Here is a 72,089-nt window from a genome sequence, read left to right as displayed (position 1 = left end):
CTCCGGTAGATGTGGATACACTTTGATAATGTCATTTTTTCAAATACGTGGGTGAAAATATCTTTGACTGTGTTAGGCTTAAGAGTAAGACAACTTACAGGTAGTTATCTCATCAACTCAGCTCTCAATTAACATGAAAGAGGATCATGGGGGACCAATGGTCGCCAATTAGGCATTGTTTTCTATGTAGAGGGATCAACAAGCTACAAGTAGTACAGTGGGCCTTTAATTCAACACAACAAGCAGTTTCTGTAAGCCTTTTAAATGTTTAATTTCTCCATTTTTCCTTCGACAAAAAGCTAAATATTACTCCTCCGTTTAATTGTCTTTCTTTAGGTTAAATTGCATGATGTTATCTCCCGTAGATGTGAACACACTTTGATTACGTTGTTTTGAGGATACGGTGAATTTTTTTTTGACTGTGCTAGGCTAAATATTATGACACTTTCACTCTTAATTCAACACAATAAGCAGTTTCTATAAGTTTGTTACTGTTTATTTTTTCCTTTTTCCTTCAACAAAAGCTATATCTTACTTCACCGTTTACTGTTCATTCTTTTCGTCTGCTCTCGATATTTTTTGTATGTCTCATTTTTTTTTTTTTTTAATTTCCAACATTCCTCTTCTCTCGGGCATTCTGTCTTACAATTGTTTATTTACAAACTATTTCTTCATCATCCTGCCTTTATACTTTAGATCTTCTTTCTTTTCTTCTTACTTGTAACAGAGCCCATTTCATAATTCTCGCTCGGTTCTCATTCAGTGTTTGTACCCCCCCCCTTCTCTCTGTCTCTCATTTACGACCGGTATATAACAATTCGACTCTTAAACTTTTTCATGCTGCCTATCATTATTCAATTTGTCGTCCTTCTTCTCTCTCTATCTCACTCTCTATCTCTCTCTCTCTCTCTCTCTCTTTCCCTCGCTCTCTCCCTCTGTTTGTTTTATCTCCCTGTTTTCATTGGACCCATCCCTTTTTATACATGTTCCCTTTCCCGTTTCTATGTCTCTACTCTCTCTTCTCTCTCTCTCTCTCTCTCTCCTCCCTATCTCTCTCTTTCTCTCTATTTCCCTCGCACACCCTCTCTCCTTGATACTCTTCTCTCTTTCCACCGTGTCCCAAGAAATGCAACCCATTTACTCCAGTCTAGTTTGCAATAACCCAGCATTAATCGAATTGCATCCTAACCTTGTGACTATACCTTAATCGGTCCGGAACGTAACAACCTCGTCCGCTTACTTAGTAGACACACAACAGATTACTTGCAAATAAGCATCATTGGGGCACTCCCTTCCTAGATTGAAATAAAAGCTTTTCAATTCCATGTACTAGAAACTTCCGTCAATGTACGTCGTTGCTCTAACTGACTCCGTAATCTCGTATCCTTGTTTTCTTAACCACGTTTGAGAAGAAAAAAAAACGTTAATTTTGTTTTCCAATTTATATCTGGTTTGTTAAAGTAACCCTTGACCCCACATATCCGATTTCAGTCAGTCTTTATCAAGGATAGTATTTATTGGAAAAGGAAACTTTAACTGAAAAAACTTCTGTTCACTTGTACACCGAATGTTACAACGATGTTCTTGTGAATTTAGTGACTTGCTTTTAGCAGTTAGACCGAGACTTATCTAAAACGGACAAATTCATTGCGAGTCTTGCTTTCTTTTAAAAATGAAATTAAAGCAAGTTAATCAAAGGTAACTTCTAGTTATAACAAGTCTTTATTAAATGCAGACGATGAGTTGTTGGACATCTAAATTACTTCATAATTTAACGGTATCATTCTATAAATCATATTCACTGAAAATGCACAAGTAGAAATTGGATGCATTCATCTCTTCGAAACTTGGATTAAAGGCAGGATTTCCTTTGCTTTACTTTGCTCATATTTTAAATTGTTATTTAAAGTAGTCCTCGATTTTGTTACCGAAACTTACCATTTCTATTAACAATTCTTATGAACGAAAAAAAGTACGAAAACATTACTGATTCATAAAAAATACTGATGACATTTTCTATGACACGTTGCTGTGTAGTCTATAATTGTGTTAACGCATAAATGGTATTTCTCAATGTTTTTTACAGGGCGAATGCAGCAATCTTTACCGTACCTCGTTTTATATACGGTGATCACAAACACGCAAAATGCACTCCAAATCATCATCATTTGTCACAAGATCTAGTTCTGTCATTCGTCTGAATATATGAATGAAAGAAAAATCATGTCATTTCATACACGTCACCAAAGCGATTTTTCTAAAAGACTTTTTTTGAAGGACTCGACAGGCTCTCTAAAAAATATGACTTAACAACATTACCATTCATGCTTATTTAGGCTACGTTTATAATGAATGGCTTGACACGCTTAACCCGGTATTACGAAAAGGGGCACCCCCCCCCAAAAAAAAAAAAAAAAAATTGGAAATGAATTGTTTAGGAAAATCACTTAATGATCAGATACAATATTTCATATTGATAGAAATAAATGTTTTATCCGAGCATGTCTATATCGAATTAACAACAAAAAAGTTCATACACGTCGCGAAATTGCATCCTTTGTAGACACATGAATGTACATGCATTATATCAATTTGTTTATGAGCCTGCCATTTTACAATGAAAAAGAGGTAGCGTCTAAACGGGAGGGGGTTATGTGGGGTGGGGGGGGGGGGTGGCGCCTGGCTTCATTAATTATAAAGTTCAAAGTCCAAGAAGTGGGACCAGGATAGAATTAAATCAATATCCGATTACTTTTTTCATTAAAGCACTCGTTATAATGGAATGAACATCATGAAAGATATTCATTTAAAAAATATATTTGAGGCATAACACCATCTTTAATATTTAAAAAGAAAACACGGTTTTAATGATATTTGACATCATTAGAGGCACGAAACACGCACAGGAAATTGACCACTACAGCACTGCTTGTACCAAAGCAAAACATAATGTTGATGACATGGATATTACTGTAAATATTTCTCACAAATCGCTTGTGAAATGCACCGCTATTGGATTTCGAAGAAACACACGGTCATCGGTGCATTTGACATCGGTGAAATTATTACACACACCAAATAGTATGTCATAAAACCGCTCTCGTTATTTGAGAGGAACACACATAATGACATAGACATCATTAAAATATTACAAACAAACTGAAACCATGATTAATAAGTGCGTCGATACGTCGTGAAAACTAGCCGGATATTGGTTTAGCCGTTGTCTTCCATCCTCCGCGTCTTACCGTCTCTCACAAAGTGTGTTCATACGAATATTTAATCCCGAAATGAATTTTTTGAATTAGCCTTGCTGTCCGTACTATCGTATCCAGATGAGTCAAAATGTAATAAATTTAGAAGTCTCTCTCAAAGGGTTGCAGTTGAGCGGATACTACTCCAGATGGATTGCAGTCTCTCTCTCAAAGTGTGTTCTTACGAAAACTTTAATCCTAGATTAATTTCAATAGGTCTTGCTGTCCATACAATTTTAGTGCAGGGGACTGAAAAAAGCACCAGTTTAAGAAGTCAAATTAGGGATAACTTTCTATGGAGCTGAATCAACGCCACATTATAGAGAAATCCGCCCCAAAGAATTGATTGAATTATTCTTTTGAGAGTGGATTCAACTATGTAGGGTGGATTTTCACTCCGACAGATATGATTCAAAGTTATTGAGCCGAACCACAGAATGTGCTTTGATTGACCCGAAAGGGGTAAGAGATGTAAAAATGTGAAGCGCATCCTCCTCTTTTCCTGTCATTTAGCATGTTAAGTGCGTACTTTGTATTGGTATAACTAAGACTTTACAACTGCCCGAGTGAACCCGATTACCGAGAAAGCGTATATGAAAAGAGACATGGGCTATATGAGTATGGTTAACATGTCTCCATTATGAACGGGGTGTCCTAATGTGGTTTTAGAACGTAAGATATTGCGTGTGGCGTAGCTACGCAGGGGGGGGGGGGAACGGGGCAAGTGCCCCTTCACATCAAATAAGTGAATTGGCAGTGAGAAAAGGGAGCGTGCAAAGAAAAGACAGGGGAAACAAAGGGGAAAAAATGATTGAACCCCATTCTACTCCTCCAACATGAATTTGTTAGCGCATCCTAGCAACCGAGTATTAAAGACCGATGCCCCCTAGAAGTATGGACCCTTGCCACGCCACCATCTGCATTGTAGCAAGGGATGAAATATCAGTGACATTAATTTTTATGGTTTTCGGGCGTGTGCCCTTCACCTCCGCCCACCTTCCCCACTCTGTGGCTACGCCACTGCAATATATAAAAACCATCGTAACACTGTTAGTTTTGTAAGGATTAACGGGGATTTGTCAGGCGACATTTACATGTCAATTTTAATCTCTCCTTAGAGGATAAAGACACGTTAAGAATGTTTTGGACAACACTTTCGGCTATCGTGTCACGACTGTGAACCGAAAATGGTGATCCCGAGACCAAAAATATTCTGATATCTCATTTGAAAGATTAATTTGAAAGCCTTTATGACTAGAGATTTTTCTTACTGTCTCTCTGTCTCTTTCTCTCTCTCTCTATATATATATATATATATATCTCTTTCTCCTCGATGGTAAATCTTTTAAGACCGCATTAATTAAGATTATATAAGCTTGAACATAAGTTTCTTTCGAAGGGGACGTCTATAACCTATCCACATCACTTCTTGTTTCATATTCTATGATAGTCACTCTCCCCCTCCTCCTCCTCCCACTCTGTCTCTATGGTTTATCTCTCAAAATCATATCAATTTAAAATAATGCAGGGTTTGGTATCAATTTCTTGGGCAAGACGAAGTCCATGACCTTTCTGCAGTAGATGATCTTTTTCGATATGTGATGTTATTCACAAAATCGTGGAAGCGAATAATCGCAAGTCAAGGGATTCCCTTAAAAGAACCCATTATTAATTTACATAATGAAAAACACCAAAGAGACCTTCCCAAATGAATAATACATAATAATAACTGAGTTATCCTCATTGCTAAATCCTTTCGATTTATTAGATGAATCTTAAATAATTTCGGTTCCATCTCCATCTCAGGTTACTTGATACCGCTCATGAAAATCATGAAAAACGTGAAGGGGAATAATTCCATAAATTGTATAATTGTAACTGAAACGCCTCGACAAGCATAAGTTATAAACACTTCGAAATCATTATCTGTTGTCATTGTATGATATAAAACGATTAGCGATAACGAAAAGGTATAAGATAACAGTCGACGCCCTTATTATTGATACAAAGATAAACAGTTAGAAAGATAGAAAGATAGAAAGATAGAAAGATAGAAAGATAGAAAGATAGAAAGATAGAAAGATAGAAAGATAGGAAGATAGAAAGATAGAAAGATGTATGATGTATCTTATTTGCAAATACCAGAAATCAATGAGTTTGATAGTGTAAAGGTTTGCCTTATTGACAGTATAGGCTATCTAAGGCATTATCGAAATTTGAAGGAATGCAATTATAAACGAATTAAAATGGAATTACCAGGGCTTATTGTTCTAATCATTACATTCAGTTTATTCAACGGGATAACATTGTTGTACTAATTATTAGTAATTCATAAAGCAGGAGTCCGTTAATTACCGTGTATATTAAGTTAGCATTCATCCTATCGCTTTAGAATTCATGATAGATTAGACGGAGTACCAACTCATTAAGGGTGTCATGTGAGTAAATAAAACACTGGGTTAAAACACATTGGTTTGATTCATAATGAGCTGAACTGAATGTAATGGAGTCATTTGTGATCTCTCTCTCTCTCTCTCTCTCTCTCTCTATCTCCCCCCCTCTCTCTCTCTCTCTCTCTATCTCTCTCCCTCTCTCTATCTCTCTCCCTCTCTCTTTCTCTGCACGTTCTCTTTCTCTATCCCTGTCTCACTATTTACATGGAATTATTTTATAATGCCACAACCTAATACAAATATAACAAGTGGTATCTTATAGCTTCAGTGTTTGGAAATACGTTGTCTTTTTCATTCCAAAGTATAGTTAAGAAGATACGTAATAATGATTTGAATAAAAGATGTTTCATAAAGGTTTCATGTGTTGAACTAGTTCGTCTCCGACGATTCCGCCCCTGCATATCAATCCCGGATATTTTACTCGAAGCCGAAAGACCAAATTGTGTTTTCATAAATTGATGGATTCCCTTGCGGTCGGTCTTTCATGTAAACCTCATCACGTTTTATCCCCAGAAATTGTAGTAAATAAATAAATGAATGATAAGGCTATTATCGCATAATGGAGACGTTTTTATCAAATCAATTTTCAACGGTGACTGGGGAGAAAAGAGCGCGCAAGAAAATAACCGGCTCTGATTTGCTCGCAGAAATAACGGGAAACTAGACTCAAATTAGCTTATTTTTTGTGGGTTATTTAATAAAATGAGCAGTGAATATGTTGTGATCAGACAATTTGTGTCCATTTCTTGTTTCACAATACTAGTCTACATCATTTTACTCTCGACAGAATAATATAGTCATATTCATTCTATATTGTAAAATCTCGTAATACTAAATGTTGCGACCAAACAATTTGTATACTTTACCTGTGTCGTAATACTAATCTAGACAGAATATAGTCATATTCATTCTATATTGCAATATCCCATCATAATATACATTTTGTATTCATTCCTTTTTATTTTATTGGGGGGGGGGTGGATTGATTTATCCCTAACTTTCGTTGTAAATGCATCTCAGAGAAAATGTGTTATGTTTAAAAGAATATTAAGTAATCCAACAGACTAAAGCATGTCTGGTAGTGAAATAGAAGACTCGTCCAACCAATATGTGACAGGTCAATTGTAAGATCAAATTTCCACTTTTAAACGCCATGTATATTTGTTTTATATTAAATGGCTAGAGAACACCACTATCATGTAAAAGCTCCTGGCTCTCGGCGTTTCAATCAGTATTCTTCGATCGTCTTAAGGAGATAGTTGAATGCAAAATATTATAAGACAACTAAAATAAATGTTTTGAAAATATAAATTACAAAAACAGTCCTTAGTAATTAGGAATTTATCTGCGTATTGGGAGTCAAGATAGAAGAGAAAGAAACCAGTAAGGATTATTTTGTGCGAGGATATCCATATACCAGGGCACTTTTGTGTAAGCCTGCTGCATCCATTTTATATCATTCAACAGAAAGGGCTGCGGTTCATTATGCGGACAATTCATCACTTCAATGTGATTTCTCCCCACGTCGGGTATGAATCAATTAAAGATTGGCTATTATAAAAATACATCAAATGAATAAAACATGAAGATAGTTACATTAATATTGTTGTGATCATGATTGTTAAAGACGCACAGGCGTTGTAAGTGATCATTTTCAGTAAATGTAACGTTTTGTGAATCCTCTCATTCTTAGTTGTATCGATTCTCTTTGATCTTTTGCCTAGGTTTTCAATTCATCATTCTGTTAAGAACATGCAAGCCATATGCACTCCAGGAAGTCCGCTTCCGCTGTACCATTGGCGGGGTGGATGATGGCTCTTGTTACTATAGTAACGAAATGATTGTCAAAGATGCATTATGATTAATAAAATCATATTATGATATCGGTCATTATGGTAATATTAAGTTTTGGATAAAGCGCCTGACTTGTTACAGGTAATTAAACTTAGCCTTTGCTCAGTGCCCGATTGAGATTGCATTCATTTATTGTTATTCATTGGACATCATGATAATCTCTCATGGATTATCTGTCTCTCCGCCCCCCGCCCCTGCTAACTCTATCTCTTTCTATCTATCTCCTTTTTGTCTGTCTTTGGTCTGTGTCTATCTATCTGTCTGTGTCTCTTCCTCTCTCTCTCTCTCTCTATCTCTATTTCTCTCTCATCCTCTCTGTTAGTAAATTAATCTACAATGTATACCCCCTTCACTCTCCTTCACCCCACCCGTTATTTCTCTCTCTCTCTCTCTCTTTCTCTCTCTTTCTCTCTCATCCTCTCTGTTAGTAAATTAATCTACAATGTATACCCCCTTCCCTCTCCTTCACCCCATCCGTTATTTCTCTCTCTCTCTCTCTCTCTTTCTCTCTCTTTCTCTCTCATCCTCTCTGTTAGTAAATTAATCTACAATGTATACCCCCTTCCCTCTCCTTCACCCCATCCGTTATTTCTCTCTCTTTCTCTCTCTCTTTCTCTCTCTTTCTCTCTCATCCTCTCTGTTAGTAAATTAATCTACAATGACCCCCTTCCCTCTCCTTCACCCCATCCGTTATTTCTCTCTCTTTCTCTCTCTCTCTTTCTCTCCCACTTTATTTCTCTCTTATTTTCTTCCCCTCCTCCTCCCCCTCCTCCCCCTCTTCTTCTCTCAATATCTCTAATGTTGGTCATTTATCGGGCTAACATTGTTGTTAGTCCAATACCACAAAAGTTGAAGTGCTCTCGAGTGCAAATATAACGTTCACATTGCTCCACACTAATGCTATAGGCCAACATACATTTTAGTGTAAAAGTCATTGTTTACGGGGAAAGGAATTCATTTTTTTCCAGAACCTGATGTGCTAATTCATGCCAATACACCGTTAACTTCAGCACTTAATGATATTGTATCTTCTTAATTTGATTATATTTATCGTTCAAAAGAAGACTAAATCTCTATTATAAACATGTCTATATTCTGTACTTTAATGGCAGTGTGTACATTACTCGCAGTTGTTTGTTGTCCCGTGTCGGAAATGAAATGACAAATTGTGTCATATACTTTCAGCTGGATAATGATGATGAGAAGACGGCGAGGAAAATGAGAGGGACAAAGGAATGAAGAAGTAAGAGAAAGGCAAAGAGAGACTCGAGATGGATGAAATTATATGTTAAAATTATAATAACAGAAAGACGTTGCAAAATAGTTAGAAATGTGTGCCTGAGACATGGGGGGAGTAAGCAGTTTAAGGGCGGGAGAAATAGAGACAAGAAAGAGAGAGAGAGAGAGAGAGAGAGAGAGAGAGAGAGAGAGAGAATAATATGTAGGGGGGAGAAAACGAGAAGGAGAGAGAATGATAGAAGACGATAGAGGGAGATGGGGAAGAAGAACAACAACAAGAGGAGGAAGGAGGAAAAGGAGAGGGATTGGAGGAAGAGTAGGGGGAAGAAGAAAAAAGAAAAAGAAGAAGAGGAGTATAAAGGAGCAGGAGAAAGGGGAGGAAGAAGCGAACGGAAAGAAAAGAGAGAGGGGGGAGATAAAATTTCACCGACAACTGTCGGACTTTGGAACCATGCTCCATTACAAGTCATGTCATCTCACTCAAAAAAATGTAATATCGGACAGAAAATTAGGGCCACTTGACCAACGACTCATTGCATCCCCATCAAACTATGAAACAATAAGTCAATATTTACCCATCGCCGACAGCGAATTGTACATGCTGCTTGAGCAATAGTATTATGTTTGTTGTGTCATTATCGGGGAGATTTTTCATATTAAAGTAGATCGATAGTTCTGTTTCTTTGACTTAAACCATTTTGGATATTAAAGGCAATATCAAGAAACCTGAAGTACTTTGGAGAAGCATCTAGATGTTATATCTTTAAACAGGAACAGCTAAACAAAGGAGCTCAATAATTAAAGTGATTTTGTTATTTTTATTATTATTAATATCATTATTATTAATTCTATTATTATTACTATCGTTGGTGTTGTGCTTGTCATTATTATTATTCCAATCATTATTATCATTATTATCATTATTATCATTACTACTACTTCTGCTATCATTATCATCATCATTATCATCATCATTATGATCATCATCATCACTTTCATTAATGTTTTCAATATCATTGCCAATGTTCTATTGCTGTCATTGCTTTTGAAGTTTTTAGAGAGTTGGTCTATTATTGCGAATTCCCGCAATGTTACTAGGTCAAACAGAACATTTTCAGTACAAAATTGAAAGTAAAATGGGAAAAGTAGAATATAGGGATGAAGAGAGTGAAGGACAAGAGAGTGAGATAGAGAGATGGGGAGAAAGAGAGAGAGAGAGAGGGAGTGAGAGGGTAAGAGAAACCGAGAGAGAGACAGAGAGACAGAGAGAGAGAGAGAGAGAGAGAGAGGGAGAGAGAGAGAGAGAGATAATAAGGAAATAAAGAATAACCACCACCGTGACATTGACAAAGTGGTATTTCTTCCTATACATACCTAATGAGGCGTGCAAAATTATGGAGACTTCGTAATGATGGCCCAATCAAAATGCATAATGTATGATATTAAAAGAAAGCGAAAAGATGAGATAATACAAACATTGATCATTCCATGGCATTTCGATAGTACAGCTGCGCTCCTGAAGGCAAACATGATCTTATTCCAATGGTATTACGGGAAATGGATGACGGGTAATACGATATTATGTCATTTTGTTTCAAGTCTGGCAAGCCCCATTGTATCTAACCGACCCCCCCCCCCCCCGCCAAACACACACTTTCTCTATGTCCGTCCTTCTGTCTGTCTCTCTATGTCTCTCTCTTTCTCTCTCTCTCTCTCTCTCTCTCTCTCTCTCTCTCTCTTTATCTATCTCTGTCGCTCTGTCTGATATACTTTCTCGCTCTTTCTATCCTTCTCCTTTTCTCATAATTATTCTCCTTTATTCTATTCTCGCCTCGTCTCTCGACCACTATTTTTTTTTCTCTCTATCCTTCTATCTCTCCCTCGCTCACTCCCTGTTACCTCCTCTCTCTCTCTCTCTCTCTCTCTCTCTCTCTCTCTCTCTCTCTCTCTCTCTCTCTCTCTCTCTCTCTCTCTCTCTCTCTCCTCCCCTCTCTCGGTCTCTCTATCTCTCTCTGCTTAATTCAAAATTCGCCTATATGCAATTACCAGGCACTTAAACACAGTGTAGGTGAAAGCAAAACGTCCTTAGAAAGTATTCTTTCATTTGTGAAAATCATCTCGCAATATGAGATTTCAAATCTTATAGTTAAACTGCATAATTATCACGATAATCTAGAAATCCAGTCATGCAGGGGGTGTCAGTTGTAAAATGACCGACTGTATCTGTGAACGTATAGAGTTGGGTTTCATTGAACGTCATATGACGAACTATCTCTTAACGCAACTCTTTGTTATTTAATCTGAATCTTGAAGTGCTCTGAGAGCGATGAGCAAGATATTAATGTACAGGACATGCAGAATGCGAACTCATTGGTTATGATTTGAGGTTAATGTTGCTATTTCGAGGTTAATATTACTACTGCACGTGTACAACATGAACATGATCGGCATCATACATGTCCATCACGAGTGTATGAAGCTACATTGTAGAGGGGCTCTAGTAGGGGGTCTAATCCAGAAAGACCAGAGGCCCCGCCCATACCCACCACCACTACCACCACTACCTCTTAAAGAGAACCTTATTATAAGGTCAGGCCCCTGCAACGCCCCCTCATTAATGTTTTAAACTGAGCGAAAACAAAATGTGCTGAATACAATATATTCTGATGCACCTGTGATCAATGGCGTAGTCCCGACTCTTTAGGGGTAATGGGGTACCATCTGGGTACCATCAATGTAAAGTCATCATTGGAGAGGCACCGGTATTTATTCAATGCAAGAAATATGAATTATCAAACACAGGCATTATAAGCATAAGTTTGAGGGGCCATAACATTTTCTTTTCCTCATCTCCCGTTCTTTCGCCATTCGATTTCTTTTTTTTTTGGGGGGGGGGGGGGGGCGGGAGGGGAACGTATCCCTCTCTCTTCGACCCTTAATACATACGCCAGTCTGCGACTCGTCTGTATTATTTTCTTTGCCGTCATCAATCCAAGTTTCATTCTACAAACAAAATGGAGCTCATGTGAAATTCAAGCAGACAGTCGATGTCACACTTTTGATCGAGCAGTCTCCCATTTTTCATTCAGTGGCCGATATAACATCTCATGTGATAGATGATGTCAAATTGAAAAAAAAAGAGGTTGGACAGGGTTTCTGAAAGTATAGAGTGATTTCGTGGCATTTGGGTCAGTATGTTATTTTCAATCACGTATGATTGGACAACAATAGGCAGGAAATGGTCGCGAGATGTGGAAATAGGATCATATGGACCGACAGGCCATGCCCCAATTTCCATACAATATGAACACCAGATGAGCTCATGGAGGATACAAATTTTTTTTTGAGGGGGAGGGGGGGGGGGGGTCGGAAAGGGATAGAGGATGAGAGATGGAGTGATTAAGAGGGTGGATGGATCGGAATACGAGATACATAAAGAGAGGGAGGAAGGGGAAGATATGTTAATGAGACAGAAAAGGGAGAAGGGAGAAATAGTGAAAGACGGATGAATAGGGGAAGATATCCAGGTCGTGTGAATGACAGTGATAGAGAGGGAGAGAGAGAGAGGGAGAGAGAGAAAATGAAAGAGAGAGAGAGGGGAGAAGGGAGGGAGAGAACAAGAAGGAGAGAAAAAAAGATCTTACAGAGGGAGATGGATGGATGGAAAAAGAGCGCGAGGTTAATAGAAATCGAACATACAAAAAATATAGACTGACAGAAGAACAGACAGAAAAACAAGAGAGTGAGAGAGGTCTAGGATGACAGAGAGATGCAGGGAAAAAAAGACGGACAAACAGATAGATTCTTCATGGAAGTTGGGCTGAACAACCCGTTCATGCCGTTTACGCCAACCCAATGTCAAGATCATATCCAGGCCATCAACAAATGATTAACCCTCATTCGGGGTTAATTGATCAAAGACATACCCGGCGGCCATAATGACAACTGTACTCTAGGTCACAACTGGAATTGTACTCGCACGTGGTTACCAATGCGTTCTACAGATAAACACAAGAGAAAAGCTTTGTATACTACTAATGATGATTGCGTGGTTCTGCGAATTTAATTCGAAATTCCCATACATTATTTGTGTTGGGTTTTCGATCTGATTGCTTCGAAAGAGCTGACAGTGGTTTTGAATTAAATTCCAATTTCGCAAAACGGGATGGAGGAATATTTCAATAGTGAGGGTAGGTTAGTAGGTATGGGTCGAGAGAGAGAGAGAGAGAGAGAGAGAGAGAGAGAGAGAGAGAGTGAGAGAGAGAATGGAAAAAGGGGGGGGTGTGATGCAGATACGGAGAAGGAGGAAAAGAGACGGATAAAGTGAGAATGATATAAGAAAATAAGAAATAAGAGAATATAGAAATGTACATATATGCATACTTAAATACTAAAAGAGAGTAAAACAAAGAAAACACGAACATGAGGAAGAAAACCAAACTGAGAGCGTGATACAGTTTGGAAAGAAAGATAAATGACAAGATGTTGGAAGACGTGCTGCTTAAAAAAAATGATAACAAATATGGATAGGCGAAGAGCCTTTAGATCATCCCGAAGATATTCACCTAAACCGTGATTCTTCATAATACAATAACATCATCAAATTATATTTGGATGACATTATCTTATTAAACTAACATTTTATGTGTACATTAGTGCTGCATTGTCCCCGCCCTCTCTATATAAGAAATCTATCGTATTAAGCGTGCCGCCGCTCTGCGCACGAAGTGTTAAATGAAATCATCTCTCTTCATAAACATTATTTCGGCTTGACAACACATTTCCTAGACGTATAAAACAGTTCACTGTCCCGCCATGTACCATGATGTACCCAAGGGAGAACATGTTTTGTTTTATTTCCAAAAGCAGTCTGTCGGCGTCTGACTTTACTTAAAGTATGACGTCACGCTGATAGTAAACTTAATTTTCTTTTTGGGAGAAATTGAATCAAAGCCCATTATCCCCTCATGATAAAACTTTATAGGTTTCAAAGAGACATGCGCATAATGATGTTCACAATATTGTTGGCGCGATCATGACTCGAATATATTGGTATATACGGAAACTCGATGTGGCCTTTCATAAATATTATCCATAGTGCAAGGTAGTTTAATCCATATGATGAAATCAAGTTCATAATATAATAATGATAAGGTCGTTTTTAACCATGGTAGCCACGTCACTATCTATATTGCTCTTCCAGCGGGCTCTGTTGTTATTATTACCAGCAGCATGGTCAGGTATTCTTTTAATACACTTTGATCGAAAAGGACAGTGTGGGCAAAACGCCTTGTCCAAGGATGTTAGCACCGAGCAAGTATTGAACCCAGAACCTTGTGTATGTGAATCAAGAACCTTCCCCGATGTACCACAGCACTACGAATTCATGTGTATTTATTATTTATAAAAAGAAAATGCATTTTCGCTTAAAGATGCAATTCTAATAATTTCCTGCAATAATAATAGCTGCATCAAAATGTCACTGTATTGTGTGACAATAATAATAATGATAATAATAAACCGTTCTTGTATAGCGCATATCACATTATGATCCAATCTTTCTATGCGTTTCCAAGGGACTTTAGATATTATTACTCCAGCATTAGTTCCGCCAACCGTAACACACAGACCATTCAATGAATAAATCCCACCAGGTTCCCACTAAATACATCTGGGTCGAGAGTAGCAAATGCAGATCAATGTGTTGCAAGAGGACATTTAGTGCCGCGCGGGTGTTCGAACCCCGTACCTTGTGCTTCTCAGTCCGAAGACTTTTCCACTAGACCACAGCAACTCTAATGTTATCTTATGTTTGCCGTTTTTTTTAGGGGAATATACACCAAGGTGACATACGTAAATTTAATTTGGGAAAGACATCGAAGCAACTTGTTCGGCGTCCGCTCTTATTGAATATTAATTTCAAATAAAGTATTTATATCGTAATGATGGCGACGTCTGGAGAAACTTAAAAATTGCAATAAATAATTGATATATTCCGTTTTAACATGTTCAAGAAAATTGGAAAACTCGTGGAAATGTGGAATTTCTCTATGTTTTGTTGCAGCATTATAAGTTTCTATAGGTCCCATCAGAATTTGATGCACAAATGATTTCCATTTTTAGTGTCTCCCTTATTTCTAATTCAAATCATAGCTTCACCAACATTTGGCGTTTCATACAAGTAGCCCTCACCCCTTTTGTAGCCATGGCAAAAATATGGTGTAGTAATTGAAAGACCATTAAATGGTCCTGATGATGGTGTATGCCTATTATCAATGCTTACATATTGTGTATAAATAATTTTATATCTCAATATTCTAGACATTGTCCATGAAAATCAGGTTAATTGCAATATGTTTATCATATAATGAGGTCACAGTAAGCAGGATGCTTGCAAACGCAGAGGACGAAAAGATGACCTCCCTCTTCCACATCAGTTGTTATTCAGGGAATTCTTTTTCTCGAACATGTTAATGATAAAAACAAAAACAATGTTGTATAAGTTCCATGTTAAATTTATAAAACATTCGAACAAGGCGGTTCAACACTAGCTTATACAAAGATATTTCAATTATGACATGCATTTCATAGATTTGTCCGTCTGTCCCCCATTTTTCTCCCTGTCTCTCTTTCTCCGTGTTTCTGAACATCGCTCTACCTACTTATTTATAAAATGTCGAATTATTGTCCTCGTAGGTACTAAATGACAATATTCATCAAGCTTTACATCTCTTTTGAGATCGACGTTTGCATTAATGGATGACAATCATTTTCATTTAATCGAATTTAAGGAATAATTGTGCCTTTAATGTTAATAATAACGATGATGATGACGATGATGATGAAGATGATGATGCTGCTGATAATGATAATGATGATGGTGGTCATGATGATGATGATGATGATTAGATGACGACAATGATGATGGTGATGATGATGATGATGGTAGTGATGATGAGGATGCTTAGCTATACCATCATGTTCGTGTAAAACGCACTGAAATAGAATTTACATAATTATTTCATCCCCTTTCTCACACACACCCACAAACCCACACATGAAATAGGTTAGCTGCACGCCCAAACAATCCATTAACTCCTGTCTCATGGCGTATCTATCTAAGCAATCTGATTACAAAAACCCGAACAAAATACCAATCTACTTCGCTATATACGGAGCCAAAAATTGAAAGCGAATTACGCCCCAATCAATTCCCAATAACGTTGCCTTTATAGTATAGCACTAGCGCTTTCCTTCTTCATGTTCGTTGCTATTGTATCCAATGATTTATGGCTTGATTTCCTTATTATGTCAGACTTCCCCCCGTGATATAAGGGATAACTCATACCCATAATTCGGTCTGGAGAGTTAGTAACTGCCAGATGGTCGTAACTCTGCTAGTTAGAGTTTCAGGATTCGCATTGAAGGCATCGTTTAACAACATGATGGTCCTACGTGTTATTAGTGTCTGTGATATGGTGTAATGTTGAAAACCTATAAAACAATTGCGCTTCAAAATGATCATGAAGTGCCTCAAAAAAGTAAATATCTTTGAGTGACCGGTTTTACCCTACTCATTTTGTCTAATAGACTGTAGTGTTACAAAAACCGTTAGGAAAGCGAAAAATGGATTTGCGATTTTCAATCATAAATATCTTGATCATCAGACAGGCGATCGGCTTGTACCTAAAGGTTTATAATTATGATTGCAGCATGAGCTAAATACAGGATTTTGTTTCAGAATCTGAGGCAATGTTACCGAGTCACTTTAATATATACTTCAATGTATGTATTTCACATTGAATTATGAAAAGCGTAATATCATTTTTATTACCCCATCGTCATTTTAATATACAAAATAATGATCCAGATGACCAAAGATATATTGATATGTGTAATTTAATACTGAAATAACCATATAATCATTTACAGCCGATGTTGTTTTTGTTGGTTTTTGTTGTATATTTTTTAGCCTACATTTACTTGAATGGAAGAAAAACTAATTATTTAAGAATACAACTTTTAATCACAAGGAACAATTACAATCGTTTAAAACGAAATAAAAAGCATGCTGTACTTATAAAGCGGTATTTTAAAATTGCTATTACAGCGTAAAACTATCCTGCTGAACTCTTCATAATGGTTGATTTCGTTGTAAATGAGTTATAACACTTTGTAGTTCTAAGCCATGTTACCGCTTTTCTCATGGTACCGACCTAATTATACAGAAGACAGCCAATCGTAAATTTCATTCTGAAATCATAACTTATTTAGCAATTGGCCTATTTTCAAAGGAATCTCATTAATTCAGAACGTCTGTATTGTTCCTAAAATACGTTTTTAGAAAATAATTAGTAAGATATCATATTCATTGATAATTATCATCATTGCTTCGTTTGCTTTTTAGGGTACTCACAAACAGTCAAATTAATTTTGATTGACCCATATTAACAGTGCGTTCCTATTCTTTATCGGCATTCGTTTTTACAGCTCTAATTCCCCCTTTTAATCATGGAAATGCTCTTTCTCCAACAATTTTTTAGCCTCCCCCTCTCCCTCTCCTCCTTTGTTCCCTCTCTATTTCTCTCTCTCTCTCTCTTTCTCTCTCTTTCTCTCTCTCCCTCTCTATTTCTCTACCCCCTCCCCCTCTTTTCTAAACCAATACCCATGATCCCATTCCTATTATACCCGTTACACTGTTACTCACATTTTCGATCTGCATCGACATTACTTGATTATCAATCAGCAGCAACAACACCACGAATCCTTATCACCCCCTCCTCCTCCTCCTCCTTCTACTACCATTCCCCCTCATCACCATTCTCAACATCATCATCATTATAAACACTTTTATAATCATCACCTTCTTCCTCCTCCTTTTTCTTCTCCACCTCCTCCTCCACCCTCCTCCTTCTTCTCCTACGCATTATCATCATCATCATCATCATCATCATCATCATCATCGTCATCATCATCACCACCACCACTACCACCATCACCATTCTCCTCCTTTTCCTTCTCCTCCTTCTCACCAACTCATCACTATCATCATCATAACGACCACCACCATCATCATCATCATCATCATCACCTTCTTCTTTCCCATCCCCACCCCTCTCGTCCCGTATGAATAACCGCCCCCTATTATCCTCCATTTATACCCCCACTTTGCCTCCTCTTTCCTGCATAGTCTGTTTCTGATCTTTTCATGTCGTTCTTTTTATTCTCCTCCTCCTCCTTCATCCCTCATGCTTCCCCTCCTACGCATCATCACCGTCATCATTATCATCATCATCATCATCACCAGCACCACCACTACCACCATCACCACCCTCCTCCTTCTCATCACCACCACCACCACCACCACCATCATCATCAGCATCCCCTTCTTTTCCATCCTCATCCCTCTCGTCCCGTACGAACAGCCGCCCCACCCCTATTATCCTCCATTTATACCCCACTTTGCCCGCTCTTCCCTGCATAATCTGCTCCTGATCTTTTCATGTCGTTCGTTCACTCTTCGATAATCAATACCCGGCATCAATCGTGTCCGAGCCTTCTAGCTCCAAATCCCCCTTACATTTTCCTCCCACGTCTTCCTAACCTCTGCTACGAGACCACACATACCAGACTCCTAATTAACTCCACCATCCCCCTCATCACCCCTCTAATTAACCCTCTTGATCCCGGCGCATCTTCCAAACAATGGAGAGCGAACCTTAACCTCATTAGGCGCAAATTCAAGCACTTAATTTTTTTCGCGGAGGGGAACGCTAGCCCGTTTTTTCTAGCGTCTGGTCGATTTCATTTTCCAATCTTTATTCTTTAATCGCGCTCGAATTTCATTTTCTAACCTGTTCCTTCGATTCTTGGAAACATGATGAGGTAAGGTGGACCCAAATGGAAAGGTGCTTAGCTTTAGAAGAGGGGGTATGAATGGACTTGAATGCGACAGGATGTCATGAATGTGTTGGAAATTGATTCTTTACCGATAACCTGTCTCTGATTAAGAGTCAGAGAGGTGGAAGGGTAAAATAGATGGTGTGTGTATGTGAGATAGATAGATAGATAGAGAGAGAGATATATATAAAGAGAGAGAGAGAGAGAGAGAGAGAGAGAGAGAGAGGGGGAGAGGGGTATTAAAGCGTGAAAGAGATTTTTAAAGGAGAGGGAAGAAGAAGAGCGAGGAAGAGCATGTAGCATAATACCAGAAAGAACAAGTGAGTGGGAATGAGATGGAGAGACAAAAATGAGAAAAGGAGAGAAGGCAGGGAAAACACAAAGAAAGGACAACATCCGACCTATAGTACGTTTTTTCTTTTTTCTTATAAGGCAGTAGAATATTTTTTTAATGAAATTAGTGAAAACATTACAAAAGTCATGATATATTCTTCGTGGTGAAGCTGTCTCCTCAATAAAAAGAACCCTGTATAACCATGATTAAGTTTGTATAATATAAGAGTTCTACATCTTAGCTAGATAGCTTGTTATCTAATCATTCATATTAACAACAAATTTAAATGAAGTCATATGTGTTAACATTTGTTTGTGCATTTTTTTGGATTGGGTGGTAATATAGTGGGCTGATGGTATATTGTGCGCAAATGTATGTGTGGGTGCGGTTGCGGATGTGCGCGCGTGTGTGTGTGCACTTTGTCCCGGCCACTGATCATTCATGTTAACCGTACATTTTAAATGAAGTCATAAATATCAATATTTGTTGTGTATTCTTTTGTATTGGTTGGAAATATAGTGGGTTGATCGTATATTGTGCGTGAATGATTGTATGCGTGTGTGTGCGGGTGTGCGCGCGCGCGTGTGTGTGTGTGTGTGTGAACTTTCCCCCATATCATCCTTAAAGATAAAGTTGAGTTCGGCTCATGCGATTGCATTGTGAAAGAAAAGGTGTGGAATGGATCAGAAAAAGTTGATCATGTAGCATGTAAGTATTGGTGTGTACTGCAAGGTTCTGGAGTCATCAAAATCATAATAAATGTGGCCCAGTCTTGGTAAATTAACAAGCACTGTACACAGAAAGATGTATATGGAACTGCACAAATGGTGTCGGGCCTACTAACTTTGATTTCCTTATCTTTCTATGCTCATTACTCAGCCAGTATACATTTTCTACCAACATTTATTTTTAATCTTGAACATTCAGTGTAACTTTCGTTTGATTCTGTGAGAATTCCCTTTTTTTTTAAAAACAGAACTCAAGTTTATCTTTAAAGTCATGGGTAAAAGTGTACGCACAGTGACTTTATGTTCAGGCAAGTGGTCTCGAGCTAAAAAGAAATGGCGCGCACTGTGGTTTATGGTGATAGATTTCCCGAGAGTTAATGGATGAGAAACGCAATCAATAACCTATGTCAATTATCTCCTACAGCCTTAAGACCATTCTGCTGAAGTGACTAAATGTATCACCACAAAATTGCCCGCGAACCGTAAAATGGCGCTTTCATCCTTATCTTTCGGCAGGCCCATCGCGCCAGGTATAACCCGGTTAGATTATGGTGTATCTCCGGAATATATTGAATTCGTGAGTTGGGTTTTCCTCAGAGTCATATGGCTGCTAAAATAGGATATTACTGTTTTTATAGACGTAAACATTTCACTGGAGCCAGACGTCTGTGTATTTTTCTATGCTTCTCCTAAGACAACTTTATGAAATTAAAGTCAAATTCCCGGAAAATGGAACGCTGATGTGACTTTGGATACCGTATAGATAGAAGTATTTAAGTAAAGAAATATTGAAGAGTCTACAATATGATAGCATAGACTTTCGAAAAATACACTTAAGGATAATTTCAATACCCGATTGCTTGATTGTATATCCATTAGAATCGTGTTTGGATTCAACCTTTGCATATTTCAAAAGATATCGGACAGTGCTATAGAAATTGCTTCATGTTCATTTTAAGCTTTGAAAGTGCTTCCTATCGTGTACTGAATATTTTCATCCACCATCGAGGTATACTCCACTAAACATCTTAAAGCTAAATACCTATCCAAAATAAAATTGGGGAATCGTATGTATTTTACTACGTGGTCCTAATACATTATTGTACCAATGAGTTATTGTATCGTATACTATATTTAAAACAAATATGAATCATTGTGAGACAAGTTTTAATTATTTAACTTTACAACAATTTATAAGAAACGAGAAACTTAAACAGGCACTGTAATTAAACATAAGAGAATGGACATTGGTTGAAGCAGGGACTCGGTACATAAGATACATATCTGCTTAAAGGAAATACCAAGTTTTCTATACCTAAATATTCAATGGTAAACATGGCTGGAGTCATTCCTGGTAAGTAAACCGTACACTAGTGGCCAATATTCAGACTCTATTCCAAGATTGCGCTTAAAGATCAAGTTGATTTTGGGGACCCTTCTTTTAAACAGTTGCGATTAAGCGCAACTTGTTACGTTTGATATAAATCGCTACTATGTACATACACTGTAAGAGATAGTAGACTGTAAACTTGTGATTGGTTGTGAAATAAACTGTCAGGAGGCAATAGTGAAGGGTTAACTATGTAGTATGAAGAAATAATTTATACTGTGCAATTGTATACTGATGTAGAGGAAAATAATTTTGATTTCATCATGCTGGGTGATGCATCCTAACACAGAAATGGGTATATGGGACTACACACACATGTGGCATGAATCTTCGGTCCAAACGTTAAGCCATGTCTCGTCATAATTATTTCGAATGCTACATGTATGAGTGCATGTGCAGAGCAATCCTTTCAGGGGGTATCCAAATGGATGACTGAAAAATCTAACTCAGACATGCAAATAGAGAGAATACTCACGAATTCTTCATATTTCTTTTCAAAAACGGAACTTTCTCTTTAAACCCCCTCGCAAACACTCTGCCTGCACCTGCGGCATAGACCGACAGATCGTGGCCAATTGATTCACGGTTTGCAAGTTGACTTTCCTACTCCCCGATTTCATTTTGTAATCCACTCCCGTGTACCAAACATCTCGCGGGGCTTTAAACCGCGGGTGCGTGTTATTTGTACTTTAAGGTATACTAGTTTCTTCTCTGTTTTATATGGTGTCTTACCTGTAAATTATACAGAATGTTCTCGCTTCTTTCCACCTTGACATGTGCTTTTTATTGAGTGCTTTCATTTCCTGTATCTAACGGCTATTTTCTAACTTCTACAGTTTAACCAGAACAAACTATGGCTATTTTTGTAACATTTTCCTCGGGTATTGACCTGTTTGGTCCTTTTCTGTTAGCCAACGCCACCCAAAACCTTTTCCCTATAATTCGTCATGTTACATTTTAATGTTACGATTTGTGCATGCATTATTGGCAGCCTGTAAAATATATGATAACTAAAGCATTTAATTTGGTTTTCAATCAGTTATAGTATTCAGGTTTACTTCATAATGCTGTCCAACTTATTTTTTCCCCTCTAATATAAGAAAATTCCCTCTCTCTCTCTCTCTCTCTCTCTCTCAATCTTTCTCTTTTTTTAACTTTCATGTCTCCTCATCTCTCGTTCTATATGACTGTTTCTTTCTCTCTCTCTCACTGTCTCTCTCTCCCTCACTCCCCCTCTATCTCTCTATAATATCCCTATTTATCCCAGCTTTCTCTTCTCTCTTTCTCAGTCTTTATTTTCATCTTCTCTCTATAATACTGGTGCCATTATACTTTAATCAGGCGTCTCGTCAGTAAGTCTTTAAATAATGTCAAACTCATGAAAATGGTTAACTCGTCTTACTTCTGCTTTTAAAGACAATCCTACGTCTCTCTCCCTGTCCTATTTAACAACCGAAATGTCGGTCTATCTTTTAAACTGATAATTGCTTGTTCTACTTGTTAAGTCTAGTCTGAAATATAGTCTACTTTACCCTAACCTTTGATGACTCTATTTCATTATGATTGTGGCCCAGAAAACTCTTTCCCCCCTTTTTTGTAAACACGCAAATCGAGGATAAATGAAAGAGTTGATTGTCCCGTCGTTTGAAGATGTTGTTCTCTTCTTTCCCCCAAAGTTTATCAATGAGGACACAACAGGAACGAACAAAATGTCATATAGTATGTGAGTACAGGACAAGATTCTAAAATTAAAAGAAAGTTAGCTATAATGATATGATACTTTTACATGAGACTAAAATAACTGTTGCAGGTATTAACTATCATGTGAAAAGATTCAAGTGTCCGAAGAGGGGTAAAATTAGTTTCTTTCTGTTCATTTCAAAATTATCATTAGAAAATTTACAATGAACATGATGATAAAAGAGAATAATACATAATAAACTTTCACATGGAGTTAATTTTTTTTAAATTTCATTTAATCTCTTATCTCACTGAAATTTCAGAAATGTTTATTTTACATCTTTTTTTCTTCTTTTTAATGTGTCATTTTGATACTTAATCGCTTGTCACCAAATTTTGAAACAAAATGGGGCCTCATGATTAGTAATCTTACTCCTTTTTCTTGTTCATTATTTTTATATTTTAAACATATTTTTATTCCAATGTGATTATAGACATGATAGAAATTATACACATTTTTCATGTGGCGGGATATTCTCGGACATCAATCTTATCGATTTCTCCTAAGAACAGATGCTGAGTAATTAAGAAAAAATCAATCAAAAATTCCGACCAATCGGAAACGGAAGTAAGGACGAGACAGTATGATATGCGAGTCATTCCATGAAAATTAACACAGCTTTTAGCCTGGATGTGCCCTGTTTATATGTGAAACATCTGGAGCATTTCGAATCAGCGAAATATGATACTAATAGACAGACGATACATTACTTAAACGAGAAAATTGTCTCGAGGGTGCTAAAGACCGGGAAAGGAGAGGAACTGTCGAACATGAAAACGGGTGTCTGGGACTGTGATGAGGTCAGAGGCCCTTATGAAGGCATTCCACTTTGAAAAGATAGGGCAATATTTTCCCCAACACTTTGCCCAACGTTGTGCCAATAGTCAACCGAACCATTTATTTGGCAATATTATGCCCAGTGGTAGTGGTAAACGTTAGTACCCAAATTTACACGTACGTAATTGTTTCGTATTTTGCAGCTGGTCGAGATTGTCCTAACAAGTGGGCTACCGTCGTCGGTCAGTTGAAGGGTCATATTGTCGCTCAAATTTTGGTCAAATAGTGCCCGACAAAAGAATTACCAACGTCAATTTATCCACTTTTTCACAGTGTACTCTCTATTAAGTTCCGCTCAGAGATGACGCGGCAAAACCGCGGCGTTTTTTTTTTATGCCGACTTAAAATGTAATCCGCTTCACATTTCTTAATCTTTAGCTTAAAACACAAAGAACTCCGTGAATACGCGCAACGGTTCTTTGTTGCGCGCAGTTGCCTTTCATTTACAGTTAAAAGAAACCGCGGCGGCTTTTTTTTTTTTTTTTTTTTTTGCAGTGGTTCACCGCGCCATGTCTGAACCGGCCTTGATGGGCCGATGGGTAATTAAAATGGAAAACAATCTGAAATGGCATTCGTGTTTGGACAGTGGGCAGGGAGCCGTGTCTGGCTGGTAAGGCAGCTGATACGGCCCCAGGGAGATCGCCGGCTTGTTAAGGGGTGTCTCCTCAAAATGATAGCCCATCAATGTCCTATTGCGAAGATTTCAAACAATCGCAACTCGAGATACGTACAGCCATGCACACTGACTGACATATTACGTGTATAATTTGCAATATCTACCACTTTGATTTAGCGCACATATTGAAACCATTGGAGCCACCCGTTTCGCAAGGATTTACTGTTATAATCTAATTAACTATTCTTCAGCAGATAATCAACATAAATCAATGTCCGCTTTTGATTAGCATGTTCATATTGGCTAAGATATAAATTGTAGCACACACGCCCAGAATTCCTTTCAAAAATAACGATATAATTGTAATAAAAGAAATTAAATAAATCATGGAAAATGTGTTTCGTCTAATCATTCCTTTACATTTTACTTCATCTTCTTGTTCTCTTTTCTTCACTTGACATTTCTGCTTCCTTCTCGACTTTTTGATATTTATTCTACTTGATAATTTTTCCGTTCCTAAATATTTTTCTCATTTTCTTCCCTCTTTCTTTCCTCTCCTTTTTTTTATTCCCCTGTATTGTCATTTTCTTCACCTTTTTCCCTCTTTATCTTCTTCTCCTTCATCTCCTTCTATTTTTCTCTTAATTCCACTCGTACTCTCTCTCTCTATCTCTTTCTGATCCTCCTTTTTCCTTTTCCTTCTCCATCTTCTCCACGGATTACTTCTCCTTAATCTCCTCACATTTATTTCCCTTCTACTACATTTCTCTCTTAACCTCCTTCATCATCATATCCCGCCTCATACTTTCCTTCTTAACTCAGCTTTCACTTTCTCCTTCATATACTCACTCTTAAAAAGACTTTTCTCCTCCTACTCACCCTCTCTCCATCTATCTACCTCTTTTTCTTCTTTATACATTTCAATGACGCGTTGACGTTTTTTTTTAGCGTATTCAATAATACGTTGATGACAAGACCACGACCTTTTATTCATATACTATTTCTGATGATAGTGTGATAACGAGAGGTAAACCATATTCGTTCACCTTGAGGGCGCGCAGGTGTTAGATGTGGTACATTCTCATTACACGTGAGTTATAATGAGCGTTAGCCAAGGTGAGAAATACGTCTACATTTATCACGGAGTGCGTTAATACCGCGTTACTGCCTCAGTCACACCGCTAAACCGACCCCATCCGACTTCAAGCCGATTCATTCTTATTCGGTCTCTTGTCGGTCCGGTGAAGGTGTTCTGGTGTGACTGCGGTATAATCAAGACAAGTTTTCAAGGATATGTCAAGGACGTGCCAATGATTATGCGGTGCTTTTTTAAGGTTATAGCCACATTGGAACGTGACTTCCTTACAACATCCCTCCCCTCCCCCTCCCCGTGTAAAATATCATGTAAACTTGATTTACATACATTTATTTTCATTTCATCATCTGGTTCTTCTTGTTACTTTCTATACATATCGCTGTCCTTCAGGGTTTTTTTTCGTGTGGCATTAACAAGCCACTAAATTATCAGGAAATATTTCGGCTCCCTTCTGAACTAGAAAAGGAAAATGATCTCTCTTGTTCACAGCTGTTCCTGTCGCTTTTTGTTGTTGCTGCTGATGATGTTGATGTTCTCAAACGCGGTCTGCTATAAAAGCGATAACTTCATGGAAAATTCATGTGTAAGATGAATCATATGACCACAATCATCCGACTGAGAACATTTTCCATTACATAGCTTTCCTCTCGTTAGTCAAGCTACGCTACAAATAAAAGTAGGAAATTGTATTTGCACCGTTCTCCATACCTCGCTCTTCGCTGCTCGATGAATGTATGATAAGTAACAGTGTAACGATCAAAATGAAATCGGATACGACCATCAAAGCTGAAATCGTGACGAAATCGGGAATGGAGCATCAGACGATAAGAGTAATCGATAAAAGCAGTCGATATCAATATCGTTATGATCATGTTGATAGCGGATTATTTTTGTCCGGCCATGATGGGTATCGTTTTCTCATGAAAAACGGAAATGATGACGAGAGCTGAGTATAAATGGCTCCCATCCGAAGAATAAATAGATATGAAACATTGAATTTTATCAAGAAGGTAATGATGTTTGTAGTTTGTCTGACTTAGCAGCAGGTTAAAAGTACACAGGACCGGTGGGCAATTTAAGAAGAAAGTCCTGCAAAGCTCCAAACTAGCTCTAGCAGTGTCTCAAAAAGAAGCCTGTGAATAGAAACAAACAGACCAACAACAAAAATGTTTCAGGTTTCCCGAAAAGGAATATAACTTTTAATAGTTTTGTAAGTTAAGAGAAAAGGCTTTGCATCTTAAATCTTAATTCTACCCTCCCCCAAACAGATTTAATTATACATCAATTTAAGCAAGGCACATGAAGAAAATGAATGCAATAATGCCCCAAGCTTTTTAAATCCCTCCCCCCCCCCAAAAAAAAAAAAAAAAAAATCTTAAGTCTTCAGGAAATGTGTTTGTGAGCCAGAGCTTTTTATCAGAATGCCTGATGAACATTACAGAACATTGTGTGACTTATGATCCCCTTGCGATTTCTGCTGAAAATGCCATCATTCTCGCTGCTTGACTGAACTCAAAACAAACAGAAAACCGCTTCATGTTCAAGACCACTTTGTCATATCTGTCATGTCTCTAACAAATGTAGCACTTCAGCCAAGCCCTTGTAGAACAGACAAGCCAATTCCTCGCAAACATTCAGAATACTTAGAAATACAACGATGCGTGCAAACATTATTAGACGCGGCGAAAAGAAGAGTCTGCATCTGCATCTGAATGTATTATGTGGAGAAAGCATTTCAAAGAAACTTAAACTTAAAGCACTAAAATATTTGGGGCATTGTGTTGCCTGTTTTCATTCTGCTATTATTCTTTCATTAAGGTCATTACATTTTTTTATTCCCTTTATCTACCTTGATCTCGTTGCAGAAATTACAAAGGGTACAATTTGACAAATGAGATAATGTTGAGACATATTTGTGTGTAGGCATATAATGGAAATTGATGTAAACGCAAAAAAAATATACATATATTTACATTTCGCTGAAATAATCGTTAGGACAGTCTATCCATACATAGGATAAAACAATAAAGAATAGTAGAATTCCCGATCCTTTCTTTGTCTTAGTACCCAGCCTGCCCTTACTAACTTTAACTTAAGAAATGTTATATTTTACCAGACAGGCGGTGATGTTCTGCTGTCGGCGTCTACATACGTTGATCATGCGGAGCAATGTATATGCATCTGTACATCATATCATTCGCCTTGAGCGGAGAATGTTTCAATTTTTGGCTAACGAGTTGAGGAATTTGATTACAGCCCAGTTACTCGTGTTCCAGTGATGAAACATATTTCATTTTCCCTCCCCCTTTTCCAGAATTATCGAAATTGCCACTTTACGCATGCACTTTCAGCTTAGGAAAAATGAGATTAAAATGTAATAAGTTTTGAAAGAGAAAAAATGAGGGCAACGATGCTATCACAGCGTGACAAGAATAACTTGCTGTCAGGAGAATATTCCTGTTAGTTTAGGCTTTGGCTTAAATAGTAGTGGGAGAAAAACAGAAGAAGAAGAAGAAAAATGAGGAGAAATAGGAGGTGAAGAAGAAAAAGTCAGGAGTAATAGTGGTAGTCGATAGAAGGAGTACTAAACGTAGTAAAAGGCGGAGGAGAAAGAGAATGAGGAAATGGAAGTGTTATGAGAAGGAGGAGGAGGAAATGGAGGAGAACCTGAAAGAGAACATCAAGCATTTAATTAAAGATGTCAAAAAGCAGAAAGATTTCCACTTTGCAACCTTGTGACATCCTTTATAACTGTCATTTACATTGAAGGACTTTTTCTCACAATTCCTTCTTTTTTTAAAAAACTCATCCCTTGTCATCCTTTAATTCCGTCGACAATATGCCCCCATCATCTGACGAAACGATGGATCTGCCGAACGATTATTCTGATCTAATCGTGATGCGACAGAATATACGGCGCCATCGGGCGGTTATGGACGTTCTTAAATATCGTCTTTTCAGGGTTAGAAGGGCATTAATTCTATGGCAAATGATACGAGCTAGTGACCTTCTGGCTTCCGCGAGGCGTGATACATCCTTCCACGTTTCCTTGTCCCATATAATTATGCTATACTCATTACATATTGGCGACTTTTTAGTGTATGTGAAGCCATTTTTCGTAACGTGATTTTCGAGTTTGCACATGTTTGCACGCCCTACCTGTAAACTGAATTATCCCCATATTTTTGATGAAAAAGTTGAGTGTACTCTTGTAATAGCTGCCCTCTCCAACATCCCTTGTTCAAATTTTCTTTCCTTTTTCAGACTCTTTCTGATTGAAATTCCGTTCCTTCAATTTATAAGCAATATTCTGTCGTCTGCCTTCATTGACGGGCTTTTGTGCTTGTTTTGTTTTATTTCTTTATAATGGAACCGTGCTTTTTTACATGCTAGAGCATGAAGATTCGTCATAAGGTTTTTACGATTCGATACGATAAGCCATTTGATTTGATTTCATTTGAAGTTTCTTTATTTCTATTGACATCGTAAATAATATTCAAAATTGTAAACATATGAGACATCCATTGTGCACAGAACAATCAAAGTTAGAATTGATTTTGAACAATCTTGAAACAATAATGTATGCAAAGACATAATCCTTGTACAGACCTGCTGTTAGACAGAGGAGAGGACTTTACACACGGTGCTTGCCGAACCAAAAGTATCACCGCCTTATAATTGTTAGAGAGCGCACAGTCTGTATTCTGTTACCCCCTCACCGCCAGCACGAAAGCCTGTCGTGCATGTGGCGTCCGCTGGTGTGCCGCAGGGAACCGTACTATCACCCATGAAACTAGTTCGTGCTACGCCTCGGGACGTTTAGGGACCTGAGATCCGCTCAAGAAGGCAATTATGACACGTATATACCCGCCTATCTGCCCCTAACCGTCACTTGTTTCGCAGAAGAAAACAAAATCGTTCTTCCTCTTGATCAACGTTGTTTGTTTTCGTTCATATCGGTTTTATCTTGTCTACGCCATGCGCAAATCCTTGTTGGTTTAGCTTCATCTTCGGATGTCATCCAGCTTCCTGTGCCCACGCCATGTTAGCTTTTTAATATCCTTGGTTCCATGCGCATCGATTTTACACCTTTAGCATCAGTCCTACCAAAAATAAATGTAAATATGGAGAAAAAAACCATTACAACTAAAAAACATAATATGTTAACGTTATTTGAACATTTTTGACTCCTCTATATCATCAAATGTATTCAGCGAAACAGAATAAAGCAATCAAACAAAACCTTTGTCATATTTGTCTGATTTATTTTCATCTCTTTTTCCCCTAGAAACGAAATCCACATCCCGAAGAGGACGACCAGAAATAATCAAAGACCAAGCTTCCGCCGACCCAAATAAACTTGTAAGTATACCACATTTTTTTCATCTCGTCAAGTTTGCGGTCTTGGTTTGTTGATCTGGAACACTTCTCTTTGTTGATCAGTAGCCCTTCTTCTTTCATAAATTTCAAGCAATGAATAGAAGTAAACTAGAGCTGCCTGAAACGCTAGATCTCTTCGGAATTAACAGATGTATTTGAGAAAGAGGGGGGCAGGATTTCTCTTTTTTTTCATTCTGATGAATACTACAGACAAGTGTGTGTGTGTGTGTGCTTAAAATCTGTTTTATAACATCGTCAGGCCAAATCGAGTATAACCTTAACAAAGCAAGATATTTCTTGAAGCAATTTAAGGGGGCGTTCTTGCAAAAAAAATTACTACGATAGATTTTAGAATTCTTGTATATTCATTGTTTGAAAGATGTGACAGCTTGAAAATATTTATTTCTTTAGAAAATTGTGTAATATTAAATTTCGTTGCTCGTCATGTTTTGTTTTTGTCTCTGTGTATGTGTTTTTGTCTCTGTGTATGTGTTTGATATCGCATGAAAGGTGAGGATAGTCCCGAATATAATGATATTTCTATATATATATATATATATATATCGTATGTGGGGGGGGGGGGGGGTATCTACAAATTTCTTTAAAGCTGCTAATCTATATGTTCATAATTTAAAAACGAGTACAACAAGAATGGATATACATATACGAGATTAACCAATATAGCAAGCTTTAATTACCGCAAACCCTGTAGTGGTTGGTTGGCATGATATTATGAAAAGGGGCGGTCGCCTGTATGAATCTCGGTTAAAGTAACACGTGATGTCACCCTCCGTAATTAAGCCAATAAGCCTACGGCGAATTATTCGTCATATTTTCGCCTAATTACGTCATCGTAATCCAAACTCTGACTGCCGCATGTGTCAATGGAGTCAGAATTTGCCCTATTTGCTTTGAATATTGCCTATTAAGAGCTCTGCAAATAAAGCTGAATTTGGACATGCACAACCGTGAGATAATTAACATTGATTTAAGGAAATCACGCTTAAGCACTACAAATTAGAGATGATAATTGACAGTGTGGCTATTATGAAAATGCGGCCATATTTCGGACATGACAAATTCATTTGCCAGGATTGGCACAAGCGGCCATATTTTAGATATTAGGGGACACCGTGGTCGTTTGAAATAGGAAAAAACTAAACAAATAAAATCATGTTAATGCATAAAAGCTATTAAACAATCGATAATTCTTCATGAAGATGCATGTAAAAAACAGATAGAAACGATTGTTATTAATTTATGAATTCAATTTGCAAAATACTATGTTGAAATATAATGTGCACATCGAAGAAAAGAAAAAGAGTTTCATGCCGAAAAACTATTAAATAACTGATATTCTATCAAGTATAAATAAAGATAAATAAAGATTTATATTAATTTATGATTTCATCACTTACAATATGTTGACTCATATACTTTTCCAATTGAATAATTGAAAACGAGCTTGATAAAAGCTATAAATAAATGATAATCCTTCATATGTTTATCAAGGTATATACTGATCAATCAGGATTTTTTGATTTAATTTGTAAATTCAACATGTATTACGAATTATCATGTTGAAATATGAAGTTCCAATTCCGTTCCAGATATTTTTAGCGTTATTGCTCAACCTATGACGTCATTAAAGGCTATTTCGAATGGATATGCCAGAATATTATTGCCATTGAATTTAAAGCAATCTCGTTCCAGCCTACCTCATCTCATCATTTCCTAGTAAGCCTGTGTTATGGAGAACTAATTCCGTTTGACGCCCCATAACAAGATTAATATATCAGCGATAAAAGGACCATTCGAGAATGAAATTAAAATTTAACCATTTGCATATGAATTGATTTTGAGACTTTGCCGAAGGATTTCCGAGTAAATTGTCTTGGCGCAGGGCACGGGGTTGTTATTTTGATGGATGTTCGCCGGGGAGTGCACTGTCCTATTAAGTCATCAATACTGGATGTTACTCTGTCAGATGCGACATAAATGAATAAATCAATTGGCAATTATTTTTGAAAGTATAATTGGTAGTGAATTGGATGCCTAACCGAGTTTTTGAATGAGTCAGTCATAAAGAGGGGAAGAATTATGCAAAGAATATCACCAGTTTCGGTTGCTGCGTTTTGAATGTTGAATTCCGAGACACTAAGGGTGAGAGAGAGAAATATACAATTTGAAGATGTTTTACTGCCAAAATATTCCTTGTCTCGTCAAACAAAAGGGGCGATATCAAGTGGAGAGTAAGAGAGAGTGATATAGAATCATCAGTGTAGAAACTATATAGAATGATATACGGAGAAAGAGAAAATATATTTAAGAAACTTAAGTATAAGAAAAGAATATAACGAATACGAAAAATAACCATTGTATAAAAAGAAAACCATTTGTTCACACTTACCGCAGACAGATTGTAGGTCACAGATGTGTAATAGTCATTTCTATCATTTCGTTTCCGTTGAAAACAAAAATTATTATCAACTTCAATAATAATACATGAGGAGACAATTATGACTTGCAGTATTCGTCAAAAGAGTGAGGCCTACATCATCCCCGAAAATTTACCTTACATCATCATGCCGTTCACGGAAAATGCCCTACATCAATCTGTATCCTTGCCCCAAAATCAAGATACGAATGGGGATGAATGTTTGATGCATACTAACGCCAAATTAAACAAAAAAGAAATTATTAATCAGAGAAAAACTACTAGTATACATGAATTCAACACCAAATTAAACAAAAACGAAATCATTAATCATAAGAAGAAGTGATATGTATGGACGGAAATGTAAATTGAAACAGAATTGACTATCTAAGAGAAGAGTACGTGCTTCTTCCAAGATTTACGCATTGTCCATCTCATTTATATTTTATTCTCGTACGGAAACGGTGCTTTTCCTCCTTATAGATTTAGCACCAGTGTTTGCTATTAATTTTCGTTTCATTTCAGTTCATTCCGTTTGCCTCTGTTTGAAATGGGTTGTAAACTAAGTATTATATTACAATCAATTCCATTACAATAAAATGATATAGTGTTTTTGATACCTGGTAGATAAACAAGATTGTTTGATAGCTAGGTCGACTAGATATAATTTAAGTAACAGATGGAAGTGGACGAAATGCCTGCTATTATAAAATGAAATACAAATTTACAGCCACAGTGCTAACGAAAGAATATAAAATCAGATTCCTTAATGTAACAAAATATTGCTGTATTTCTTTGACACGAATTCATCCAAAGAATGTTACCTCACACGCAATAGTTATTTCAGGCTTGCCTCACAATAGTAGCCTATAGAATCAGTGCAAAGTGGTTATGAGAAGATGTGCTGTTGGTGCACATTTATATTTTATATTTGACACTGGTAAATATCAAAGTAAGGAAGAGTATAGCGAATCTAACTAGAATGAAACGAAAGCGACTGTTTGAAAGCTAAAAGATGAAATAAGGTACCAGCTAAGAATTCGTTTTCTTTCCTCTCTTATTGCGAGAAATCGAAAAATCATTATCCTATTGAAGTTGAAACGGATGCTATTTTTACAATATCAAAATAAATGCTTATCAAGGACCACATTAGGAAGGTAGATGTATCTATTTTAAGAAAGGTGTCACGAATTCCCAAGAGATACGGACAGAAGGAAGGCTACTGAATGAAGTTTGGGTCGATTTATCGACGTAATGGTAAAGCGATTCATTACCACAAAAGCATTTCACGCTTTCTAAGCCAGCCAAAAGATGACTTTTCCTGTCAGGCATCTGCATTAAATCGAATCGGAAGGTGAACAATGGAGAAGGAATTGCGAGATTGGAGTAATTTACGATGCCTTTCAAAAATGGCGCGAACAGCGACAGGTAGCCCCCATTGGAATGAGCGTTTCCATGGCTACAAGAATAACTGGATTTCTGTGGAAAGTGACATATATCGATCAAAATGTGAATTCCTTAATGGATTGGTGATGATAGCAAGTCAAATCAACTATTGTATCCGTCCTTCACTCTTTGACTTGTCTAATAAAGTATTCGCTATATCCGTAGAAGTCAGGCTTTAAAATATCCTAACAAAATAAAGACGTAAAAGTAACCCTTTTTATTAATACACGACGTTTATTTTGTATAGACAGATATATAGATAAATTGCAGAATGTGAACAATAGCATCTGCAAAAATGTTACGATATGTGCTGAAACAACAGTATCTCACTAAGAGCTTTGATGGGCCAATCAAGTGGTACGCTGAATCTCAGACAAAATGACTAAACGATTACGAAACAGGCACTACAAAGGAATGAACTACACGTTATAACAACACGAAAAAACAAATGCCATCAAATAAAGTTGGCATTTTTTATCAACTTGTTTTATGCAATAAAGCCATTGTGTTTCGTTTTAAACCATTGGACGATAAATGTGGTTTTGGTACACACATTTAGGTATTAAGAAAGAGTGGACATTCTTCTCTTATAGTTGGTACAAAGAAAAATTATAACATCGAGAAAAGCAAAACATACAAATATGTTCGAAAAAGGTTATATGTTATAACATTTGAATTGTTATTATCTCATCATCATAATTAACAAAGTCAAAGAGTCAGCGCCTTTCTGCCTCTCAACATCCGAAAGTACGATAACGAGCAAACTCATGAGACCAGTTTTCTTGCTCACACTGGTGGTTTTTCAGTGAGTACATGTATTTACCAACAGTGTGAAAACAGTATGCAGTAGGTGAGCCTTAAGAAAAAGATATCTACCTGTTTTGAATAAACGCGATAGAGAAAAACCAACCTAAAGCCATTTCAATAACCTCAATAGTGTAAATAGTCCCTTTAATCCTTCTGACCGTGACATAAGGTAAACACACCGGACTACCTTTTAAATCCTGATGGTCTTCGAATTCCGGCTTTCTCCCCTACCATCTCATCGACTTCGACAGGAAATTGAGCATGCACTCAGTCTGCTATTGACTAAGGTCCCATTTCCGTGTCAATCCTTCACACAATGATGAACGGCAGGATATCACGTTCATAATCAGGCACAGTTCTAGAAAAAATTATTTTGAAGGGTGGGGAAGGGGTTTTTGAGGTTGCGGAAAGAGAGGGGGTGCATGCTTTGCATTTTATACATGTGGCTACCTTAGGATTATTTGTAACCGAGAACAAAAAATGTGTGTGTGTGTGGGGGGGGGGGGGTATCCTCCGACGCCCTCCTAGATTATCGTTGCTGTTCATAATCTTATGTTTTCCCCAATGATGAATAAAGGAACTGGTCAACATTCTAGGCCTCTGACGGGAATAATTATGTGAACTCAAATTGATGATAAGTGCAAAATTAAAATCTTAATCTTAAAAATAAAGGAAATGTATTTGAATGCATGGACAAAATAAGTATTAATCTTGATTTGTTTAGATCACATTCCGTCGCCATGTCGGTTCTCAGGTAAAGTATCATATTTATCTTCAGTAGATATGAGCATACTATTCCCCTGGTGTGCATGAATTTGTTAGATACGCTAGTGTTTTTGACCAAGGAAAATTTTGCTCATGAAAAAAGACGCTCACGAAGCTCCAGCAACAACATTCTTAAGACGTTTTCAAAACGTCATTAGAACGTTAGAACGTGTGTAGAAAGTTCGGTTAGGGACAATGAACGTTTTGTGCTTTTATGAAGTGCGTTCGTATACAATATTAAGCAAGCTTTTTTAGAATGAAACAAGGCTCTGCTAATATATCCGAATATGATGACACAGCCCCGTAAGAGGCAGAGTAATTAAGAAGGGTAATGTCTACATAATAGTAATAATAATGATCTTTTAAAATCCATTCCAAATTGTATTAAGTTAAACCGAAAATGGATGTGTGTTGAATTGATTTTAGACTGGGACAGTGATAAGGCGCGTGTCCAAAAAAGTGCGGCAATGAAAATATTCGATCCAAAACTAAGCGACATTCCCATCTTCCCTCAAGGCTGTTGATAGTCATTTGTTACTGAATAATCAACTCCTGGATAAACACTTTCAAAATCACGATAAATTTATGATATTGTTGACATTACCAGCACGGGTTCTTAGCCATAAAAAGTCAAGTGTCATGACAGTGTATTAATGATTCTAAACTCTGAAACTGAAATGTTAAAATCACTATTTAAAAGGCCCGAGGAGTGACCACTCTTTAAAAATGTCAGGATGATACTTTTAACCTGCTAAATTCAACCTTTATAATGTTGGATCTAGCATGTTCAAAGTGTTAAACAAACAATTTTGAAAAAGTGGTCTCTCCTCGGCCCTTTTAAATAGTGATTTAACATTTCAGTTTTTAAAGTGTACAGTACTTTGTTGTGTAGCCCTTAGAATCAGTTAAACCAAATGGATTTCTCTCCTTTATACCGCCAATTCGTATTCGTGTGACCCACCATAGTTGTAAATGTCCCAGGCGCCTTTTCTCACTGTCAACTTTAAGAACAAAGCGCAACTATACGAGATTGGTAGATAACCACGGCTACTCATGTAATGAATAGGACGTGGGACTTCATCTTATGTGTAATGTAAATTGGCTGATACAAAAAAGGGATCAGACACCACTCTTGATCCGCGCTAAATGAGCGACGAATTTGCGGGGACGGTGTGAACGGTCTGCAGACACACTCGAACTTCTGATATTCGTGGCGCCGACTTTGGCCGGTCATGAGTACCACAGTCGGAGGGGGGACATCACAGAGTTCGAGCATCCGCGCGACCTCTGTTAATGCAACTGACCAGGATTATCGTTGTAAAGTGTAGACCACACACACACACGCACGCATACATACACACCCGATTCTTGAAATTTAAATGCATTGAATTCCAATTGGGGCATTTGCATACGTTCAAATTTTGCCAAGGTCGGTGAAGGGGAACGTCTCCTGCCCGAAATTAAACTTTCCTCATTCTGTATTTTAAAAATTGTGAAAATGTTTCGTATTGAAATCTAATTTCCTGGTAAAATATGAACATAAGAATTCAACAACAAAAAAGTATATCAAATACCGAATATGCCAGTATAGATTTGCCTGAATAAAAGGTGACACCTGTCCGAATTTTGCTAATGTCAACATTTTCGGGGAAATGGGCTGCAGCCCCCACTAGTAAATCCGAGCCACCTACGCTCATGATATTGTTATGGTATGGTACGTTGATAAAGAGGAAACTTACACAGTGACTGGCATTGAATGTCCTTGTTAAGTTCCATATACTTATTCCAGTATTCAATAATTTGTCTAAAGGTATTTAATTAATATCACTCCGTTGAAGATTCCCACCAATTGTTCATTGTACTGTACATATAATTTGATTGTTACAATTACAGTTCGTATTAATTTATCATTCTGAGGTTTTGTTATTCTTTCCGAAGCAAGAATAAAAGAAGAGACCTATTATAACGATGAGTTATTGCCAAGGGTAATGTACGAAATGAGGCGCAATGAAGCAAGATGTCGAGATTACGAAATATTATCTTAACCTGGTGATCACTAAATTGCCATAGTCCCCATAGTTTTAATGCAGAAATCACGCGGTTCCAGTTCGCAAAGGGTTAATATGCGCCGAGGGGAAGATTATTTGGTTAAAGAATGCAGATCCGTGCCCACATCTACATGTACATGAAGTATGACATTGAAATCTACCTAAAAATCGCTTCCACCGTAAACAGTAAAATCGTACAAATAACAAGTGACCCAAGGGCACATTCACTGGTAATAGATTAAATTAATTTTCTTTGTCAAACCCAATATATTCTCCAGTACGTCTACCATCATGTTACGACTAGGCTTCATTAAGCTTCCAACGTACTCTGACTCCAAGTCCACAATGTCGTTCTGTGACGTATTGAAGTTTTGTAATCCTACTTCTTATCAGGTTGAAACAATGTAGCTATCGTCTGCCTGAGTGAGTCAGATATACAATTGATATGAGTCAAATATACAATTAAATTGTTGATTTGTGACAAAAAACACTTTTGTATTTGTATTTTGTATTTTATTTATTTAATCACGGTTAAAAAGCTTGCTTTCAGCTAGAAGCTGCTTTTCAGCAAGGCCGTAAACAATAAATGAACTCAACAAGTAAACGAATACAAACATTTTATACAAAAGAAATGACAACACAATTATCATAACAACACAATAAGATAAAAACAAGCAGGATATTTACAAATTACTTATCGATATATTCGAGTAATGCTTAGATCAGTAAAGAATTTGTACAGAAGCATAAGCATGACGACGTTTTAGCATGGCTCTCTGCTATTATGCAAGTCAGGCCGAGTTACATTTTGATGAGCACGTTGCTTCTCGTGCCTCCTCTTCAACTTATGTCATAAAACCATGAAAAAAACCACACGATTCCTGGAAAGCATTAATATTGAAAGTAGAATTCAGAGGACCATTCTTAACAAGTAGGGATCCCTTCCCACAAAAGAAGGAGGAGAAAAAAGAAAACGAATTAAAAGAACAAGAACAAACAGGCATAAGAAAGAATAAGATGAATAAAATGGATTATAGCAGCAGTAGCAGCAGCAGCAGCAGAACCAGCAACAACTACAACAAAGGCAACAGCAACATGTTTAGAAACAAAATTCAATGAGTTGAAAATATTTGTTACAATTTATTTATTATAGGAACGAACGCTTTTCGAGGTCAATTTATACCTATCAGAAATAGGTAGCCCGTATATGTAGCTGATCGTTGCATGATTACGATGATAATTAAACAAAACGAACTGCAAATAAAATCGACCCTCATGAAATTGAAACAAGTGGTCCAGGCGTGTTGCTCGTTCACATTGCATTTTAGAGGTAATACTGAGTTTCAAATGATGCTCTATACTTAACAGAGACAGTAACAAGTGCGTTTCTTGGATAATACTACGAGATGAAGTTTTAGGTTATTATCGTTGATAATCAGTTATGCCCATCTTTGTTTGCGTTTTAGTGTCCCAAAAACCTATTTACATACTTGCATTCTGAAGAATGTATTATATAGATGTTCCGGTGACAACTACTCTGCCATGTATGTGGTCGATCTGCTACACCGACCAAGTTATAAACTTCAAACCTTGATCAAAAGCTGGACCTGACCAAGATCCTAGACTAATCCGTACCAGAAAGTCAAAACTAATGCTAACCTTATATCTTTGATGAAACAAAGCCCGGATCAATGGCCGCCAGAGCTCATGTCGGATCATCACACTTTGAAAGCAAGAAGCAACCCTCCCCCCGTCTCTCTCTCTCTCTCTCTCTTCAAAGTTTGTGGTACTATGTGATTTTACTTTAGAAGTTTGTCATATTCTAAACAAAATATGTTATTCGTTTTTCGTAAAATGAAACGAAGTGTGCAATGATTACATGAATCCTACTAGATGGTAAACGTGGTAAAAACTAAAAAGTATCTCATGTGCTTTGTTCTTACATGAAAGATAAAAAAATAAACCATTGTTCATCAATACCGTATAAAGACATAGTATGAATACAATACACCTGACACTGTGAAATGGCCGTGGTTATACGGTGATAAATTCACACATATCGCCAAATTGACTGATTCTTGGTCGCAGGGCGAAGAGGGTGTCTGGCATTTGTATGTTGACTTTAACTCAGAGATTATCAGATAATGTTCACGCTTGTTAGACACTGTATATTCTTTCCATTAATATATAACCATAAATAATATATCGTTTCAAAATATACCTCTGTAGCTGTTACAAAGTACAAGTGCATGCCATATTATAACGCAGATCATTATCTTGCACTTTGCAAGCGCGGCTTCTTCGATGCAGTGCCCATCTTGGAATGCACTTTCTTCCTACAAAATAGTCAGTAGGTGGGACCTTGTTAAGAATTATACAAGCGTTATGCACTTTAACCTTCTAATTTCATCGCTGAGACAAAGGCGTGAAGATCGGACCTACAAAAGTCAGGCAGGTATATTTTAGATAAATGGAATGATTGCCGTTTTGTAGCTGTTAATGGAAGATCGCACGATGAATTTTCCAGGTGATTGTTCAGGTAGAATGCGGCAGACGGTTTCAGTCTTATCTTTCGATCGCTGCGCCGATATTGCCATACCGATATATCCATCCTAGAAATATGCTACGTCATTTGCGCTTTTTGTCACGTCACAATAGCATGCCATCGTACAAGAGGCCAGTTTATAAGGACTGCATCGTATTGAATCTTTTTCTCAATCTCAAAACATTCATGACAAGGTTGTTATTACGTGTGATATAGAAGTAAAGAACTATCTCGTTTACAATCACATTGGTCTTGTCAAAAAGTGGCACATGACATTTGAAATGTATTGTTATCCCGCTGAGCTATAACTATGTGCTTTTTGAAGAAGGAATAATTACATTTCTAACAAAATTGCAAAAAATGTTAGAGGAACTACCTAATTTATGTTGGGAAAGTAGAACACGATATTGAATTGTAGGTAAAATTCAAAGCAGCGAAGACAAATATAAAGTAAAATGATTAAGTACATTTGGCTTAAATCCATTTTAATCACTAGAGGCCAAATATTTGTTTTGGCTATATTACAAGAACTATTGCAGGAACGGTGCTCAACGATAGATAAAATGATATGTATCACAGATTATGCCATACTCATACGACGTCGAACACCTGAAGCAATTTTTGATCAACTTGATAATTAATTGGCCAACTGAGAAACGAAAATATCCTCAGAGGTCTGCAAGAGAATATTATGCAGTAATCTGCAATGGTTGCTCCTGCGCAAGTACTTCAACTCATTTCTGATTACCGTTGGTCACAATTGATTATTAAAGAGTAAGGCTTTCTAATCGTTTTTTTTTTCTTCAGTGTGACAATTTCTTGCAGATTTCTTAATGAATAATTCTTGGTAGTGTAATATCAGGTTCATTTCTTTCTTCAATATATTATTTTTATATCATGTACACGTTCAAATAATTTGTTACATATTGTCCATGTTGTATTGCTGAAATGTAATTTGATTTATATGTTTCAGGTAACCATTTTTTTTACACCTGGGTAGAGTGTGGCAAATGTAGATTAATGTCTTGCCGAAGGATGTTAGTAATATGACGGGGAATCCACTTGACCAAAACACCTCTACTAAAGTTTAAATACTTGTGTATTTGCTAGCTGAACAGGCTACTCTGTGTAAAAATGCGATTGAGATTAATATATATTAATAAGTGGTGATGGTAATTTACAAACTCAATGTAATATACAACAAGCCCATGGGAAATATGCCGAACATTGTTGTAACAAAGAACACATGAAATATAATAAAGACAATTCCCATTGGCATTAATATAAGATCCGGTTAACGAACTCCGTCGAATATTACTTTCTTCAGAATCCGTATCAATCAACGCCGGATTTTATGGTAGTCTTCAAGTAAATGACAAACAAACTGTCTCCAAGCAACAGAGTGGAAAGAGATTAATTGGTCGATAATATAATATCTGCGGAATTTCGTCTTTGAGATGTAAGGAGGCGCAATAATGCCTGGGAGTGAACCGTATCGAAATAGAGCTGGAGTGACGGGACGGGGATGAGGGAGAGAGAAAGTAGGCCGGATAAGAGCGCGAAAGAGTTTGAGGGAGAAGGTGGGTGGGAGGGAGAGGAGTAGAGGGGCAAGAGAAGGAGGGGACGTTTAAAAAGGGAGAGAGTTTGTGTTAGACTGTGCGAGATTGTTTGTATGGGTGAGAGAGAGAGATAGTATGATAAAGAGAGAAAAGAAAGGGAAAAGATATAAACAACTTGGTGAGCGAGAGAGAGAGAGAGAGACAGACAGACAGAGACAGAGACAGACAGACAGACATACATTCATATAGACAAAGGAGAGAGGTGAAGGTTTAAAGGAGGAATACTGGGATAAATTATATATCTCTATGGCTTGCGCAAATATCTAGCTAGAGTAAGAGAGAGGTAAGATGTTGGAAGGTAGGTAGTGAGAGAAATCAAGATAAAGAGAGAGAGAGTATGAGAGGTAAGAGAGAGAGAGAGAGAGAGACAAACAGACAGGAGGCAGATATAAATGGATACATGTAACAAAAAGGACGAGATCGCGGCGAGCATTGTAACATTAAACTGTACTTCTTTTCAATCACATAGCTGTAATTGCTACTCGAATGTCTTTTCATTTGTCTTCTTTCGTTTTACTTCTCAAAAAACACCTGTTTAGTAAGTTTTTGCCTTGGGCCAAACAAACACTCGGCACCATCCACCCCCCCCCCCCCACACACACACACACATGAAACTTTCTTATCATTTCTCTTTCTATCTACATTGTATGCGCCATCTACGTTCCACTCACATGATAAATGTTTTCGAAATGGAAGCTACAATGATACATATCAATCCCATTTGCATTTACGAACATATATAATCATTGCTTGTATTATTGATAATCCAAATATTTTCGAGAGATCCCCATAACCAGAAATTTACCCTTTTATTTATCCGGTCGATATTATATTCGGATTACGTAATGCATCATTGTCATGTTCGACATTTTAATAAGTGACGCAACAGGCGAATGAATTTGCCTAAGGTTGATTTTTCGAAAGTACATTGTAGTTCCTATTCTGTTAAAAGATAAAAACCTTGTCAACAGATGTTTAATCGAATGGACATTAAGAAACGTTTGACGTAACTCCAAAATTTGTAGCCAGTGCCTTTTTCTAGCCAGTGTATTCCTATATGTTTTAAATTAAAGTTGTTTTGAAATCCGGACGGTCATTATCCTTGACCTCGAAAATGAGTCATTTTAACCACAATAATCATAAAATTAGATGATAAAAAACGGGTAGTAAGGGCTAATATACACTTGGATTATTATTTTTATGGTGGGTTGAATGTCCAGTAGATTGTCACATACACTTTTCTCAACCCTATAACACCGTTTCCAGCAGTGTACCTATGAAGTGAACAAGTTGAAATGCGGGTATTGCATTCATTGCCTTCAAGGTGGAGTTCTGTTTAATACGACAAAAAATGTGTAAGCATTTTAAGTAAAAAAGGTATCTTAACCTGCGAATTCACCTGATAAAGCTATGCTCTTTGAACGATGATAACAAAAACATTATTCTCTAAGACACTGAGAGTTCATGACGAATTTGTCATGCCCTTAAAGTACAAATTACTCCCAATTATATACAACGTTCAATAAAACAAAGTCGTTACGCGGTCGTGACGTAGTGATAAAATGGCGCCCATACATCCATTTACCGCTCAATTCCATCGTTCTTACGACCTGTACAGCATGATAACGGTGTCATCTTACAGTATATGGAGGAATTCCCCAATTTTTGTAATTGTTTACCCTTTTTCTACATCAAAGCAGAGGCGACTGGACGATAGGGTGAATGAATTACAATTGTGAGCATGACTTTGTGTGATATTGACCCCCTTTTCCGATCACTGATGGAACCCAATGGCAACACAATGTTTGATCATTATATGAAGACAACAACAATTGTATAGTGCGACAAAGTGGGGTGGGTGGGGTGGGGATGAAAGAAGGATGACTCATTAAAGTATACATTAATAACAAAAATACCAATGTGCGAACCGTTAAGTTGGGTGCTTGGATAAAACGTGTCTGCTATACGTTTTGTCAGAACAATGAGCATATGCGAAGCGCGCAGGGCGTCATTCCCTAACGTACGGCTGCGTTAGTGACCATCACTGTTCTTGACGCAACGTTCGAGGATGACATATGCAAAGATGGCTACTGACTGAATAACGCAGGCATTAACGCAATCCAAACGATAACGTTTAATTGGCAACAGGCATGAGCCGCTTAAGGGGAAAAATATAAGTAAAACGATACTATTCTCAGAAGCGAAGATCTTGTTTCCGAGCTATGGTTTGCAACGTGCATTAGTATTATTAACAAAAGTAATTGTCAACCTTACTCCATCGTTTGTATGTTACAATTCATTTCCCACTTTTAAATCTCACAGTAACTGGAGATTTTCTCCCCTGTAAATCTGTGAAGCAAACTCCGTCTGCATTTTGCACATAATCTCCCCTCACCATTGCTTCTCGCCTACTTCCCTGTTCTCCTTACACATCTCCGGTTCTCTCTTTACTCCCAGCATCTGATTCAATTTTAACATCTCTTGTAAGAACATGATTGAGAAAATTTGCCCCTTTCGCATCGCCTTGTATAGATTTACTGTAGAAAGAAACGTGATTGCGCATGAAAGCTCTTTAGCGGGGCTCGGTCTTTTTTCCTGCCGTCTCTACCCGCCGGTCAGTGGTTAGGTTCGAGCCCATAGGGGACGAGCTGGGTTCTATTTACGTCAGATCTCGATTTTATTGTATAGGGTTGGCAAGTCACGGTCGTAGGTAGGGGCGACTCTAGGGGGATGGAGGCGGATGCTAGCTACTGAATGGGATCGGCGTACAGTAGGATTTGACTAAGAGGTGTTTAAGCACTTGAATGAAGGTGCGAAGCTCGTGCGTTCGAACCCAGGCTTCGCACTTCATTTCATCTATATTGCTTCTCCTTACCCAGGTGGCGATGGCGATGGCTATCAGATAGAATGGACGTCCTTAACCCATTGCTTACTGGAACCGGGTGGTCCCTGTATTAAGCCTATGGGAAATGAGAGAATACAGTAGTCAAAGGGTTAAACAAGTCATTATGGTTTGTGTTATGGGCGTCTGTAGAAAGGCATGCACTTGGCCGGAGCGCTTCCAAGGGAGTGGAGAAGGTGCATATAACAAGTGCTTTGTAAATCTCGACTATTACCTTTTTTAATATAAGGTTTAGGTAACGGTTTGAATGTTTGGATGCGATTTGATTTAATATAGATTGGGTGTCTAACGATTCGATATAGTTCAATTAACAAAACTTTGCAAATTGTCGTGCGATCGGGGCTAGGGTTGCTGGAGCACTACAAAAAAGTGTCCAAAAACAAAATGAATTGAGACCCATTCAAGAGGCCCCTACAGTCACCAGAATTAAGGCTTTTTTAAAGTCCTTTATTTGTGCTCTCATTGAAGGAAACACTCTAACAGCAAAAGCTGATTTCTACAGGGGCCATCACGACGTGGCTCGATCAAATATGAGAGGTAAACCGCTACCCACACCCGCCTTTGTTCTACGTGTCAATGAATGGCAACTCTACGCAGCAAAGGCAATTTTACCTGAGCTTCGTGGTATATAAGATACAAAGATTGTTAGATACAAAGATTGTATGAGCCCTGTGGTAAAAGATTTAAGGAAAAAAAATCGCCGAGTCTGTTAAAGGCTCTTGATAGGGCACTCACTCATTTTAAGCGTTATCACCATCACCCACTCACATACGCGCACACGCGGTCGCACGCACACGCATCTAACGCACACACTCACATTCTTCTACTTTATGGACGTCCTGAAACACTGAAGGAAGTAATAGGTAATGAATACCAAGGCAATCTCAATATGAAATTGGAAATGAAACGAAGAAAGTGACAAAGAAAAAGCTGAGGTAAAAGACATTTGAGATTTTGGTAGAAATTAAAAAAAACTAAAATCAATGTGACAGTGAAAATTGTATCTCTGTTTGTATTGAAATGCATTTTTCATATTGTAACATAGTCGCATATTTTGTGCCTTTCAGTACTTTAATCTAAGCAAAGTTTTGATGCATTGGCGCATACAGTGTTACAAGAAACGGTATACATGCCTGCAACTCTACACTGACAATACCATACCACATTCAAAAAGATTCCAGCATAATTATTTTGGAATTTAGACTTGTAGCCGCTAAAATCCTTTCAGCTAAATCTTCATTGTTTCGCAGAACTGGAAATATAACGCTTTATAGAATTGACTACACGCCTTGAAATATTGTCCATCCAATCACGTATAAGTCTTTGGTTACAGTAGTACCGCGCCATGGGGAAAGGAGGCTAAAATGTAGCGGAATTCATCGCCAAAACAGTTTGGTTTAAATTACATCTTGCGTTATTCTATTCGCCCGTACAATGCTTTCGGCACGACACCTTTCACTGTTGCCGTCATATGAACTAACAGGAAGTCAACTCAAATCACGATCGTAATGCTAGTAAGTGAGTAGAACGTTTAGAAAAGGGGAAAGGAAGAGAAATATCTTGAATAAAACAGAGTGAGATTTGTATTTCAAGTTCAAGGTCCTATGATGCGTATGGGTTTCGTTTTGCTGCGGAACCTGTGTGGTGTTCTGCATGTTAATGTGTAACCTCTCTTTACTCTACACAAAATACATGTGACTGAACTTCCTGACACCCGAGTCACGTCGTCAAACCGACTCAACACCAACTACAGACCGACTGATTTTTGGCATTTCGGGGTAGTGTAAAATCTTGTTCGGTGTCTGGTGTCGGTTTCGTTGGTGTGACTAAGGGATGATGTATTAATGGCTTCTCAGTAGCTTATTATAGGTTGTGCTTAGCACTTAAAGTGCTAAGGAATAACATTCGCGGGGTGTTGAAACGAGAGGTATAGCTGGTATAGTCACTACTTGAGCACTTTACAAGTGCTGGAAATAGCTCCTTCTGTGCCAAAAAGAGAAGGTAAAATGCATTTCGATTTCTTTGTTTGAAGAGAGGTAGAGCGAAAGTATAAAGAGAGAAAGAAAGCCAGCGAGAGAGAAAAAGATCGAAAAGAGACAAGCGAGTACAGATATAGCCTTCAAATATGTGCGTGTGTGTGTGTGTGTGAGGAGGTTTGTGATAACGAGTAGGAGACACACGAACTAAAATCAAAATATAGGGAAGGACACAATAATAAGGAACTAGACTCAAATGTTGTTTTGCTAGAGTCCAACACCCATTAAGAATCTGAAGAGAAAGCTATATCGATATATCTTGTGGAATCTGAGCTGAATGCCAAGCACTCTTTTGCATAATCGCTTGTGAAGGAAATCTTTAGAAGTGAAAACGGTCGTATAGTTGTTGGGTGTTGAGGGAGATCGCAATCGAACATGTGAAGGTGGAGGTGTATGGTGCCCCTTCCCCCATCTCCCACGGAAAAGAAGAATTTCATAAGAGAAGGGGGGAATAGAAGGGAAAGGGGAAACTTTTCGAAAGAGCTTGAATGCACCCTACCATTAATCGATGGCTCTTTTTTAATTCGCATTTCACTAATAGGTTATTACTCCTCCCACCCCATGATAAATGTGCCTCCTAAATGGCAGCACCAACGCCACGCTACTGCCCCCTCCCCTCATGTCCCTCCTTTCATCCTGCCGGTGGCACAAAAAGATAAAGTCCTGTTGATAAAAAAAAAATCCGAAAAGGACAGGGAATCACCTCATAAACGATTGTGAAAAGTGTAACTCTCTGTGGCTATGTACTGTATAACTCTGAACAGATAGGAGTTTGCAATTTCGTGATTGATTCTGGGACTATTATAAGACGGGGCCAAGATCTACAAAATATTCTGAGGAAAGATACGCAAAGCGGAAGAGATAGAGAGGAAGAAAGGAGAGAGAAACCTATGCCGTGTGTAGTCCATTCAATAAAGGGATCTACGTAACAATTTTGCATTTGGTGATCTATATTTGCACAGTGGGAGCTCGAAACGCCTTTTGTTGGCCGTGTCTAATGCGGGCAGGTTCCCGGTGAAAAGCAAACCTTTGACGCCGTCACGTACATCTACTTGAGTGCGTGCCAGTGGCGAACCGATTAAGGCGAATTCGGTAATATATTTTCCTAATTTTTTTCCCACTTGTTTCAATAATGATCATTTTTATTGGCGTACAGTATACACAAATTAACCCTGAGCTATTGATCGATTAATGATCAAGCAGTATTCCTTTCTTGATTTAGTTAAATGGAGTGGGAGATTTGTTGAATAATAAAGAATCAGTCGAGAAAAATGAAATGGGACAGATTCGGGAAAGGAAATATATATTATACAGGAAAAGGAGAGAAAGAGATAGAGAAGGAAAGTACAATAGAGACGAAGAGAGAGAGAGAGCAATACAAGAGAGAGAGAGAGAGTGAGTGAGTGAGGGGTGTGAAAAAGAAGTTCCTGGCACTAGAACCAAAATAATAGAGCCATTTACAAGTTTGTACAAAATATATTAAAGGGAATATAAAAAGAAAAGACAGAAAATGGAAAATGTAAAATAGAAGAAAAAAAATTAGGGAATAGTTTACGCTAAAGTTAAAATATTTTAATAATTCAAAACATCGAAATGACAAAAATGATTCATACTTCGATTTAAATCCAGCAGTGTCTCTATTTTTTTTATCCTTTTGAGTCAATTATTCCTATTACGTCATGGTAACATATGTTTTTCCATTCCATTTTGGCGGATAGCCAGAACCTTTTCGTATCTTTATCAGACAGGAAAACAGATATAACTACACAAGAAATGAGAGTTGTCCAGTTTGTCGGCGTCACTGTAAGCGTTTATATGCGTTTTGCTCGGGGGCGATCATTCCACTTTTTTTATCAGCTGCGATGTAATAAAAACTCTACTTTAAGTGACATCACGAAGGAACGAAACGAACATCTGCAGTCAATTGTGTCCCATTTTCTCTCATTATCGGTCTCATAAAAAAAGAGATGGGAGTTGAGTTTAGTAGTCGATCGGGTATTTTGATGGGCAGCTAACTACCGACTGTTGTCCGGTGTTTTTAGTTTGTATCCGGGGTTTGACCGCCCTAATACAACGCATCTGTGACGTGTGTGCGTTAGGTGAATGTGCGAGCGTGTGCGCGCGTGTGTGTGTATGCGTGTGTGCGTTTGTGTGCGTGCGTGTGTGTGTGTGCGGGTGTGTTTGTGTGTGTGTATGTATGTATAGGAAAGGAGCCGAGTGATGATATAGGTTGGGAGGTAGAAGTAGATTTGCAAACAGAACGGGGGAGGGAGAGATTGGAGAGAGAGACAGACAAAAGTGAGAGAGAGAGAGAGAGAGAGAGGGGGTGGAGAGAGAGAGCGAGAAGGGACAGAGGGATCGATATAATAAAGATAAAGAAAAAGAGGAATAGAGAGAGAGAGAGATATCGAAAGAAAGTGAATATCAATTATTTAACTGTGCGAAAGAAATCTTAAAGTTTGATTCCTGAGATTGCATGTGTGCATTTCGAGAGAAGAAAAGAAAGAAAGCAAAAGCATCGTCTTTTGTTAAAATTAACATCATCATTTATACATACCGTTTTCTAGTTCATATACATGTATCGTCCAGGACTCCAAGCAGTACTGATAAAATTCTATATTATATTTTAGAGACTAAACAAAAGTTTGTCTGTGGGTACCATGGACACAACTCAAATTTAGCAAAGGGGTAGAAAAATAGTACAAAAGTCATGCACTTTGTTTCCTGTCGCGATTAAAGTCGTTAATGACCGTTCACGACGCAATCCCAGTAAAATTTCGTTTCGCTTGGCGATGACTCAAACTCTTCGAGTCCACCGACCTCGTTTCTTCCTTAAGTATTTGAAGGAATCAAGAGACATTTTGGTCGGAGAAGTGACAAATGGCGTTTATTTGTCGTGAGCAAGTTGGTTGTATGGGGAGCGATGATGCGTGCACGATGCGCTACGAGGAGCGTTTCCGCAAATAGAAAAATATCCGTCCGCTGTCCGAAACGAAACGTGCTAGTTGTGTGTGCTTGAAGTACGATTTATGTTTGATAAGGAACGTCGAAAATCAATCGTTAAATTTAACTGGTATTGAAATGTTAACGATACAAATAAACCTGATACAAAGAAGTGACGATTATACAAGTATCCTTGAGCTTACCTGCCATGGTTTTGTCACGTTTAATAAACTCCTTTTTCTATAATACGTAATTTCGTCATTGTATTCTTTTCATCATTTTGTGAAATCCTTTTTTTTTTGTAGTACAAATGAGCTATTTTGGGGTTTTTTCTTCTAAAATGCATTGTTGTTCCTTTCTCCCTCTCTCTCTCTTTCTCTCTCTCTCTCTCTCTTTCTCTTTATATCTCTCTCTTTCTCTCACTAGCGCGTCTCTACTTCTACTAATACTACTATTTGTACTACTTCTACTACTACTTCTACTATTACTACTACTACTACTACTACTACTACTACTACTGCTATATACATTACTACTATACTTCTTCTACTAATACTACTTCTTCTTCTACTTCTACTCTTACTAGATAAGAGTACTACTACTGTTGTCGGCTGTTGCTGGTACAACTGCGACTTTATAAGCTGCTGTCATCTCTTAAAATACAATTCGCCTTAAAGAAAGTATAATGTTATTCCAGACTACATCTAATCAATATCGGTACACACCGGGAATCGGTTAATTCATTATCAGGACGATCCTCATCCTTTATAAATCATTCCCTTCGGCTCCACAGTGCCCAATAACCCTTCAAGAAAGACCAATAAAAGAAGACCGATATTTATGGTCACGTGCTAATACTTCACTAGTGTAAGAGGCACGTGACTATGCACTTTCCCGCGCTTCAGGTTAGCTTTTGGCGCGCTCTGTACCTTCATTAACCCCCTCATTACCAGACGTTCACATACCAGTGACTCGCGAAATGTTACACTTCACCGTGGCACGTAAATGGTTAAACCTGGAGGGGCTTTGTGGTAACATAGGGGACCTGTAGACGCTACAAAGATGGATAAAAATGTCTTCAGATTTCGTAGTATTGATTTGTCGCTTGGTAGAACGTGCTATGACATGCTGGACGGGAGTTTTAGATGTTCAGATTTTGTCTGGATTAAATTCCCATCGCTCTATTCCAGGAAGTGTTACTACCAGAGTAGAACGCCGTCAGACATCTAATATCTGCCATATAAAGGTTTCTTGAATGACTTTATGCATTCATAAGGCATTTTTGCCGTGCATCAAAATCAATAACAATGAATTACACTTTGCCATTAATGAAGACTATATGGTGTACTTGTTTAATATACATCAAATGTAGAATGTGGATGTGAGCAGAGACGAAAGTGATTTATTGATATATTCAAGTACACGGTTAGAGGTGTCGTGGTCTAATGGATAGGACACCGGACTGTGGATCACTTAATTCGTGGTTCGACACCCGTTCCGGCACTGAGAGAGTGAAAAGGGACGGTAAAGAAAGCAAGATTATTTTAAATATATGAACAAAGAACAAGATGAGCTATGAAAGGGGGAATCAGAAAGACTGCGTGTGGGCGTGCGTGCGTATAATAGGTGCGTGTGAGAGAGCGGGGGTGGGTCAGAGAGAGAGGAGGGCGGGAGAGAGAGAGAGAGAGAGAGACGAAAGCGTCAATTGGGGCGATATAAATATTGGTAGAACTATCATCAAACCAGTGATTACGTTCATAATGCACTTTGTATGAACCCTATCTTTATTACAAATACATAAGCGCGTCATTCCACCTTGATTGTCGCTGATAATTGCTCGGTAAGTGAAAATTTATTGAGGTCACTCATGTCGAAGTCATAATTTCCGGGTGTCATCGCATTTCCACTGCCTCTTCGAAATACTTCTCTTTAAAATACAATGTAATAGGTAGGCCGAACGCGATCGAAAATTTAGGGGAAAAATCTAACCAACTGCAATTTCAATACCATGCTGTATGTCCCTTAAAAATTATGTTTGGAATAAGTAATACGCCCTTGTCTTATACGTACATTTTAGTTGGTGGCGCGCAATGCTTTTGAGATATTTTAGGTTGATTTTTTCGAAAGGAGTTGCTGTATTTGCATTTTACAAGTGCATGCGAATACGCTCTCGTATTTTTGAATAACTTTTACTCGATTAATTGTAGTGTGTTTAGAATTTTTTATTTTCCACTTTTTTAATTCATTGTATCTGACACAAAGAGCTCGCGGTTTAAACATTCACTTTAATTCAAATACTGCATTTTCAGGAGAAATGTACGTTAACCGTGTAAAATCAAATGTACACGGTGTAAACGTGTTTGATCACTATAGATTACATAACATAACATGGATGAAATAACATGTACGCTGCGTGTGCATAGCAGACGCATAATTATTTATTCGCCATTGACTGTTCTATACGATTATTCTCCAGCCCGTCAAAAGGTGCCATAAATTTCAGAATATTATGATAAAGGGCACTGTCAACGATTATTCCGAATTACGCTTTTTACGACGTATCCACGACCAAATATAGCTTAAATTCGGTGCGGTCAATAGTTCGGGCATAACCCCTTCGTTCCGTTTAAAAAGCGGGTTAAAAAGAGCTAATTGACCATTACGTATACTGAGAGGTCATGGTAGTTCTATTTTGAAAAATAACACCGCTTTTAACGAAATAATTATAAAGCCATTATCAATATCGGTTCGTGTAGCATGACAAACAGAAATCATGAATAGGGCGGTTTCAGATAAGTCAAACTCGATTATATTGCTATTTGAGTGGGCTTACTGTACGTGTTTATCAAATTGATTGACACGCATATACGTACTCACAAAAATAAAGCAATTTGTAATTTAGTGTCTGGTGGGAGCCGAACTCCCTTAACTCTCTGGGTTTCAGGCCTTTAATTAATACTAACAAAAATATTATTATTAAGAGCCACAGCAAAATGAAAGGGAAAACTGACAAACTTTGTATTTTTTTTCCAAATGGAGGTTTGAATTATGAAAATGTTTGAAATTGCCTGCATTCGATTTAGTCAGGTTCATCATGCCCGTTTGATTTCATATGCTGCACCATTCAGTGTTTTCATGTGTTTTTGTTTGTTTGTCCCTTTATCTCTTCTTTTTTTAGGGGAGGGGGTAATCTGTTCAATAAATTAGTTATAAACAAATGTCATTACTACTACTAAACACAAATACAACTGCTACTTCTACTACTACTAATTTTGCTAATACTGATGATGATATTAATACTGATACAAATAATGAACATTTTAATTGTAATAATGATGATGATAATTATATTGATGATAATAATACTGTTAACAATCATGAGAGTTATAATAATAATGATGAAAACTAATTATGATGACAATATTAATGATAACACTAATAATTACACTAATAATAGTATTAATAATAGTAATTATTATTATAACAGTGTTAATTGAAAATGATAATAATAATTTTTAAAAAAATGACCTTAGGCTTAAATTGACAACTATATCCCCTGAATTCCTCATTTATTAAAGAGAGGGTTTGTGCACAACAATATAAAACCTAAACAATCAAAGTAAAACCCTGTTGTCGTATAGCTCCTTATCTTGCCTTTAAAACGGCCATGATTTGGGGGAGCGTGTAATCTCGTCCCATGTAAATCTCGCCGGAATCATGTTATTCGCCCAAATTCACACATCACTCGCATGGGCTCACTCGATCCTAAAATGTAATCGGGAGACCCCTATCCATGTATAGGGACTTCCCGTGTAATTGAATTTTAAAGTCATGAGGTCAATGGAAATTTTGAGGATAAATGGGGTTTGTTGTCTAAAGATCGGGCCATCGTGACTAGGCTATGTATGTTAATTGATGTTATATGACAACAGGATTGTGTGGGCGTGTGCGTGCGTCTCTGTGTGCGAGTGTGGGGGGGGGGGGCGTGTGTTTGTGGTGCGTCTGCGTTTCTGCGTGATCATGTTTCAGTGATCATGACTTGAATATGTTAAACAAAATAACAATTCAACAAGATAAATAAACTAATAAAGAAAAAAAAATGAAAATACAAATGAGTCAATGATAAATGATTTAAATGAATGAATGAATAAATGAATAAATATATGAATGAATGAATTCATGAATAGATACATCACATCAAAAATTAAATGAATAATAAAACAGGATCACATTCACTTTGAAGACATTAAACAATGGAAACGTAACCCTCTAACAAGTATCTTCCTGCCTCTAGTGTATTCCCCAAATAAATCATGTTCTGATTACGTTACATGTCACTGTCGTGGTCGCACATTTCAATAGGTAACGCACGGGGCTATTGAAAGTGCCCAACTTAGATTTTTGTTTGTGGAAAGTCTTTGTGACCGGATTATAAAAAGTAATATTACATTAGTCCTTTTACTTCCAAACTGTTCGATCAACAGTTTCATATCTACGGCAGATCTCGTGGATGTTTTTTTTTTCTTCTTGTATTGTTCCGTTTTTTTTTCTCTCAAATGTTTGATTGTGTTTTCTTGCCGATCTTTTTGCTCTTTCCCTTTTGATATAGGCCTTCAAAAGAGTTGGATTATCACACAAAATGTTTTTTTTCAGAGAATGCTATCGCGAAATCATTCCAATAAAACCTCGCATTGTTACATAAGTTTTCCTTTGCTATGATATTTTGTTTTCCTTTAGCGATAGTCGAAAGTCAATATCTGCTTAACTGTAAAATGTTGAACTTCGTTATTAATTTTTTTTTATCATTTTCTTCACATTTCTTTTGTTTTTGCAGATACCATCACCATGAAAAGCACTGTGATTGTAACGCTTACGATATGCTGTCTTTTATACCAAACAACTAGGGCGGCATCGTTAACCAACAGGTAAGTCCGGCAAAGAAATAAGGCGCTTACGTCAGTTTCTGAAACAAAATGGCGCACACTACTATATACACCACCCACTCGCAATGCGTTCTATATTGATTTAGGAAAAAAATCATATAAACTGTGAATTTAATGTTTGATAGTCGTAGAGGCATGTGTTCACAATATCTCCCTCTTCGGGTCTGCCACTAGGTTGTCTTTAGTCGCGTTTCAGCCTTCACAAATTTTGCTTTAGACGGAAAATGCCCCAGTCTGGCACCTCATTCTCAGATAATTACATTATGTTTCAAATCTGAGCATGAGATCGAATTCACTGATAGGTTTTCAAAGTATGAATTTCCTATTTTTATCGACTTAACACGCGAATGAAAGCGGTCGGAATTCCTTGTGCGAGCCCAACGTTTGCAAGCGTTCGCCATCTTGGCGGGCTCGCTTTCAATTAACCAGCTGTTCTCACGCATACGTCAATCGTCTTAGTTGAAAGTGTGATTGCTTATTGTGTTAAGGCTTCTAGCTAGATTCGTCGTGGGGCAAAGTGTTTGCCCGCTTTTTACCGAAGGTGTTTATCTTGCAATTTGAGAAAAGATAATTTTTTTTTTCTTCTTCCAGTTTTGAATTGAGGAAACGAGATTCAGTCTTTGCACTCCTCCGATTTTTGTTTCAAAGAATGACCTTCTTTTTTTCTTGTTTTCTATAAACACTTTTGGGTTCGTTGTACGCTATTGCCCATCAAGTTGGAAGGTTTTGAATGAAATGATTGTGACAAAGTGCTTCTTTCTTGATTGGCAAAGTGTTTATCTTCTCGTAGATTTATCGATCATTCAAAAAAGTCATGAATTGATCAATCAAGTTCGAATGTACGTTTCATGGTTGATGGAAATTATATCAATACTTTTAAAGGTAAAGACCGGTAGTAGTAAAGTTGCAGTTCAAGGCTTTTGGGTGCAAAATATACATTCAATATTGTTTAAATATTGCCTTCAGAGGATTAGATGGCAATACTTCAACCTAGATTCGCAAAAGAGCAGAAATATATGCCAAAATGTTCAATGTTTAAATGCATTCACGCTATCTTTCCAGGCCGGATCGATATTGATAATTTACCAAATATATTTATTAATAGGCGGTTTCCCGGTAAAATGTGTATCTTCAGGTATTAATCAAAACATATTCTTTCATATGATTGGTAATAAGAGCTTCCATTTCTTTTTCTGAGAGGGGGCTTCTCCAAAACTGGTCAATACCTTTAATCTTGTTATTAAATGTTATTGTGATCAACTTTGAGTCAACCATTCATTTATATTCCTTTTCTATAATCATCACTTTACTCTGCGACATATCCCATTAAATTTGGTGTTGTTATTTTTATTATTTATAGTTTTGAAACTATTACAATCATTATTATCCTCGGAGTAGAAAGAGAAGGGGTCAGCATCATTAGTTTCAGTATCATTATTTTATTTTCGCTGTTTCTGTTACCCTTATTTATCTTCATCATTATCATCATCATCATCATCATCGACATCAAAATCATCATCATCATCATCATCACCATCAACACCATCATCGTCATCTTCATATATTCGTTATTATGATGATAATATTGATCATAAATTTAGTTATTTTCATCAAAATCATTATTTTTAATGAATTGTTTTCTTTAAAGCCCATCTGCACTAGTTTTGCCAGGGGAGATTAGACCTCCCTGCAAGGTCACTGACAGGTGGTTATCTCATAAATCAGCTCTCAACATAACAAAAAGGGAATCATGGGGGACCAACAGGCACCGATTGGGCATTGTTTGCTATATAGAGGGCGCGAGTAGCTATAAGTAGTGCAGTGTGGCTTCAATAATCATCCTTTTCTATAACGGCCATTTTTTTTTCCTTGTATAGAGACGGACTCTCAAGACAAGACATCCTAGATCTTCTTCAGCTCTATGAAGAACCAATAAGACAAGAGGGGTAAGAGAGATTCGTTTACTTTTCCTTATTTTTTCCTTTCAAATCCTATTGAAATCCTTTGATGAAATTATATTTGATACGTGCAGTTACTTTTAAGGGATTAATAAAACATCATGCCGTGTTTCCACTAAGTTGTTTGGAATATCATAGATTAATATTGCCGCATAATCTATAAGCACGACAAGTACAGTCTCAATTAGTGGCGGATTCACCATTCTCGGGCAATGAGGGCAGACGTCTAAAAGATGTAAGAAAATCAAAAGGAAACTATGATCATATGAACTATTCATCGCTGAGTGAAAATGTTATTTGTTTGCTTTTCTTATCAATAAAATGGTACTTGAAAAGGATAAGGGACATAGCTATGTTTGCTTCTTACCCCCCCCCCCCTTTTTTCCCTCCCTCTCTCGTCCTAACAGACGCCCAGTGAGCAAAGTGAGTTAATATGATGTTAATGTTTTCTTCTTATTCTCCTTCTTCTCCCTCTTGTGTTAGTGGCGACAAGAGGTCAAAAGGTTGCGGGAGTTTTAGTGGTTGTATGCAAATGGAAGTGGCAAAGAACCGAGTGGCTGCTCTTTTAAGAAACAGTAACGCCCATCTTTTTGGTCTAAATGGACCCGGCAAGAGACGACGATCGGTCGACGATCTTCCCCAGGTCAACGACGCAGAGACGGAGTAGATTCAACAGCGCCATCTAGAGTTCATCACACCTTGTTTTTGTCCTCGTAAGTTGAGTGGCAGTTTGTTTCGACTCTCTCTCTCTCTCTCTCTCTCTTGCTATATGTTTATCCATTTCTCTCTCTCTCTCTCTCTCTCTTGCTATATATTTATCCATCTCTCTCTCTCTCTCTCTCTTGCTATATATTTATCCATCTCTCTCTCTCTCTCTCTTGCTATATATTTATCCATCTCTCTCTCTCTCTCTCTTGCTATATATTTATCCATCTCTCTCTCTCTCTCTCTCTCTTGCTATATATGTATCCATCTCTCTCTCTCTCTCTCTCTTGCTATATATTTATCCATCTCTCTCTCTCTCTCTTGCTATATATTTTTCCATCTCTCTCTCTCTCTCTCTCCCTCTTGCTATATATTTATCCATCTCTCTCTCTCTCTCTCTTGCTATATATTTTTCCATCTCTCTCTCTCTCTCTCTTGCTATATATTTATCCATCTCTCTCTCTCTCTCTTGCTATATATTTATCCATCTCTCTCTCTCTCTCTCTCTCGCTCTCTCTCTCTCTCTCTCTTGCTGTCTATTTCATCTCTCTGTTTCTATTTTCTTCATCTCTCTAACAAATTACTTTTATCTAATTCAATCTCCCTAAATGTTCGTCTTCTTCTTTCTCATCCTTCTTCTTCTTTGTCTTCTCCTTCTTCTTATTCTAGATTTATTCTTTTATTATTCGTTTCATATTTTCTTCTTCTTTTTCTCCTTCTTCTTAGCCTCCTTCTTCTTTTTATATTTTCCTCATTCGTACGAAATGAGATGCTACACACATTTTTTCACAACTGAAATTGTAACTTCGATTTATGGCTGATTTTTTCTTCTTGCCTTACTAAAATATGGTTCAGAATTTTACTTACTGTGAACCAATTAAGTAACGCAGTAAAATTAAGCAATTTAGTCTGCCTTTCAAATTGACAATGAGCAAGTTGAAACTGTAAAAAGAAATAAACAGAAATGTACCAATATAAGGTAAATTTATTACGCTAGTGAAGCTTATTGAAGAGTTTTGTCTCACAATACTAGATACAATAATTTTGTTTGTGATTTAAACATAATGATTTGCATTTTACTCTTTTTAATTCCATTGCAGCTTCCAGCCTTCTTCTTTCTCTATTTCCCTGACCACCTATGCCCCCCCCCCCATCTCTCTTTCTCTCTCCCTTTTTTTTCTTCTCTCTCTCCCCCTCTCTCTTCAAGGCTCTGTCGAGATCCCAAAGCTAGGGGAGTCCCCACTGTGATCATCTCGCCAAGCATATCTTTGTCCAGCTGACAATATCGGACTCGGGCCCTAACCACTCGGTACAAATGATGATTGCCTTCTTTAGGACTCAGTACGGATAGAAAATTTAAGAGATTAATATGTTTTGTGTTATCAATAATGATGGAGGTCTTTAGAAGTAAAACCTATGAGGTTAATATATGCATTTGCAATGAAAATGTATTTAAAACAATTTTAAAGTTCATTTTGAACTTTTTGTTAACGATTTGAAGTGAGAATCATTATGGGATTCGTTAAATGAGCAAGACCTTTGATAAGTGTGAAAATAATGAAAACTAAAATGGGGTGAAACTGAAAGCCGCTAGGATGGATATCCAACTATGAGCCACCCCTTAAAAACAAAATATCGTTAATTTTCACCGAATTCGACCCTTTTTACATTTAATTGTCAGTTGTTATATCATCAAAATTTCTTCATATTCACGTGAATTCTATTTAAATACAGATTATTGCTTGTATACTGATATACATTAATGTTTTAGATGAAATCAATTCTGAAGTTATTCAAAAAGGGAGCTCTTATTAAACTCGCACACTTATAGCAACTTTATGTTCACATTTCCTTAAAACTGTTTGATAAATAGTTCGCTCTCATGAATTCAAAAGCAATTAAATCAGCATTGTCGTAGAAAATAAATCGAAGGAAATATGAAATTTGTCATTTTTTCTTTCGTAATATCCCAATTTCTCAACTGCCTCTGCCAAAACCAACCCAATTTAAAAGAGTTCCATCCTGAAGTGCAATAAAACTGTAATCACATTTGCCTCAATGGAAAAACAATTCACCTCAAAATGCCCATTATTACAAGGAAACAGGTTTTGATGTATGAACTTCAGACATTTTATATATTTTTCTTCTTTTTTTCTCCATTGAGTGGTATTAAATTGTAAACGCTCATACAAATATTATCGAATACATTTTGTTGAATTTACAACTTAACCTCGCTTGCAATCTTATACGGTATTTGACATTTATTTTTAACGGCAGTTGTTAGTTGGGGATGACCGAATTTTGAGGACATTGGAATTAATTATCCTTATTTATCGAAAGAGTTACATAGCGAATCACGATGAACTTGTTGCCTCTCGCATTATATATTTATATAATTAGAATGAAAGATTTACCAAAACAATCCCCTCATCCGTCAAAGGAGGAGAAAAAAATATTGTTCTGTTATTGAATCTTGTCCAAGGTTATTGAATATTTTCTTTCGCCGTGTCTTTGTTCCCAGCATGCAGCAGGCAGTGAAGTTCAAAGGTCATGCATAATTCATGAACTGTGACGTACTAGGTCCTCAAAATCGGTGATTTCTGACCTTTCATTCCATTTTAAAACGCTGACAGCCTATTTTGAAAGATATGTCCAAATATTGAACACATTTTAAGGGTTTATAATTATTTGTACTTTTGACCTTTTAAATGACAACCTACTGTTGGAGGCTCCGTGCAATTAAGACTAAGGAAGAATTTTCTGTAAATATTGGATATATAGGCCTATATATAATATGCATCTACTTATTAATCTTTGCTTTGCATTATGTTTGTAAATAAGATATTCATTTCCTAGATGACCAATTGTTAGCATCTTTCCAAATCATTTCATATAAAAAAAGCTTCGATTTTCATCTTCTTGCACAGTTTGCTATTATCACAAATGTTTCATGTAGCACGACTGATGGAGTTACCTTTTATTGTAAATTATATAGAACATTTTCAATTTTTAAGAAGTGTATTAAATGAATCTGATTCCTCTGAGAAATGCGAAATATCTGATCTCTCATTTTTAATTAATGGATTTTGGGTTAATTCTTTTTGACATTTTCAATATACATTAACAGTCTATACTAAGCGTTATGTTTTGTATTGAACTGATAGTGTCCAATGAGTATCATTCCATACTGAAAAAATTAAGAAAAAACACGATTCATGATTACCTTTACGTATCACAAAGTAATTAATCAATATTATACATTGACTCCTAATGCACTCGTTGATGTTTACTTTATTATATGCTGACGTACTCTATAGAATTAGACGAGCTTTGTTCATTTATTATTCTTTGCAAGAATTTCCACCGTTGATGAAAATTAATGGAATTAAAATGCTTTATTTCACTATCATCAAAGTTTCCCAACTCTATTGTTTGTTTGTTTTATTAATCAGTAATATATTTCGAAATGCGAATTTAAAGCATACGCCTTTGTTCTTGTTCCAATTGTACTTCCAAGCATCATAATGCAAGAATATTCTCCCCACTCTCTCTTTCTCTCTTCCTCTCTCTTTCTCTGCTTCTCTAATTCTCTATGCTTAGTTATCGTCATTTCCATATGAAATAAAATAAAACAGCCGCAGTTTTGTAGCGTCATATATGAACGATGCTTTACAAGATAGACCCAAAATTTATATGCATTGTATATACAATTGAATTTTTAATTGAATTTGAATTCACTGATTTCACATGCTGGAATATATACAGAAAATTAACAATTATTGTTAATTTTCTGTATATATAAGAAAACTAAAGATATAACATCTGAAAACAATATTATGAAAATTGAAACACTTTAATTACATTGTTGACAACTGAACAAACTTGGCAGTTTGAAAATGTTTGAAGGTAGACTTTTCCTATGTGACATGTGAGAATGTAGGGCTAATTGAAAAGCGTGGCTTATAATAGTAAGCCCCTCTTAAAACGTAGGTACATCTCAATATAGGTTCGTTAAGTAATTATTTAAAATCATCAATAAAGTATGAAGCTATGTTTTTGTTGTGTGTGTGTGTGTGTGTGTGTGTGTATGTTCGACAAGAGAAATGGCGATTGTGTACATTAGTTTGTACACAAGGCATGATCGCAAAGACTTTCGAAAAATCACCCTGTGGCAGTTTCAGTAGCCAGTTCACCACCCATTGGAACGCACAGATATATTACAATGATGCATTATGTAATAATAAATTGGATATACATATTTATATTATGCCTGAGTTGATTTTTCGAAAGGCTTTGCTATCGTGTTACAAAGACATGTATTGTATTTCAATTCAATTCAATTCAATTTTATTCAACCATACAAAGATACATATACAATAATAATTCATGAAAATATAAAAACATGGGGTTAGGAGCCCCTGAAGAAGTTTGGAAACAAACTTGTGATTGGGGCACCTATTTAACTTCATTGATCTACATCAATATTCTGTTTATAAACATATAAATCAATAGTACAATAGTTCTATTAATCAATCAATAAATCAATTAATCACCTCGCATGGAATATGAACAAATCAATCAATCAATCAGCAAATCAATCATTCAAATAATCAGTCGATCAATGCAGCATATTAATATATGATATTACAATATAGTCTGCTGTTACATCTTTCCAGTATAATACCACATTTCCTTAACAGACATCATGATTGTAGTCCTAACACAAAGAAAACCCAGCTTATGTACATGTTTTTGTAAAAGTAATTTTAAAAAGGAAAAACGTCGGTTTTCGTATTTGCCTAAAGCCATTCAATCGCAATAGACGCGCTTTCTAATGTTATCCATACTTCTGGAGCTAAAGCTGTTCTTGACGATTTAAAACCTTGCCAGACATAATTCCATCCATAGAGCTGACATTATGCAAATAGCTGGTGAGCTAAGTAGTCGGTAAACACGGGTTAGGGAGAGAAAAGGAATACTATACATTAGTAAAAAGGTATATAAATTTAAAATTCAAAATTGCTCTTGATGATTAACTTTTAATAACTCTGTGCATATGATGTATATTTCATATGTATTGTAATTTGTAGATTTTTTTTTTGTATTTTTTGCTTTATATATAACATTGTACATCATCGTAATTTGTTTTTTAGGCCAAAAAAACAAATCATTTGGTTGTCCTCGACCGCCCGCTCGTCATTTTCGGCCCGCTCGTATGTTTTTTTTTTTAATTATTTGTTTAATATTTTTTTTATCAAATTTTGTTATATTTTTTTTATTCAATTTTTTTTTTTTTTTTTTTTTTTTTATTTAATTTTTTGGGGGGAGCAATCTTAAGTGCCAAACATACCATTTTATGCATTTGCAAGGATCAAAATGCGTCCTGTTGCCAGTTTTGTCTTTTCAGTACGCAATTAGGTATGTATTAAACTTGCCATTTTTATTTTTCAATGTCAAAATGCCGTTCATTCAAATCAGGTTCTGAGCATTCTTAAACTCATTTTTAAAGCCCATCTGTACTAGTTAACAGGAGGGATTAGACCACCCTGCAAGGTCACTGGACAGGTGGTTATCTCATCAAATCAGCTCTCAGTTAATATAAGATAAAGAGGATCATGGGGGACCAATGGTCACCGATTAGGCATTGTTTGCTACATAGAGGGCGCAAGTAGCTATAAGTAGTACAATGGAGATTCAAAAGGTGCTGTATTTCAAAGCCCAAAATACTTTCTGTGTTGGTCTTGATATTCATTGTACATTAAACTAGTCTTTTACCATATCAAAGTGTTTTATAGACTTTGTTTGTTTAAATGCTTGACAATCCCGATGATTTTTCTTTTTATGGAAAAAAAATATTTAAAAAAAAAATGGGGGGAAAAAAAAAAAAAAAAAATGAAGTTTAAAAAAAAAAAAAAAAAAAAAAAATCCGCCCGCCCGCCCCTACTCCAGAAAAGCAATCGAGGACAACCAGACAATTTTTTTTTTTTGGCCTTATAGCACTGTGGAAAGCATTTTATATGCGTCGTTTTTATTATTTATTATTATTATTACCTACGCGTGAAGTAATACCTGACAAGAAATCAAGATGGCCAGTTCTAAACAATTTTGTGCTAAATAATTGTGTGATGATCACACTAGCCCCAAACATTGAATTTGCCCTGCTCCACCTCGTTGCTTGAATGATGGCGTGTGCTCTGTTGTTTAGAATCAGTAACCTGGACGACGAGCAGAATCATTCAACCAACGGGTTAGCCTTAAACAAGGCCACATGTCTGATAGACGCCGAGCGACTTAAAAGAGACTAATCGCGAAAACCCGAGTAAACGACAGAGCGAGAAGCGCAGCCAAGTAGCCTTTAGTAATCTAGATTGGATTTCTTATGTTAACCTTTGTTTCCGACTGGAATTCTCTACCGAAATAGTAGCGTCCAATCAGCGAAACTTATCCTCAAATGACGTCAGCATATAATATCCATCACACACACACACACACAAGCACAGTAAACTCTACGTAGTACGAACATGGTATACTATGAACTAAGAATGACGTACGGGCTAAGACCTCTGACCTCTAGATGGAACAAAAACGAGTTGGACTGGTTCATTTTATACACAGGGAAAGTTCAATTATCTTACTTATGATTATCAGCATAAGTCATCAAATGCTTCCTATTTCATTGTAATTTTGAATGTAAAATAGATTTGAATGTGATATTTTGTATCTATCAGTTATATGTTCATCTCATAAGATTTATTTACGTCTTTTACGTTTTCTTATATGTTTTGATAATGAACGGATCACGAACGGAGCCAACTGGGAGATGGCCGTTCTGATTGGACAATAAATTCAAAGTAATGAATAATTCATGCAGAGCAGTAAAAATCTAGATTGAAAAAGGCCTTGTGGCAAGCGCCACTCGGTCGCGCGTTTACCCCGGGTATCTAGACTCATCTCAGCCGCTGTTTGGGGTGGAAAATAGCCAGAGTCACGAGGCCTTGTCAAAAGGCTACCAACGGGTCGGAGCAGGTCAAATTTTGTGTTTGGCCCTGGTCTGGTCCCAGTACCATTATTTAGCACAGAACTGATTGGAATCAGCAACCTTGACAACTTGGCCATTGTGACGTCACGCCGCGCTAGTCTATTCAGTTGACAACCTCCATCCTCCCGTTTCCTCTACAAGAACACACAATCGAACGAAATTCTTTCAGCCTCCACAAATAAACCACAGAGTTCGCTATCCAGTTAAAAGCCGTCACCAGTGTTACCACAAATATGAAGCATGGCCCCGAATCGGACGACGCCTCGTTGGCAAAATACGTCTTCGAAATGTACAGCTTAAGAGAAAGAGCACATGTCATGGTGCCAGCGATCAAAGATGTGCCATAGACAATAGCAAAGGTGCGCAGGACTCGCTTGTTGTCTTCCTTCCTTTCCTGCATCAGAACAATATCGCATGACATCTTTGCTACCACGCCATGAATCAGACCCAGACATACCCCTGTGAGAAGGAACACGATGAGCGTCAAGATGGAGACGGCTAGCTCTCCAATAAACCCGCCTGAATTGTCCAAATAGTCGATGGGTAACAGAATGCCGGTGCAGACCACCCACGATGCAATGGCCGCCACGACGCATCTCGCCGTGGTGACGATGTTCTTCACCCCGAATGGGTCGACGCGAATGGTGATGAGCTGATACAGAGCTACGAAAAAGATGTTGATCACGGAAACGACCAGGGGCGTCGTTAAATAAGCGCGTTCGATTTTCTCTGGTAAGAGATCCTGTAAGGAGAGATTGATTTTAGAACAATGATATATAATAACACAAGGTAAACGAAAATTATGATGATAACAATGATTGTAAGTGTCGGCTTGCATGGTGATGTAGATATACAGTAGGCTTGCGGGTGCACCATGTGAGAGAGAGAGAGAGAGAGGGGATTGAGGAGTCCTGACGACGGATAGTCAATCTGTTCGAAACGTCGAGCCATTCATCCTCTCCAAGCGCTATAGTTCTCCTTAGAACCATAAGCTAAGAAAGATAACAGTCCTTTTCAGGACTACACACCCCCAAGAAAGATTACCGAGTCAGAGTCCTTTTCAGGACTCCTCAATCCTCTCTCTCTCTCTCTCTCACACATGATGCACCCGCAAGCCTACTGTATAGATAAAAATGATGTTAATGATAACAAAAACAATAATAAGGATACTAATGATAAGAAGAGGAAAGAGAATAATAAAAACATTAATGATAGTAATAAAGATAATAAAGTAATAAAGATATGCATGCTTTCATGCCCGTGTCCTTACGTGACCGACGAAAGGGCATCCTCTGGACTATCCAGAGCAGTTTGTTAGAAGTCTGTAGCATCTTGGATATTAGAGGTAGAGAGGCCTCAAAACAGTCGTAATAGACAAAATGGCGCCTTGACGGTCACGCGTGAGTGATTTTGGAAAATCAAGAGTTCAGTGACCTTGATGGGATGTCAAGGACTCTGTCTGCAAAGTTTGAAACCACATTTAATGCGTAGCCTAAAAACAGAAGAAATTGACACATCACTATTATTTATTAAAGTTGTATACCTACCAAGCCCAAGTTTACTGCTATAAAATGATAAATGATACTATGTAGGTCTGCCAAGATGATGTTGAACTGGAAAATGAATCGTCGTTGGCGAAGGCGACGACGACCGAGAATGAACGCCAGAGTGAACGTGGAGAGGAAAAAAGCGATGCTGAGAGTCAGGGAGAACACTACTCTATTAGCTGCATTACTCTGGTTACAATCGAAGCCAAGATCGAGTTGAGAAGTATTACTCATCTTAAGGGTGAAGTTATTTTTAAATCTACTCACTTCTTAGTCGTCAGGCGTGATATCCGGAATGAACATAGCGTGATTGGGTAAATATCAATAATAACCTGTATATAAAGATCCCTCAATGGACACAAGACTAAAAAGCGGCCTTTTTTTAGCAGCTGGTCTTTGTGTGCAGGCTCCTTAAATCACGGCGTCAATGAAAAAACACAGTTTATGTGTATTAGAAATGTCGTCTTTACAGCCGGTGTCTTCTCTATACAAGTGGTCGCTAAAGTAGGTTTGGTTGGGATTTACTTCCTTCCAGTACCATTTTAACACCTGGAGGGAGAGTGGCAAGTGTAGATTAATGTCTCGCCAAAGAAAACGAGCATTATGGCATGACTCAAACCGCGCATCAAGTGATCCCTGTTCGATCACGTATCAACGAGACAACGACACCTCTAAAGCGTCTCAAAGCATCAACGTCGAGTTCCCACTACTAATGAAAATAATTAATTACATGGTCCTTAAATAGAGTACCATTTACATTCAAGCAGGCTTTGTAAGGCAAATTGTGTTTTTGGTTCAAGCTGTCTGGCAATCATATTAATGAGCGCGGTTGGTAACAATGGAACATTAAGAGAAAGCCCGAGCTCAATGTCCTATTTTCAATTAAATTATTTTTCAATTATTTTCATTAAATCATCCCCGATTGCTTGCAAACAAGAGAGAGTCAGGGCGATAATTGTTGGGGGATGAAAGATTGGAAAAAAACGAGGAAATAATACATTTTCTTTTTAAGAAACTGGTTTTATAGTGAGAGTAATTCAAATAAGAATGATTGTAATTATTTGACGATTAAGATGACGAGAATGATAATGAGGACGATGAAGATGATGATAAGAATGATAACGATGATAATAATAGATATGATAATGCTAATCATACATACATATATAGCGCCTTTACATATATGCTCAAATATAATTATGATGATAAATAATGATGACTATAATAATGATAATCATAATAAAAATCGTGTAAAGTATTCTTCTTATTTCAGTCAGGTGCCGCGAGCTGCGCAGCCGCGGTAATCTCAAGTATATGCCATCCTTCTCTGCCTGCTGTTGCGCTGGTTGCGTCTGGCAGCCTTTTCTCTGCATATTCTGAAACCATCTCTCTTTACTACATTTACTTCAGGCGATACACTTTCGAAGCGACATCTCTGTACTCAGCTTGTGCAGTACCCTAATTCGGTTTGTTCTTCTGTCTGTCCACGGAAGCCTCAGTATAAGCCGATAAGCCCACATTTCAAACGCATCTACCCTCTTTTCATCTCTTCTAGTCATGACCCAGTTCATCATACAGCATAAATAACATTAATCCCATAGCAACCATAGCAACCATAGCAACTATAGCAACCATTCAATCTAAAACTGTCGCTCTGAACAAAGACCAAATCATACAATTTATTTGGGATTAACCTGCCGATCTACTTTCACGAAGAACTGGCTTTTATTTCACATCATTTTGTATTGTGACATTAAATTTCTACCACGAAACTGTATATGTAATATTGTTAATGTACATCAGACATTTTAAACTTTTTACATATTAATCGTATAATCTAACGTCCTGTGCTAACCCTAACCTAATATGGCCCAGGGTTAAAAAGATAACATAGATGAAACTATAAAATGCAAAACTTTGAGAAAAAAAAACCTATGGCTTTCTTACCTACACTCTAAGCAAAAAGGGTGCAAAAAAGGGTGCAAAATAAGAGTTTGCACCCTTTACATAAAAATGAACTCTATTGAAAGAAAAGGGGTTAAAAAAAAGGGTGCAATATAAGATTTTGCACCCTTCCAACAAAAATGAACCCTATCGACCAAAAAAGGGTGCAAAATAAAAGTTTGCATATTGCATGCAAATTCATGATTACTTTACACGTGTTCACATAAAAATACATTTATCATGCTTTGTTAAGCGAATTATGACAATGCACATCGATGTTGTGATTTGTATTTTCCTTCGACAACCATCAAACAATAGATTATTTTGTCTGATCATGTTACAATTACATTCACGTTTTAGCAATGGATATATTGATTATATGATCACTTACCAAGAAACAACATGCATGTTTAATATGTATTTGTGTATGAGCAAATTTCAAGAGTATTCCACGAGTATGGGTGCAGGATTGCACCTTTTAAATGGTGTAGGATTCAACCCCTAAAGGTGCTGCTATTGCATCAGTTTGCACCCCTTATGGAGCAGGATTGAACCATTAAGGGTACTAACATGTCTCCTAAAAGGTGCAATCTAGCACCCTCTTAAAGGGTGCAGGATTGAACCCATAAAGGTGCTGCTAGTGTTGCATCGGTTTGCACCCCTAAAGGTGCAGGATTGAACCATAAAGGGTACTAACATGTCCCCTAAAAGGTTCAATCTGGCACCCTTTTAAAAAGTGCAGGATTGCACCTTTAAAAAGGGTGCAGGATTGAACCCCTAAAGGTGCTGTCAGTGTTGCATCGGTTTGCACAACTAAAGGTGCATACTTGCACCATTTATTCTTAGTGTGTATTACTATTAAACAGAATATTATACATACATTTTTAGTATGATAGGTTGTTCATTTTTGGAGTATTATAATTCGTATTGGTTAAATTTATATATTTAACGTTTCAGTAGCCTGCGCATCACACATTTGAATGCGCCAACATTACAATAACGCATTGCCTAATAACGAATTGGATATACAAACTTATATTGGTCTTTAGATGGTTTTTCGAAAGGCTTTGCTTTCGTGTTACAAAGAAATTGATATAAGTACAACAATAATTATATTAATCAATTAGTGAATCAATTAATCAATTAATAACGTTTAATGGAATATGAACAAATCAATCAATCAATTAATCAATCAACCAATCAGTCGATCAATGATGCATATTGATCCGGGATATTGATATGTGATTTTGCAATATGATCCGCGGTCTATATATATATATATATAACACATATACCACATTTCCTCAACCAGGCGATACCATTATTAGTAAAACAAACACCATGTGTTCTAGTCGTAAAACAAAGGAAACCCAGTTTATGTACATGTATTTCTAATTTTCAAAAAAGGAAAAGGAAAAACCGTCAATAGCAAATAGCCATTCAAACGCAATAGACGCGCTTATTAAATGTATCCATGTTACTTCTGGAGCTAAAGTTGTTCTTGACGATTGAAAATCTTGCCAGACATAATTCTATTCATTGAGCTGACATTTTGCATATAGCTGGTGAAATAATTAGTTGGTAAACACGGGTTGGGAGAGAAATATGAATAAATTGAACAATACATTATTAAAAAAGGTCTATGGAGTACCAACGTGTGACTTCAAGATGTCAGTATTGCTGGTTCAAACATTTTGTGCTTAACATTTAGAGTGATGATTACATTAGCCCCAAACACAGTGGTTTTAATGATTTTGCGGGCTCTCTAACCTGGACGACGAGTTAAAACATTCAAGCAACGGGCTGGAGCAGGTCAAATTCAGTGTTTGGCGCTAGTGTGGTCCCCGTGCCAGTGTTTAGCACAAAATGTTTGAACCAGCAACCTAGACAACTTGGCCAGTATGACGTCACGCTGCGCTAGTCCATTCAGTAGACAGCCTCCACCCTCCCGTTTCCTCGACAAGAAAACACAATCGAACGAAATTCTTTCAGCCTCCACAAATAAACCACAGAGTTTGCTATCCAGTTAAAAGCAGTTACCAGTGTTACCAAAAATATGAAACATGGGCCATTGAAGATCGCCTCGTCTTCAAAAAAAGTCTTGGTCACGTAAAGCTTAAGAGATAGAGCACACGTCATGGTGCCAGTTATCAAAGACGTGCTATAGACGATAGCAAAGGTGCGCAGGACTCGCTTGTTTTCTTCCTTTCTTTCCTCCATCTGAACATTATCGCATTGCATCTTGGCTACCACGCCATAAATCAGACTCAGACATACCCCTGTGAGAAGGAAAACGGGGAGCGTCAAGATGACGAAGGCTAGCTCTTCAAGAACCCCGCCTGAATTGTCCAAATAGTCGGTGGGTAACAAAACGCCGGCGCAAACCACCCACGATGCGATGGCCGCGACGACGCACCTCGTCGTGGTGATGATGTTCTTCACCCCGAAGGGGTCGACGCGGATGGTGATGACCTGATACAGAGCTACGAAGAGGATGTTGATCACGGAAACGACCAGGGGCGCCATTAAGAAAGCGCGTATGATATTCCCTGGATTGTAATTCTGTAAGGAGAGAGAATACACTTAAACATTCTGATGTTAGAACAATAGTATAAAAAAAACATTGTAAATGAAAATCATAATGATAACAATTATGTTAATAATGACAAATTGTTGATAATGATAACTATACATGCAATCGAGTCACAACGATATGCATGCAATGACGCACGTGTTTCTACGTTAGAAAGGTAAGAGCTTTTCTCGGACTGTCCAGAGCAATTTGTAAGAAGTCTGTAGCTTCTGTGATAGTTGAGATAGGGCAAAAGAAAGGCCACCAAAACGGCCCGGAACGGACGAAATGGCGCCTGGACGGTCACGCACGAGGGATTCCGGAGAACGAAGAATACAGTGACCTTGTAGGAATGCTAGAGACTATGCCTACGAAGTTTGAAGGGAATTGGAATTGAGAAAGGGACCTGGAAAGGGCTTGCAAGCACTGCGTGCAAAACCAATGGGATTTGGTGCATGATGAACATGTGGTGACGCGTCCATACTAACATAATCATGATTATAAAATGGCCCCCTTGACAGATCCAAAAAAATCCGGCTTCGACAAGCCGTGCGTTTGGCAGCCCAAAATACGCTTGCAAAATTTCAAGGAAAAAGGAGGGAAAGGAGGCGGAAAGCAGCGTGAAAAATGATTTGATAGCCGATGCGTGTTATAATAAGGCGGAAATTGTATAGTGACCCTTGTTTAATTGCGATTTACTCAACATTTTCTATGTGAACATATACCATATTTGGTATCGTTCGAAAGGGCGCTTCCTTGCGGTCAGTTTGATACCATTCATATCTGCGCACATTGAACTGCATGCATTTAATAGGGCTGTTACGTAAAAACGGACAAAATGGCGCTTGGAAGGTCACGCATGAGCGATTTTAGAGAACGAAGATTTTGTTGACCTTGGTGGGTTGCTAGAAATTACGTCCAAAAAGTTTGAACGGAGTTGGGATAGAGGAAAGGACCTACAAAAGGCTCGCAAGCACTGCGTGCAAAAACCCACTGGATTTGGGTGCATGATGAAAACGTGATGACGCGTGCGGTGACACTAACATCCACCCATACTAATCCATTCCACTTGACAGATTATACAAATCTGGCTCCAAGGTGCACTGCGTATGCCATTTTAAATTTCAAGGAGAGAAAAGGACGGGAAGGAGGCGAAAAGCAGTCTGGAAAAAATGACGTCATAGCCGATACGTGTTATAACTTGGCGGAAACTCAGCAGAATTCGTATAGTTACCCTTGTTCAAACGCGATTTACTCTAATATTTCTGTGATAACATATGACGTTTTTGGTATCATTCGAAAAATAGCACTTCATTGCGGTCAGTTTGACACCATTTTCATCTACGAACAAGTGACTGCACGTTTTAAACGGGCTGTTACGTAATGCATACTAAATTCATTATTTTAGGCAATGACTTTGCGCTGACGTCATCAAATTATACCAAACTTAGCAGAAAGTTTCCCCGTGTTTGGATACATATGTGTGCCAAGTTTCGTCATTTTAGCGCAATTTGAAGTTATTTCGCCATTTTCTTGAAAATGGCGAATTTGGAGGGGAATTTTCTGAAGTTTGGTCTGCGTTAGGGAATATAATTTTGCATTCGGCTGGAAAGGGTATGTCTTCGAGTATCTAAATCCAAAAAAGGGTGCGGGTTAGGCCAGAAACAATGGAGATACGGTCTTAGTAAGAAAGTTCAATTCCCAAAATTTTAGAGGGCGCTATTTATTTTTGCATATTCATTGTATAGCCATTGGAGCGTGAAATTCAGGATGGCTTTGTGTAATTATGAGATAAAGATACTGTGAGATTTAAAAACAAAACGGAATTTATATGAGAAAGTGATGGCACTTTTAGATTTTTAGGGGTTAATTTGTCAAGAATTTTAGAGATTTTCGACGGAGTCGGTTTCAGATTTGAATTTTGAGTACGAAGATGGCATTTTGAAGGTCAGGTTATGTGTCACAGATAAAAGAACATCTCTTAGACTAAAAGGTTTTTAGGATGTAGGAT

At 37.4% G+C, this 72,089-nt stretch overlaps 1 long non-coding RNA gene across 1 annotated transcript; it reads left to right on the top strand.

Moving 5' to 3' along the window:
* Positions 1-29,734: 29,734 nt before the first annotated feature.
* LOC753167 lies at positions 29,735-60,385 on the top strand. Its single transcript, XR_004064740.1, has 5 exons — positions 29,735-29,804; positions 54,205-54,295; positions 56,191-56,259; positions 56,755-56,984; positions 58,077-60,385. It is a non-coding gene; the product is annotated as an uncharacterized LOC753167 (long non-coding RNA).
* The last annotated feature ends 11,704 nt before the right edge of the window (positions 60,386-72,089 follow it).

The sequence above is a fragment of the Strongylocentrotus purpuratus genome, unplaced genomic scaffold, assembly GCF_000002235.5.
Source record: "Strongylocentrotus purpuratus isolate Spur 01 unplaced genomic scaffold, Spur_5.0 spur5_scaffold_18, whole genome shotgun sequence".
In the NCBI taxonomy this organism is placed as follows: domain Eukaryota; kingdom Metazoa; phylum Echinodermata; class Echinoidea; order Camarodonta; family Strongylocentrotidae; genus Strongylocentrotus; species Strongylocentrotus purpuratus.
Note: the sequence above shows the minus strand (reverse complement) of the source record. Positions and strands in the feature narration are given on the sequence as shown.